Genomic DNA, 72,089 nt, shown 5'->3' on the forward strand with positions numbered 1-72,089 from the left:
GACCATTTATCAGCAAGACCCGCGTCGATTCCACGCCAGAAACATGAGGGGTCGGGCATTTCAAGAGGGAGACTTGGTTCTTCGAGTAGATCAGCAGAAACCACACAAGCTCGCTCCTGCTTGGGAAGGCCCCTTCATTGTCACCAAAGTGCTCCACAATGGAGCACATCACCTCTACAATGTCGAGCACAATAAAGACGAGCCACGCGCTTGGAATGCGGAGCTGCTCCGCCCCTTTTATACTTAAACATTCAGACTGTTGAGATGTAATAAGAAATACCTTCTAGTTTGATTATCAAAGACACAGTTTTACAGTCTCCTAAATGATTGTTGTTCCTTTTTTATATGTTCTAAATCCACCAGCGGGTGCCTTAGATGTGAATCCGCTTCGCCTAAGTTTCAAAAAAAGAAATCCTGCCGAGTGAAGAGCAAGCCTCTCACTCGGAGGCTTAGCTGCGAATCCGTTTCGCCTAAGTTTAAAAAAATCCTACCGAGTGGTGAGCAACCCTCTCACTCGGGGGCTTAGCTACAGTCCAGTACTCGCCTAAGTTTGAAAAATCCTACCGAGTGGTGAGCAACCCTCTCACTCGGGGGCTTAGCTGCAGTCCAGTACTCGCCTAAGTTTGAAAAATCCTACCGAGTGGTGAGCAACCCTCTCACTCGGGGGCTTAGCTGCAGTCCAGTACTCGCCTAAGTTTGAAAAATCCTACCGAGTGGTGAACAACCCTCTCACTCGGAGGCTTAGCTGCAGTCCAGTACTCGCCTAAGTTTAAAAAATTCTACTGAGTGGCAAGCAACCCTCTCACTCGAGGGCTTAGCTACAGTCCAGTACTCGCCTAAGTATAAAACACGTTCCGAGTGAGAACCAATCTTCTCGCTCGGGGACTTGGCCACACGCCCCGTCCTGATCAGCAAGGAAGACAAGGTGCAGGTCAAATGTGACCTTCTCCTTAGAGCTGCGCCATAAGTACAATGTGCGCTCCATCCCGATCCGCAAGGACGACGAGGTGCAAGTCGACCGCGACCTTCTCCTCAGAACTGCGCCATAAGTACAATGTGCGCTCCATCCCGATCCGCAAGGACGACGAGGTGTAGGTCGACTACGACCTTCTCCTCAGAGCTGCGCCATAAGAACAATGTGCACTCCATCCCGATCCGTGAGGGCCACGAGGTGCAGATCGACTGATTACCTTCTCCTCAGAGCTGCATCGCAAGTACAAAGACTATTTCGAGTGAAGAAACAAGTTCCACTCGAAGGCAAACACGAGCATATTCAGAGGAAAACCAAGTGCACATAAATCCTAAGATTCCAGACCATGGATTAAAGTACTCGGGCATCAGGCCCGAAGGAGTTTAACGGTTACAAAATCACTCGGCATTCTGAGGCAAATTTAAGGCGAGGCATAAAGTTTGTTCACTCCGCAGGAGGAGGGCTAGCAGGCTCGACGAACTCGTCCAGATCAATTCCGTCAGCAATCCGAGTGGCAGCAGCAATGAAGGTTTCCATGAAGGATTGGAAGTCATGCCTTTTGGTATTGGCAACCTTGATCGCCGCCAGCTTCTCTTCTCGGGCTTCCTTGCAGTGGACACGAACCAGCGACAGAGCCACGTCAGCACCGCATCGGGCAGAAGACTTCTTCCATTCTTGCACCCGGCCAGGGACCTCATTGAGTCGAGTCATCAGAGACTCGAGGTCATTTTGGAGCGTCGCCCCTGGCCAGAGTGCTGTGTCGATGCACGACACTGCAACTTTCAGCCGAGCAAGGTAGTCGACAACACTAGCAACACGGGATTCCAGTCGGAGCATGTTCATGGCAGCTTCGTCCTTAACAGGAGAGAGGATGGGTTCCAAGTTTGTCTCAGTTCGCCCAGTCTCTTCCTTGAAGTTCTGGCAAAATTCTGCACACGCAACACAACGATGAGACAGTAACTATACATCGAGTCAACAGCAATAATTCAGTCGGACAAAGGAAAGCACCTTCGAGCATGACGAACAACTTCTTGGCAAATCCCCCCAGATAATTCTCCAGGTCATCTCTCTTGCGGGCGATGCCTTCTACTTTGTCGGTCAGGACTCCCTTGTCCTTCTTCAAATGAGTCGCTTCCTTGTTGGCTTCATCAAGAGCAGTCTTCAGCTTGGCGTTCTCTTCCTCCAGTTTACCGACTGAAGAAGCTTCTGGTCGGCGAGTGCGGTTTTCTCTTCTGCTACCTTCTGTGCAGCTGCAAGGTCCAGATCCTTCTTCGCCAGAGCCTGGTTCATTGTTTCTGAAAGAAGTAATGCTCGGTTCAGGAAAAGCAAATAACACTTGGATCAGGAACAAGCCAGTCGGCAAATTTTTCGTACCAGCGGCCTCATCCTTGGCTTTCTGCAAGTTCATCTTGACTAGCTCCAGATCGAGATTGAGCTGAATCTGCTTCCGCTCTAGGTCAGCAAAACGAGCTCCAAGTTCACAGGATTTCTGTAATCAAAGGACGGTCAGTCGACAGATGAAAAGATTGGTTACTTCAGAGAAATAGAGTGATAAATTCAACAAGTTCTAAGACTACTACCGAATCAAACATCCAACAGTAGTCTCGGGGACTACACCCAGTGGGTGCACTTAGCATGCCCCCACTGGTTCGGTTTCCACTCGACATGGTTCGTCCAGGCCGAGTGTAAAAAGAAAGGAAGAGAAAGTTGTTCTCAGACCATAGTCGACTACGGTCTCGGGGACTACACCCATTGGGTGGACGCAGCGTGCCCCCACTAGTTCAGGTTCCACTTGACCTGACCATTCAGACCGAGTGAGAAAATTACGATTATCAGACCACAGTCGATTGCCCGCAGTCAACTATGGTCTCGGGGACTACACCCAGTGGGTGCACTCAGCGTGCCCCCACTGGTTCAAAAACTCAATCGACACAACCTAGTCGACCCAAGAAACAAAATTATTCAGCAGTAAGTTAAAACATCCAGTGGGTGTACAAATGCAAAACGCAGACTGATAGAAAAATCCCTCAGGGAAAGTTTTCAGGTAGCATATCCTAACAGAACAAGCGACAAGCTAAAGGGTCAGTCGGTGATCAACCAACCTAGACGTTGCTCTGGAGAGCTGAGCTGGCGTCGTAAGCAGCTTGGCTGGTCTCCCGGGCCACCTTCATCTGCTCCATCATGATGCCCGCCTGGCGTATAGCCTCCTTGGCAGCACCCACTTGGTCCTCTGGGACGTGATGTGCAGTAAAGAGTGAAGATGGATCGGCTGGAGTCTGCGCAGTCGACGCTGAAGGCTGGGCACTCGACAATGGCACGGCGAAAGTCACAGAAGTCCGATTGGCATCGCCAGTCTCCTAGGTTACTGGTTCCGTCACTGGCGTTGACTGAGGCGCCTTGCCAATTGATGTCTTCCTGCTTCTCCTTCCCATAGGCCTCAGTGGCACATCCTCGTCGTCATCTGGAAGATCAATGACATTGGGAGGAGCTGCAAAAGAACCAATCGCCAGGATTCAGTCGACTAGTAAAATGGCTGAGAGAGTAAAGACAAGATCGCAAAAATCATACCTGGGTTGGAAGTGATCGTGTCTCCCATTTCCTCGTCACCGTCTCTGTAAGCAGAAGTCCCAGAGGTAGCAGCACTACTAGTTTCAAGATTCACTCGGGTAAATCAACAAGAGAGTCGACAACACAGGTCCTTGAGCAAAAAATGAAGGCAAGACACTTACGCAGAAGCGACGGGAACATCGATCTTAATCTTAGGCAGGGTCTTCCGCGACTTCGATGCCGCAACCTTGGGCTGCTTTGAAGCCTTTTCACTCGGCGCTGGGGAAGAAGTCCGAGTGTGCTTGGAAGATTGTCGAGTCGGCGGAGCTACTTTGCCACGGACACTTGCTGGGTCATGCTTATTCTTGGAACGCCTTTCGTTGCGAGGTGGTGACTTGACCTCTTCGCCACGCTCGAGTCCTCTCTTTCCTCCTCCTCTTCTCCTCCATCAGACTGATAATCCATGCTTTCGCCTCCACTTTCTTCTCCTTGCTGGTACTGCTCTTGCTCCCCGTTTGGCATTGAGTATGTATCCGTATAGATCTGCGAAGCAAAAGAGGTGAACAAAGGATGGTCGACTCAGTAAACAATTGCAAGTCAGAATGAAAAACACTCGGAAATAAAGAATGGACCTTGTCTGGTTGGTTGTTGGCGTCGAATGGAAAAACTCTTCGGGAGCCCCTGGGGTTGTCCTTGTTTCCTGTGATGCCTTGCACCCACTGCGCCACCGTCTTCTCATCAACGTCCTCCGGGTGGATCCGAGTGGAATCTTCAATCCCTGAGTACATCCACATCGAGTGATCACGAGCCTGGAGAGGCTGGATACGTCGACTGAGAAATACCTCGAGCAAATCCATTCCAGTCACACCCTCATGAATCCGCTAAACTACTCGCTCCATCAACATGGCCACCTCAACCTTCTCTGCTGGAGTCACTTTCAAGGTGGTGGGTTTCTGGACTCGCGCCAAAGAAAAGGGAGGGAGACCAGTCGAGTGGCCAGGGGTCGACTTGTCTTTGCAATAAAACCATGTCGACTGCCACCCTCTAACCGAGTCAGGGAGAGTCATCGCAGGAAAAGCGCTCTTCCCCCGCATCTGGATGCCCAAGCCCCCACACATCTGGATTACCTGGGTTTTCTCGTCACTCGGGCTAGCTTTTTTCACAGTCTGCGAGCGACATGTGAAGATGTGCTTGAACAGACCCCAGTGCGGTCGGCAGCCCAGGAAATTCTCACACAGTGAGACAAAGGCAGTAAGGTACGTGATAGTATTGGGAGAGAAATGGTGGAGTTGAGCTCCGAAGAAGTTTAGAAAGGCACAGAAAAGGGGATGTGGGGGCAAGGAAAAACCGCAGTCGACGTGGGTGGCGAGCAAGACGCATTCGCCCTCCTGGGGCTGTGGCTCTGTTTCGTCCCCCGGGAGCCTCCAGGAACCATGCTCGATTAGCCCACTCTCGGCCAGATCTCGCAGATCATCCAGCTCGATGGTGGACTGGATCCAGTCGCCCTGAACCCAGCCGCGCGGCAAGCCAGATCGCGATGACGACCCGCTCCTGCCGGTCTTCTTCCCCTTCCCCTTCGCCGCTCCCTTCTTCGCGCGTTCCAGCGCCGCCATCTTGTCCTTCGCCATCGAAGCAAGAGGAGCGCGGGCGAGAGGTGGCGTCGATAACGGAAGCGGAAGTGGTGGAGAAGCAGAGGAGGAAGAAAGGGGAATTGGGGCGCACTGTGCAGAATTCTCCAATCCAATGCCTTTTATGGAACCGTTTCCGAGTGACTGACCACTGGGCCCGGGCGATCCTGTCAAATCCCGCAACTGGCGCTCGCTCGGTACGTGGCGAAAAAGGTGGCGTGGATATCGAGGCATCCCTGCCTAATCCGTCCTGATTACTGCGGCCTCCTCTGTCCCGCACGCTTCCCAAAATTTCGAATCCCGCAAGATCCGGGAGCAGCAGAGCAGTCTGTCAGACCGAAGATTTTTTCCATACCAACACTCGAAGCTTTTCAGTAAAAGTTCACTCGACAGACTAAGAATGGATCAAGGTGACTGGAAAAGAAGTTGAAGTCATCATGTTGTTCATTGATCCCAGCAAGACGCTTCCGAAGCGCAAAAATTGAGTCGGAAGTATTTTCAACTCCTTCTCCACTCGAACCCTGAACCATTCGGGGGCTAATGATGAAGCTATGTACCTAGGGTAGGGTCATAGGCCTGACCTAGACACCCTCCCCTAGGACATTACCCTAAAGTCAGAAGCATTCAAGGGATACCATCATCTACTCGACCAGAAGCATTCCACTCGAAAGATTCAATGTCAGTCGACCATAGCATCAGTCACTCGACAACCAGAAGGTCTAAAGCCGCTCTGAACAGCAACGGTCAGGCATTTACTTCGTAGACTTAATGATCATTCATGTATCTTTATTGCTGGTGTTACTAGTAACGCCCCCTCTTTATGTGCCTTAAACCCTGTGTAACTGAGGGCCGGAGGGGTCTGGCGAACTCTATATAAGCCACACCCCTCCTCAGGGACAAGGTTCGCACCCCCTGTAACTCCACACACATATAATCCAGTCGACCACCTCCGGGCACCGAGATGTAGGGCTATTACTTCCACCGTGAAGGGCCTGGACTCGTAAACCTTGTGTGTACAACTTCACCATAGCTAGGATCTTGCCTCCTCATACCTACCCCCATTCTACTGTCAGTCTTAGAATCACGACAGTGAGCAGTGGCAAACTTAAAAATCCCTGATGCAACCTATCATTTATCAATGTCTGCAAAAGATCTGCAGCAATTACAAACAGTAAAGGAGAAATTGGGTCTCCTTGCTTAACCCCACACTTGCATTTAAAATGATTGCCAGGTACACCATTAAGCAGTACTGAAGAAGTTCCAGAAGATAACAACTGCTTGATCCATGTAATCCATGTATTATCAAACCCTTTTGCGAACAGGATTTTCAGAATAGCCTCGTGCTGAATGGAATCAAAAGCCTTTTCAAAATCCAGCTTTAGAAGGAGAATGGGCTTTTTAAACTGGTTGCATTGATGGATATACTCAAAAGTCCAAGCTAGGCAGTCCTGTATTGTTCTAGATTTGATAAAACCATATTGATGTTTATGCACACATTTGGTGATCTCCTCCTGAAATCTGTTTGCAGCCAGCTTTGTGAGGAATTTAAGACCAACACTAGTGAGAGATATTGGTCTAAAATCGCCCACAGTCTCAGGATTCTGCTTTTTTGGGATCAATGTAATGAAAGCATCATTGAGATTCTCCAAATGTGCAGATCCAGCATGGAACTCATGTACCAGTCTGATGAAATCAGCAGAAATGATGGGCCAACACTTCTTTAGGAAGAGGCCATTGAATCCATTAGGTCTAGGAGCTTTATCAATGGGCATTTCCTTAATTACCTGTTCAATTTCTTTGACCTCAAAGGGTTTTGTTAGCACTTCCAGACCCTGCACTCTAGGGATTAAATACAATATATCCCCCTCCAGAGTTATTGGCAAAACTGTACCCATTCTTGCTTTAAAAGTATTTAAGAAAGCCTTGGCCATTTCCTCATGTTCTGATGTCACAGAGCCATCAGACAACAACAAACTAGCAATAAAGTTCCTTCTATATCTCTCTGTAGCCATGGCCTAGAAAAACTTGGAATTTTCCTCTCCCACTTTGATATATCTGATGGTACATCTCTTTCTCCAATAAAGATACTGCAGGTGTAAAAGGTGTTCATGGTGGAGTTTTGTAATTCTCCTGAAGTTGGCCTCAGGCCTGGATAGAGGTCTCATGTCCTCAAGATTATCCAACCAAAGAATCACCCAGTTGCAATTTTCAGTCAGCTTCTTGAGATGGGACAAACCTTTCTACCACTTCTTTAGAGCAAAATGCAAGGCCTTTAGTTTATCCACAATAATAGCTGAAATATGTGACTTGTGGAGGGCCTCTTCCAAACCTCTTGCACACAATCCATAAAACCTGGTTGATGAATCCAATAGTTCTCAAACCTGAAAATATGAGCCTTTGGTATGGAAGTGCTTATAGAAATCAGACAAGGCACATGATCAGACACTGTTTTTTCAAGAGGAGTCACTTGGGACATAGAATAAATGCTGATCCAACTAGCAGAGGTAAAAACCCAGTCAAGTTGCTCCAGAAGAGGCATGTCTTGCATGTTTGACCAGGTAAATTTCCTGCCCTTTAAAGGAAGTTCCAGAAGACCCAGGTGACCTATGATTTCATTGAAAATGAACATGTCATTCACATTGCCACCCGGGAGATTTCTATTATCAAGTGATCTAATGAAATTGAAATCCCCCAATAAAATCCATTTATGCTCCAGCTCAATCTCTAAATTATAAAGCCAGTTAACAAAATCATCTCTCATTTGACCCTGACAAGGACCATAAATATTCACCAGAAACCATTGTTCATTGTTATGCACTGAGGTGAAGTGTATGATAATAGCATATGGTTTTACTTCCACCAAAGTACCCTGAAACGTGTCCGATCGCCACGCAGTTAAAAGACCACCTGAAGCACCCCTCGAGGGAGATTCAACAAATTGACCAAAACCAGAAGGATAGATGCTTTTTATAATGGCACGAGTGCAAATGGAGAGCTTTGTTTCCTGGAGACAAACCACAGCACATTGACTTTCAGTCACCTTTTCTCTGACAGAACGCTGCCTAGCTTCAGAGTTTAGACCTCTGACATTCCAACAAAGGATTTTCCAACTACACATTGTCACATGATTCATTAGCAACCGAAACAGAATAAACCAAATGTAGCACGGCATACAATGCCATACATCCCAAAATATAACAGAGTTCACGAATGCAGTCTGCAGCAACCATAACCAGACCCAACGCGATAATAAAAGTATCAAATTTAACAGGCTCGCCAAGCCAAAACAAGCTAGATAACATAATCATTTAAGCCGTGGGAGAAGTAGAGTCCTCCTTTGGATTAGCCGTAAGCTTGTCCGTCGATAGAAGGGGGGATCAATCTCCAGCTCTGCTCCCACCGCCTGCAAGACATGAATCGGAGTGTGTGTAGGAGCATCATCTTGCTTGTCTTGGCGAGGAACCTCTGCAGAAGTGGGATGGGCCTTGTTGTCCATGGGCTTGGAGCGAGGACGCTTCTTCGTGGGTTGAAGAGAGAGCTGCTCAAAAACCACATGTTTGAAGCCATCCAGCTTTGCCGCACTTTTGGTGCAACCCCTGAGTGACGTATCCACGATGGGTGCAGGTACCTTCTTCCTTCCTCTCTGCCTTTTCTCCTTGACTATTTTCTCCATAGAAAAAACCACCGATGTAGAGGAGACATCACCAGAGTCAGCAGGCAGGGCTTCTTCAGAAGCAGAGTCAGAAACAACAGGCAGATCATCAAACAGAGCTCTGCTACTGGGTGTCTGACCATCATCGATTTACGAGCAGGAACAGAGCTAGGCAAAGCAGCCACCAACAAGGACATCTTCTTAGACTCATCAAAAGCAATAGACCAGGAACGCTTGGAGTATATGCTTGAGCTCATTGGCTTGAAGAAAATGGACCTTGGCACTTCTTTGACAGAAAAATCGAACATCAGATTCTGGAAAGACCTCTTCCAAATCATTTTCGGGGGAAGAGGTGGCCCTGCCACAATGCGTGCCATACCAATGAAGATCTCATGGTGTTGAATGACGGGTGGTTGATAGGGCACAATTGCCAACGGGTTCTTCATAGGTTACTGCACCAGCTGAAGTTCTTGATCAGGCTGCAGAGGTTGATCTTCATGCTGCTGTAAATTGACATCCTGAACATGCTGCTCTACTGAAACTGATCCTTCCGGCTGGTCAATTACAATCGAGATCTGATCCTGTTCTGGAGTTGCGGGCTGCGGGGGCCGTTCCCCCTTTGCATCATCGCCCCACGGAGCATTGCCCCAACCTTGGGCCACCTCATTGATAGGCGGAGGAGGATCCACAACAGGGGCATCGTTCCATCCCAGCATTGGGTAGGGAGGCAGCACAAAAAGCAGATTATCAGGAATGAGATTTCCAGGTAATGGATGAGGATTCCCATCCAAAGGCATTGGGTCCTCATCGTTTGGCATTTTATCTGCAAAGTTCGCTCCCAAAACATAACATGCAGCAGTCCATGAAACTTGAGCGCCACCCCACTCAGCATAATCTCCAAAAACCACATCACGCGGAACTAAAGGCGTATCGGGAAAACTTGCTTCAACCAATGTTCTGACAAGGTAAAGATCTTCACTGTCCCAAGAGATAAACTTTCGGAGGTGCCTACAGCTTGAGAGATGAACTCTGGGGTGCGGTAATCTAGGGGAATACCAATGAACATTAACCAGCCCTTACGAAAACCATGAGTCCCCTTGAAGTTCCCCCCCTCGTCATGTTTCATTAATCTAACAAATCGGTCATTGCCAAGGGGAAAAGGAGCATGCTGAATCAAGGTGTATCTGACTGACGGATCTCTAACTTGGAACAGACCAACCCCATGAAACCACGGCTGAGCAGAGCGAACCAAAATACCTCAATTCTGTAGGAACTGAACCACCTCCTAGCGCACCGGACCGAGAGGCCCCTCCGGGGCAGGCATCACTTCAGCCACCATGTAATCCTCATGGCGGCGTGGTGGGCGTGCTGCAGGCGTGAAGAAGGTCCGATGAAGACGACGATCGCCGTCATCGATGATGTGATGACCAGCTGGCACGAAGCGCTGAGGATCGAGCTTGTAGTTCACCATGGATGAAGATGAAGCTTGCTTGGGGTTTTCTTTGGGCAAAGGGGAGGGATTGTGGTTGTGATGCAATGGGGGTGGCGGCGATGGGACTGGACGGTCTATCCCAGTAACTCCGGCTCTCTTCCCATGACAAGCAGAGGATTCCGAGAATAACGTATTTTGTTGCAGGGAAATTGGCCTCCAAACCAATCCACTGGAGCACGCGAAATCATTACAGTCTCGCCTAGAGTTGCCCAGACGAGAGCAAGCCGCACAGACCTCTCGCATTCCACAAGCAGATGGCAGGTGGCCCCTCTGAGAGCAAACAGTACATGTAAATGCGGTCCACCATGTCATCGACCATGGCTTCAAACTGACGCGCAGCCCCTTGCGAGGAAGGGATATCCTGGAAACTAGTCATTGGGCTTATACTAGCAGAGTTGGCAGGCCCAATAGCAGCTTGGCGTGGGCTGACAGACTGGTGGGCTTCCATAGGCAATGGGCCAGGATGCAAATTACCAATTTGAATAGGAGCCAATCCCGCCTCCGTGATCCGTGGCGCTGGATCCTCGGCATGCATGGTCGTCCGTTCCACAGAAACCGGATCACACACTGGATCAAGGATTGTTGGCCGGCTCAACTCCGGCAATGGGGTTACCGTACCAAACACAATAGGTGGTTGAGCCACCGTCCAAAGCAAGTCCTGTGGAGGGGACTGTCGAATGACAACACGCTCATGAGCAGGGAGATCATACCCTCCATCCGTGATCGTATCAATGCAATTTTGCGTCGCAGGGTATCTATATCCTTTGCAAGCAGAGTAACGCTCAAAAGTGGCAAAGGAGAGTTTCTTCCTAGCAGAGCAAGTTGACTTTAGAGAGGATCTAACAGGAGGTTTATGCATGGCCAAAAGACCTAAAGATGATCGACGCTTTGTTGGACTAACTAGAATCCATTCTGCATCACACTCTTTCCTCCAGATCTTGAGCTCTCGAATCCAATTTGGCCCCCCATTACCCCATAGATGAAAGTAGCATTTGAACAGATCACAAGCAAAAGAACGAAGATCCATAATAATGAAACCAACTTGCTTGCAAGAAACTTGGAAAGAATAAACCTTATCCTTGATGTGATCCACATGAAGATCAATTGCCGAGCCCCCAATTGCAGCTTCTAAGGCCGCCACCACAGAATCCTCTGATAAACGGAAGGCATGACGGCTAAAAGAAACAACCAAAATAAATGGCCTTCTTCGCCCCAATGGGTGAACCGTGTGACCAGTTGATTTGAAAACCTCATCAGAAAAAACCCTACCCTTGGAGAAATCCAAGCCAAGGGTAGATCCACCAGTAGAACCCATAGAAGATGGGTATTACCTTGATCCAGAGGAGACGCCGGAAAGGATCGCCGGATGAGATCCACAGATTAGTGGATGAGGAGGGAGATCGCCGGGGAGGAGGCCAATGCCGTGGTGGGAGGTGGGAGCGCCATATGGGAGAAGTCTTGTTATAAGTCCTGGTGGCAATCTTGAAGAGATACGAGCCTAGGTTCCGCCAAGGCAGTCTAGTCAACATGCCAGAGAAGCGCCTTTCTTCCATTTCCTAGGGTAATAGGAGTAGAGGTCTGGAAAAGTTCAGCAGTGTATTTTTTGCAGTCGTTTCATGGTATGTTCTACCATGTTTCAATTTTAATTTTATTTTTTAAACATGTTGCCCTATGTGCATTTAGATATGTAGCAACCAAATTTACACTTTGTGCGGCTATATCACTCTGATACGTCGATTGGATGGAATTCTCTGTATAGGAAAAGGTTATTTTCCCCTCATTTTGTTTTAAAATACTTACAAACATGGAATGTGTATAAAAATGTATGCCCCGAGAAAATAATAGGCATGAAGTATCTGCTAAATGATAAGAAAGAAGACATTCATTTACCAGGGAAATGTTCTACTTATTAAATACAGTCAGTATTTTGAGATACAAACATCAAAAGAAAAAAAATTCAAAATAAGTATTACCTACCTTTTGCTTGTATATCAATCATTTTATGTGACAAAATATTTGCAAACCAGAACAATATGGTTGTTGAGTGAAATGAGCCTACATTAGACACCTCTTGATGCCAATGTTTGGTAATTAAATTAGAAGGTCATACTTAAGATTGGAAATGTAACCCCACAATAAAAAAAATCTAGTCTCCGCTAATATAGAAAGTGGGTTTGCTTCTCCTTAAGCACCTCGAAAGTGTTGATGACTCTAGGATTCGTCAGAGAGCCTGTGGATTCGTCTCCCCTCTGCCTACCGCTCTGGAGGCTGGTAGTAGGTAGGGGAATCTCTGTGCCTTTGCTCCGGCTAGTAGTTTAAGTTAGAGTTTTTTTAGTCCTCGCAGGTGCGGCGCTCGGGCGGATGGTTGCATTTCTTCTAAGAGTTTGTCTTCCAAGCTCCTTATCGAATTCATTTTTCTGGAAGTTGTCGAGAGAGCTCCGACGTAGATTTCTGCCATCTCCTTTGGGCGGCAAGGTTAGGGTTTCTCATCATGTGTGCGTGATGACGTGATTTGATGTCAGTTGCTTCATATCTATTCAAGGGTTCAATGGCAACGAGTGTAGTTCCAGGGCATTGGTCCTTAGGGGCATGTGTATGAAGAGTTCCTGATTATCGTCGCCAAGGTCAAGCCGGCCCCGGTAGGGGAGGGGCGACAACGACGCATTGATAGCTCGTATTGATGGCGGTATTGGTCATTCGGTGGTACCGAGACCTCAACGTAATTTTATTATGCTGGAGGCGCTTTGTAATTCTGATGAACGTCTATAACATATTACAAATTTTTTCGTAAAAAATAAAAATAAAATTGTAGACCTAATTTTCACTAACCTGTCACCAATTCTCCTTTAAATTTCGTTGTGGGCACCTTCCTCCTTTAACCCACATGTTGTTCCATAAGATCGGTCCATAGATATAGGAAGACTCTCAAATTAAATAACCAAAAACCTGGTTGTCTTTCTTTTTGACAAAATGGGAGCTTTCATCCTTGATTTCACAAGCGAACCCATCATACATAACAAAAGTCATGTCACAACTCACAAGTCATGGCCAAAATGAAAGGAAATAAGCCCATCTGAAGGGCGTAGACATCCTTCCAAGAAAAGATGGACCTAGCAACGAGTGACAAAAGAAAATATGGACTTGATCAAACACTACCAAAGACAAATGCCCATCAATTTGATTATCCAACGTCTCCGATCTATTGTAGTTGAGAAGGCTCAACCTTTTTTCGCAAATAAAATATTTCAATTTTTCCGTAGTTGAGAAATCTATCATACTCCCTCAATGTATAGAGGCCGCGTCAATTAATTCAAATCGAAGGGAGTACTTTTTATCCTTCAATTTTTTTCGTAGAACTTCATCATTCTCCTAGCCTCTCAAAATACTTATTTGCACTTCTGACCCTGGGGATATGCACCATTTATTTTGGCGCTTTTGAGAGGGTGTCATGCCATTTGTATCAACGTTTTTGGAGTCGCGTCATCCATGTTGACGCCTTAATCAGAATGTAGGGGTAGTTGGAATTGCTGGAAATATGCTGCTTACATTTCTTTCACGGCTTAAACTTTTTGTAAAACTGGCTAGTGCATAAAAACTTGATAACAACCTTAGAGCATCTCCAATAGATCACCAAATTGTGCTTCAACTAAAATTTACATCGTTAAGAAGTGCTCTTTTACATCAACAAAAACCTCCAACTCCAACAGATGAAGTGAAATAGATGTTGCAAAATACATGACAATTGTCTTCTTGTGGGTGCCCTATTTTACATCATCTGTTGAAGCCCTTGGTGATGTAAATATAGCATTTGATGATGCAAATTTTGCTCCAGCCGTGTGGTCCCTTGGTGATGTAAAATTTGCTCGAGAGCGTCAAGTGATGCAAATTTTGATGGCCTATTTTACGTTACGGTCTATCCTCGAGTAAAAATATGTGCATCTACATCATCTATTGGAGCAACGTTCTTGCCCTCTCGTGATGTAAAAAGTGGTCCCTGCGTTTTTACCCTCTTGTGATGTAAAAAAGGGTCCGGGCCTATTTCACATCATCTATCGAAGATGCTAGTGTTGTAATCTCCTATAATATATTACGAATTTTCCAGCCATATCATAATTGTATATTCTGTGTTTTTTGACTTGAGAGCCACTGATACACTGCCACATGAGTCTGATGACATGATAAGCCATGTGAGGTTTGCATTCTCTGCAATCTTCCTGTCTAACTGTATACTCATGTTCCGCTGCTAAACTTTGGCCCATCACCACGTGACGCTCTGTCAATCTCAGACACGTATATGTTTACACTCTGTCAAAAAGTTTCTGAGTTTTATATTTTTAATTACCCTCCTAATTTGCACTTTAACCCAGATATTGGTCGGTGGAATGTTAATTAATTATACAACTAGGGTTCGTAAAGCAAAGATATATTTTTGTCTTGTGCTGCAAAAGCTACTGCGTGTTTGTTTCGTATAGGGAAGGCTTTTTGTCGGTGCAAAAGAATATAGTGCTTGAATCTACTGTATATGTATACAATCGATGTTGCACAGTTCAGGAGTATGTACTTGGTTATTACTCCCTTCATTCTATAATGTAAGATGTTTTTGACACATTATAGAACGGAGAGAGTATTTTTTTCCGTCACGTGTTAATTGAAAGCACATTTCACTTTTAAATTGTACTCAGTTTAGAACTATATTTTTACCTAACGGATGATCACTATCTACACAATTTACTCAACTTGGCCAATTTACACAATTCCATGGGATGGTCCCACTGACAGGCCCATATGGAATGTGACTGAGAGATCTGCACATATGTTTGAAAAAGAAAAGAGATCTGCACATATCAGTGGATGTCACTGGGCACCTAAAAGCACGTGCCTTGTATTGAACGTACGTTGATGTACCAGGCTGCCGGCTACCAACATTAGAGCAACTCTAGCAGATTCTGCATCCCGCCCCGATCCGTAAAATAACTGCCAAAATACGGGTCGACGCGGGACAATATGTCCGATCAGACACCGCATAAGCTCCCGACCAGTAAATTTTTTTACGGGGCGTGGCAAAAGATCTCCCTCGACCTCTAGATTCACGGGGTGGGAGGACGACCCGAGCTCGGCCCCTATCCGCGGCGAGATTTGGCAGGAGGGACATTTCCGCGCGGCCGTTCCCGCTCCCCCACCCTCCGCCACCATTGCCCCGCCACCTCATGCTCCGGTGCATCTTCCCCGGCAGTCCTTCGCCGCCATGGATGACTCCCTGCTGTCCCCCGTCGCCGTCGAGGTCGCGCACGCTCAATCCCCTCGGGCGGATCTCGTCGCCGGCCATGTTGGCCCCGCCGTCGCCCAAGGCACCACTGCGCCTGCCCGCAAGCGGCAGGGCAACGTGGTCGTGCAGGGCGGGAATCCGGCTGCCCCCGCCGCGAAGGCCCGCGCTCCAGGCGCCAACGCCGCTGCGCGATCCCGGCCAGCGACGGAGAAGGTCGGCAAGGTCTCCGGCGTAAAGCGCAAGAAGATTCCGGCAACAAAGAAGCCCCCTCCTTCATCGACTCCCTCCACACCAGAAAGAGGTTCCCCGGCGATGCCGCTCAACGGTGCTGCTCCCACCGCAAGCGAGGTGTTTGACGAAATGGCCGGAAGGTATGCGTCTTCGCTCATGGCAATTTTCTTTGCTTTTCGCCATTTGCGATAGCTCGTGACTTGTTGTTGTTCAATATAGTGGTGGTTCGAACAATGCAACTGCCGAGTTCGTGAACTTGTTGGACACCAATGCCGTTGACATCGATCAAGCCCCGCTCGCCGCATTCGATTACAATGAACAAAGGGAAGCGTGGATGATCATGGTGGTCAGGAAGAAGTGGAGGAGATCGATGAGGGGGCATAAGCAATGGCAAACAAAAAGTGGAAAAAGCCAAAAATCGAAGAACTACACGATCTTGGAAGATCAAATCTTGATCAAGGCATGGTGTGCGGTGTCTCTTGATACATGCACGGGTACTTCTCAAACCGCCAAGAGGTATTGGCAAAGGATCGAAGATCAATACTTCTGCATTATGGCAAAGTATCCCAATAGGACTCCACGCACCTTTCGGTCGCTTCAAGGGCGTTGGGATGTGATCAAGCCTATTTGCAGCCATTGGGCAGCTTGCTTGGAGCAAGTACGCAACGCACCTCCAAGTGGAACCGTGGAATCCGACTATGTGAGTTCATTTTGACTTTGTTCAAGTTGTGCACATCATATTGCATCATATGAAATGATTGCATCATATGAAATAATTGCATCGTTCAAATTGTGTAGGACAAAATTGCCCAACAAAGATACAAGGACATGGAAGCTTCGGAAGGCAAATTGTTCAAACTAGAGCATTGTTGGGACTTGCTCAAAGAGTGCGAGGAGTGGAAGTTGATTGACAAAGAATCCCCACCGAAGAGAGGTTCACTTACAAACATGGATGAAGATGAGGATGATGATGGCCCAAGAAACTTGAACGAGCCCGATGGTGACAAGAAGACTAAGGAGAAGATGAAGAGAGAGCACGAAGCGTCGAGCTTGAGGGAGAAGATTGATGCCATGGTGCAATCAAATGAGTTGATGTTAGTGAAGACGTTGGAGATCAAAAAAGAGTTGGCCGAGAAGAACGCACGGGAGAAGCAAGAGAGATGGCAATTGCTCAAGGAAGAGGGGCTGCGCAAAGCGACCATTGAGGAGAGAAGAGCACGTGCCGCTAAGAACAAAGCCATGTCCAAGTTGCTCGCCGAAGAGAACAAGATCATGACAATGAACCGCAATGACATGGAACCCTCACCAAAGAATGGCATGATATGGCAAGAAGAGAAATCTTGAAGAGGAGAATCCTTGCGTCAGCCAGTGCGTGTTACAGTGCCGGAGATGTTTTTTATCGGGGTTTGGAACCAATGTCGCCGATGGGTTCAGTACACCAGCCGATGATTTTGGTGCGGGAGTTGGAACAAGCGCCGGAGGTGGATTCGGTGGTTCCGATGAACTCCATGGACTCGATGGCTCGGAGTGAAGATTGACCAAGATGATGTCGGACGTGGTCTTCACTTTTGCAAGACCCTCTTTTGCGTTTGTCCTACAAAACTTTAATCTTTTATTTGCGCGTGAACTATGTTTTATTGTTTGAATTTGAACTTATTTGTCGGAACCGATGTCAAATTCAATAATTGGGCGTCTTCGGTTTGAAGGTCGACGCGGCGGTGCCCGAGCAGACCCCGCGTAGCCGACCCGTAAAAAAGCATATTCACCGAATATCCTTTTTTACGGGTTCGTTTTGCGAGGTCTGAGTTTGACCTCGCCCGCGCCGGCTTGCATATACACTTTTCCGCGAACTGCAAAACACTTATGCGGGTTGGCATTTTGCGGGGTCTGCTAGAGATGCTTTTAGTACATTGCGGTCACGGCTAACAAATTGAGGGAGGTGTTTATAGGGGTAGGGGGTGTGCGTGCGTAGGTTAATATGAATAGATGTATGTCATGTATGTGACATATGCGATTGTTACACATTCAAGAAAAAAAACCTGAACGAGAGGTCATATTGTGCGGTAGGCACTTCAGGTGCACTTTTGTACAAATCCTGAAAAGCAGTCCATGACGCTTATTATACCATCACAAAATTCTAGATCTAAGTTTTCCTCGAAAAAAGAAAATCTATATAAACTCAATGCACATGTCGAGAAACGAGAAACACAATCTTAATTTGGTTACTATTCACTGTACATAATTTGTCATTTCTTCTTTTGTTTCTCCTTGTGCATGTTGCGTGGAATTTGGATTCCAAACCTAGTTATGCATGACTTTGAGTCTTTGATAGATGCCAACTTGGACTCGGGTGTTGCATCTCGTACGATATGGTCCTAGCAAACTGGGATTTACTCTGCTTTTGCTCTGCTCTTTGGTACCAGCAGCTCACCAACTTCAACGGTCTCCCATTTTGATCAAGTGCATGCGGCCAATTCCAGCTCGTGTAAATGTGTGATCAACCAATTCCAGCTCGTGGAAACGTGTGATCACCTAAAGGTACTTGAGAATAATCGTCAAACATGACATATGTGCACCAATCCATTCTTTCAAACTGGTCAAATGCCTTGCTTTGATTCTGTGCTCCAACAATATGAGATCTTCATTTAATTTGAATCTCCAACGGTTAATACTTTCGACTTCGTATCTAAAGATCTTTCCATTTCTTTGTATCCAATTCCAACATCCTTGAATGATGATATCCATAGCCTTTTTGGGGGGGGGGAGCAATTGATGGGCAATGAGAATGCCATCAAAAGTAGATATCGTAATCTTTTGCTTGGAATAATACTCTTCCAACAATCTTGTGAAAAGTAGCAATCCTAAAAGAGATGTCTTGTAGTTTCCTCAGCATGTTCATTGCAGAAAACACATTCATACAATCTAGATGAAAATTCTTCCTTCTTAGTAGGTTTCTAGTATTGACTCTGTCATTCATGAGCAACCAAAAGAAGATTTTGTGCCTTAGTCTTTTTGCAGTTTGTGATACATCTTGATTGATGAGTATTATTTTGTTTGTCCATGTCCTTTCCAAGCATCTTGCCTTTGAGGAGACCCGTGCAGTTCAATTAGCCCTTGAAGTTCAGTGTACCGAAGAAAAGCTTATTCAGAGAGGGGGTATGAATGAGTTGAGCAGGATCCTTGGATGTTATCCAACTAGCAGCAGATTGAGAATCATTTCTGACAAAATCTTGAAGTTATGGGTATTTGTTGATCAGAGGTTCATCCAACCACTTGTCATGCCAAAGGAGAATATATTGTCCATTTCCCATTTTACGGTTAGAATGTTCCATGAACTGTAGCACCCGCGCAACATTGCAACAGCCGTAACCCCCAAAATCCATCAAATCAAAACAGAAACACTTCAACCAGAACCAACTAACCAAACACCCCATCAACATCGAACCTCGGGAGTCAAGATGACAGGACCTCTCCTCCTGGCCTATCTCCAAATTGAAACTAAAAGAAGTATCGTAACAAAAGGGAAAACAAAGGATGGTCGATGAACTAATCAAAATGCAATCACATGGCATGAAGTAGTTCATGCACATACTCGTTGAACTCACAACATATTTTGGTGTCCTCGGTGATGTGGAGCGCAACCTTGGGCTAGGTGTATCAAGCGTCTTGACCTCTAGGAATGAGCAGAAAAACTGCGAGCCAAAACTGGATCAGAAAAGCTGAGACCGAAGTTGAAAAAGGTTAGCAAATGTTCAAAACCGAACTTAGCTCATTGGGCCAAGATATTGAATCAAGGCCTAGCAAACTAAGCAAGATAGGCAATAGCCCACCTACCAACTACACCTACACGAATAGCCATACATCAGCCCAAACGTACACAACCCCCAACCCTAATATGTTCCATCCCCCCCCCCCCCACAACGTCGCCGCCTCCATTCACCTACCTCGCATAGTCCCAGTAACCGCAAGCCCCCAGTACGCGGCGGCAACCACGGCTTCTTCATGGTCGAAGGTTGTGCACATATCTCCTGCGCACATCGGTCGGTCGTTCGCATGGCTTCCACGCGCGATGGCCATGGATCCTTCATAGCCGAAGATGGCATTCGTAGCACTCGCATAGCGATCGGTGACCCACGTGCAACGGTTTCTAACAAGAGTTTCTTCCTCCTACCACTTTTGCTCATGCTTGATTCGTGCTTGTATGCTCCAGCATTTCTTGCTCAAGATTTGATTCCTAATTTGTTCCTCCAGAAAAAATCGGTACTCCTCGGTCATGACCGTGGACCGAACCGACTTCTCGGTAAAAACAATTGATTTTGCATTTATAGAGTAACTGATCAGTCATCACATATACGAATGAACCAAATTTCTTTATTACTTGAACAACCGAACCGGTCTGTTCGATAAGACCGAATGCCCTGTCTGACCAAAATCCCATGCAGTGACCAAAGGGACCCACTGAGACGACGACCAAGTCAAAATCATGGGGCAAAATCTTAAATTGAACACCTCAATTGAGTGTGAGAGCTTCAACCCCAAGGGAGCTTAGTGAATTAAAGGTTATATGGCTTGTGTGAACAATAAGTATTGCTCGCTAATTTGAGACATTTCTCTGGGCTGGTCCATTAGCACGCTACATTAAGCGGACACAGAGATTGTTTTAGGAATCTTCTTGAACCTTTCGTTTGGTTTTGGGAAGGTTCTAGAAGGTTTACTCTTCTTCCTTTTGTTTTATTTTTTGTTTTTTAAATTACATAAACAATTTTTAGATTAAAAATATCTTTTAATTCGTGAATATTTCAAAAATTCATGAACACTTTTTTAAAAATTTGTATTTCTTTTTGAAATTTTTATTTCTCTAAGTCCACCTATAGTTTTTAAATTCACGATAATTTCTTATATCTACGATCATTCTTTGAATTCATGGTTTTTTGCTTCATGAACATTTTTCCAAATTCATGGACCTTTTTAAAATTCATGAATGTTATTAAAATTCATGATTATTTTTCAAATCTACAAAAAAAATTGAAATTTGCGATTGTTTGAATTTGGAATTTTTAAAATTAATTAACATTTTTTGAATTAGTGAACTTCTTTTCAAATTTGCGTACACTTTTCAAATCTTGTAAATTTTCAAATATGCGAAGATTCTTAAAATTCACAAACTTTCTTTTCGAATTTGTGAACTTTTCTCAATTAAGAACATTTTTTTCAAATTCTCAAATAATTTTCCAAATTTGTAAAAGTTTTTCAGTCTTTGAACATTTTTTTCTAATTGGCACTTTTTTTTAAATGGATGGTAGTTTTTCTTGTCCGTGAATATTTTTTGAAGTCACACATTTTTTTATAAATTTGTAAATGATTTTTAAGTCTTGAACATTTTTAAATATGTGAACATTTTTCGTTGAAAGTAAAGGATATCCACTAAAAAAAGGTTTTCTGTTCAACAAACATTTCCCATTTCAATTTCTTATTTCTGTATATTATTTTTCTTCCAACATGATAGAGGCATAGCACAAACAAATGGGGTGTAACTAACAAAACAATCCGTGGTTAAGAAAGAAAAAATTGAAGCAGAAGGAAAACCGTGTAGAAGGAAAATCGTGAAGAAGAGAATTTCTTTCGTGTCGTATGTCAATTACGGGCTTCCACTGTAGATGGTTAAGCGACCAACCACAAGCGATATTTCTAAATTCATGAAAAACGTAAATTCACGAAAAATTGTACATTTCAGGATATTTTAGTTTATTTTTTATAATCCTCCAACGTTTTTCAATTTTGAAATATTAAATTGATTTTTTAAATTTAGAAATATTTTTTGAAAACAAGAACATTTTTTAAATTTATGCACCAACTAATGTTTTAAGCAGGTTTTGGGGAAAACCGTCTCAGGCCGAAGATGGGATGAGCAGCCGACACCAACAACCTGAAACAAAAGCCGGTGGTTGGGCTGGGTTTGGGCTCCACCAAGCATGGAGCCCGAAAGCCTGAAAAAAACCCAAAATACCTCAAAACGGGGTTTTCTTAGACAAATATAGTTATAATACCGTATTATCGTTGCACTCCAGACTATTTCATCACTTGTACTAACTAGTGTATATTATTAAATCACATGCCATGATTTATTAAGCTGAATCTATTTTCAAACATATATTTCGTTGCAGTGGCAAATTTATATTGTCGGAAAAAAAAAGAATTGCATAGTGGACTGAAAAAAGATATTAATTAAAATAATTACCCCAGGTAGCTTTTCTACGATCAGATGTCCAAAATCAAGTAGGTGTAATATTCATAAAAAAAATCTCAGAAAAAAGTGAATCAGTCACATGAAGATATTGTTAATGGATTAATGAGAATAGTAAAAATTTCATAGCGTGTCAAGGATGCATCGGGGAAACAGCTGGTGCACCACAACATTGGTGCTACCGGTGAACCCGATTCTTATGATTGGAGTGGACTACTGGAAATCTTGGGCAGAAATTCGGGGAGTGAAGCGGGAGAGCGTATCTGTTGCACTGGGGCAATTGGTGCTAAGGTGCACCATACCCCCGTTGCACATTAAAATGTTCAAATTTTGATATTAGGTTCACATTGATGTTAAATTTTTCATTTTTGTACCTCATGCAGTGTTTCGAATTTTGATATGAAATTTCATGACAACATCGAATGATGTATGTCAATGCACTAATTTTTTTCAGTTTTTTTCCGAACATTTTTAATGTACAACCCGAGTCCGGTAGCATCAATTGCCCCCGTGCACCAGATACACTCTCGTGAAGCGGGTGGGCTAGGGAATGCAATTGATGTGTTTGAAGTACGGTTAGGGTGCAGCTAAAGCAACGGTGTCCCATCGGCTGGCTCATCTGCCGAGCGTGATGTACTGATGTGAGCTGTGCAAATATACTGGAGTGCTATCATTTTTTTTTTTTGCAACGATGGGACAAAGTATGTCGTTGACAAGAATAATACAGTACATAAATAATTAGAAATGAATTATCATGTAGGATTGTATCATCATGTCTATCAGAATAATACATAAATAATTTTATATATCAATATTTATTGCACCATACAGAAAAATGGATTTTTATCCATAGAAAAGTTCTTTACAAATGTACTGTGAAAATATTTAAAAAATCTGATGGTATACAATCCCACAACTGAGAGGACCCACATGGAAATTATATTCCAATAAATATCTTTTGAATCAATCGGGCTCTTATGTTTTTTTTAACTTGAAAACTTGTGAGCTGTGACACTGACACCCGTAATGCCTTCAAGCTACAATCACCATCTCGAAAAGACAGAAAAATATACTTGGAAACATTACCACGCCCGACAGCATGGCTGGGATTCCTAGTTACTTGAGCGAAAATAGCATCTTCCTTGATTCATACTCCCTCCGTCCCAAAATTCTTGTCTTAGATTTGTCTAGATACGGATGTAATACAAAATCTAAGACAAGAATTTTGGGACGGAGAGAGTATTTCTTTGAGCTGGAGGGTCGACTTCATAAAAGAAGAAATGACTTTCTCGCAAATTGCTAGTACCTTATATGACACGGCACATACTCTTCTTGCCTACTTCCTCCGTTCCTAAATATTTGTCTTTCTAGAGATTTCAACAAGTGACTACATACGGAGCAAAATGAGTGAATCTACACTCTAAAATATGTCTATATACATCCGTATGTGGTAGTTCATTTGAAATCTCTAAAAAGACAAATATTTAGGAACGGAGGGAGTATCTTTTTAGCTATACTCGTTCTAACCCTTTCCAGTTCAGGACGAATCAACAAGATAGAAGCCATCTCGGATACGCATGCAGTTCCATAACCGTAAGCATGCAGTTCCATAACCGTAAGCAGGAGCATCATCAGGAGCAGCTACCCTCTTTCGCACCAAAGTTTCGACAGAAATGGGCTTCCTCTTGCATCACTCCACAAAATCGCCCTGCAAAGATTTGATGCAAAATTGTGAACATCCTAGTGCGGATTAGAAGTTCCTAGCAAGAGTAACATGAGCACAGGAGGCAAAGATCTGAGTGGTTCTGTTGTGTGTTTACCTCAGCATGCACGTGGCCACTAGATTTCTAGTGATTGTCCCTTGTATGAAAACTTGTTGCCACACCCAGAGAATCAGATTGGATTGTCCAAATTGGATTTCTGAAGTTCAAAGCTGTTGAGAATGAAAAAAACAGAGTGGGTTTCCAGTTTATTGTAGAGAAATATCCATGAAACAAGTCAACATGTACGATTGCATACACACCTTTGAAATGAGCACTTGCAATCCCCCAAGTTGCATTTCATCCTCTAAGTGACAAATTAACCGTCATGCATTAGCTGATGCCGCTTGAAGTCTTCTTAAGCTGTTTAGTGCCACAGACACCACAATGAACATGTCGATGAATAGTTTGGTTATGGGCCTTGAAGCACTCCACATTAGTAAAAGTCTTGATGCAGCAGTAACATCATAAGATTAGAAACATCAACTTACAAGATTGAGACTGCTAGGCAATTCTTATTACACTAAGAAAACTAAACACGAAATTTTTATAGAAACTCAGTTTCTCACCATGTGATTCCTCGTGTTCATGTAACTTGATAGATGGACTTGTATCCAACGCAAAGTTCAGCTAACATTTATGCATACTGAGGGCCATCCTCGTGAATTTCTTGAACAGAGCATATAAATAGTTTTCCTTGATGGGTAAGTAGATGGCGGTTCAAATAGTTCATACAGCAAAGGGTCTCTGTAACAGTTTTGAAAGGGACACACATCAGAATTATTTAAAGCCACTCGATCTGATTTGCTTCCAACAACACATACTTTTTTTCATAGAGACAGTGCAACATCATACATCAGATCTTGGATTTTACATGTTTATCTGGAATAACGCCCCTCAATGTGCCCAATTTCGTTGACTGTGACCTGCTTCACATCCTGAAAGAACGACCTAAGACTCCAGCTCAATGAAAATTTGTTTGCCAATGGTTTCAAAATGAATCTCCTTTTCTTCAGGGAAAAGGCCATGTGCGGTCTTGGATCAGCTTGTCAACATGGATCTCACAACTTTTAGAAACACGGCACATAAAACAGATGACTGCTACATCCGTGATGCCAAGTCATTGTAGCGGAGCTTGAGTATTGCTAAAGAAATCCATTCCCCTGTGCAAATGATGCTTTTGTGTAGTACAGCCTCCCATTTTGCTGCCCTTGCCTTGGTGCGCATTACAGGCTAGTGATTTTTGGCAACAAAACGAAGGAGACCCAACCACATCTGTCCGCAAACTCATCAGCCGTAGCAAGCAGCTCAGAAGCCAACTTGCTCTGTTGAAAACAGAATGTTCTTTTTCAATAATCTCCTTTATGAGTTTCTTGTCCAAAACTGCTATGTCATCGGCTTGAACCGTACCCATGATTTCTTGGTTGCAAATTATCACCACTACAAAGCTACAGATATCTTCCAGTACCAAGTGCACCAAGTCCACCAAGCTGACCTCGGAGCTCCTGGAGTACCTTCCTTCTCTCGGAGCTTTGGAAGATCTTGCGAGCTAGGACACAAACATCAAAATCCTCTGATGCGTAGACCCACTCTGCAGTTGGAAATGAATAGTTACCCATTTCAAAAGCATCACTGTTCGATAAGAATTGTGGCATCCCCTTCCTCACCAATCATTTTCTGTGACGCCCTCACCATCGTCAGTGGTGATGACGGACCACAAGTTGCCTGTCACTGAAGAAGCCGGATCCAGCTGGCAGACCGAGCAAACATCGGCGTGATTCGCAAGTCGGATGGCTCTGTGAGCTGGTGTTGTGGACCGTGAGCCCACATGGAGTGTGGTTACGTGTGTGATATAAAGGGGCATTGTTGGCCAGCGTGTGGGGTGTAAAAAAATTGACTCTGACGTCTCTCTCTGTTTTCTCTGCATCTCACCAAACCTTCTCCTTCCTCCTCTTGTGCCTCTCTTCCTCACCCAACTCTTGCACCTGTGAGCTATCAATGGATGAGACCCGGGTCATGACATTTCTCCTTTCTTCCTTCATCTCTCTCCGCGCTCCATGGGCGCCATAGCCTCAATGCCTCCCCCTCTCCCCCACCCTATAAGTTTTGTGAAGTGAATCCAAGCGTTCCCAAACAAAATACTTTTTCTTAAGAATTGTCACAACAACAAGAACAACAGACTTGCGTGGAAATCTACCATGCAGCGCATGACAATAAAGATTGCAGCTTGGTTTCCTGGCACCCTTAGTGTGGCAGAGAAGTACGAAGAATAGAGGGCACCAAAACTGGACAAAAATGCACACCACAGTGTACGAGAGCAAGAAGTTTTCCTCGAGCAGATACTTTGATTCCTTCTCCTCTATCACACGAGGCGGTATTGGTGTCCTGCAGACCGAAACGAAAGTTCACACTCGGTGAAATCTTGGTGGTACCTTTACCTACATCACGAGGAAAAATAGTTGAATCTTCAATATGAAGTAAAGCAGAAAAAAAAATCATACTGCAAATACTTTTCTCACATGTATGCAACAAGCTAAAACAGTGGAACTGACAGCATAAAGTACAGGAAACACTGGCACGAGCTCCTGAATCTGCTAACTCAACATAGCATCGGCAACCTCAAAGGCTCAACATCCATTCTTCCAGGCCCCATTTGCCCTGACATATAAAACAGATAGCTCAACATAGCATCAGCAACCTCAAACATCAGTGAGCATTACATTACTAAAAATGCATTCATATGAAGAAAAGTGAACGCATTAGAGATTTTACAAAATCCCAAGATTGCATACCTTTTCCAAATCGCCATCAGAAGTCATTACCCCTAACATTCCATAGAAAATTTCTTTGAATATGCAGTGCAAAAATCCATAAGATAAAACCCAACAAATCAAACAAAGAATTCATATGCAAAATCCTTTAAATCAAAGAGGCTCCTATGCTTTCCAATCGCCATCAGAAGTAATTACCCCTAAAATTGTAACCAGTCGCGTTAGACTAATTGTCTACCTTTCCTCGCCCATCCAAGATTAAAAGATTCATAGACATGTCACTTTCATGTGATCCGGACACACCGCAAAATGAACTCGACTATACAAGTAGGCAGTTTGGATTTCTTATACAGTTGTTCTGGCAGGACAGATTTGGCAAGCAATAACATAACTGTGCTTTCCGAGGAGTTAGTCTCATATGCAGCATATCAACTAGTCAACCAAATCCATCGAAAAATTGATACTTTGCAGGGAGCAACTTAATATCCTCCTGGTGTTTCCCTTTCCTTGAAAAGAGAGACAACATCAATGAGGTAGTTGAAGCTTCAAGTGAGATCCTCTTCCCATCAACTTTAGACAAATAATTTCCAGCCTTGGCTATCTCACCTTTTTCCAACAACATTCTGATGATATCATTTATAAGACAGGAACTGGGAATGATACCACTGTTGTCCATTGATGAAAACATATTGTCAGCATCTTCCACTGCTCCGTCTTTTAGAAGATTTCTTATCATTACTGCATAAGTAGATTCATTGGGCACCAACCCATTGGCTGACATTGCAGAAAACAAATCCTTAGCCTCTTCCTTTCTTTGAACCGTGTACATTGCATTAATCATGGTATTGAGTATTTTAATATTTAACTTCACATTCATTGCTCGTAATTTCTGGAACAGTGTGATCGCTTCGTCTGCACACTTATTTCTACAAAGACCTCCCAGTATTATATTGTATGTGGAAATGTCCACCGTTGTTCCACTCTCGTTCATCTCATGGAACATTTTCTTTGCGGCAACAGTTCTCCCAGCACGAAACAACCCATCCAACATGATGCCATATGTAACAGTGCCAGGTTTAATTCTCTTACGCGGCATTTCTCTAAACAAAGTCAAAGCATCATCAATCCTTCTGTTTTTAAAATAGCCATCAAGAAGTGCACTATAAGTAACAACATCAGACTCAACACCAACTGATTTCATGACATCAAGTATTTTGAATGCTTTATCCGTCTTCCCGACTAAGCAATATCCGTCAATCAGTGAATTAAATGTAATGACATCAGGCCTCTCACCTATGCCTATAACCAAGTCTAAGACATCATGTGCATCCATAACCCTTCCTTCTTTGCACAGACTGTTTATTACTGAATTGAAGAACACAATGTTAGGCCGAGGAATACCACCGTTCATCATTTCAAACATCAGCTCCTTAGCTTTAACCAAATCACCGTCTATGCAACAACCCTGAATCAGTGAGTGATAAACAGTTGTGTCCGGCTGTACTTCCAAGGCAGTCATCTCATTGAATTTCTCAATAGCATCGGTCAGCCTACCCATTCTGGAAAGTGCGGCTATTACAATGGAATAGGTGACTACATCTGGACTCACTCCTTGTCCCCGCATTTCAGTAAATATCAGCATAGCTTCTTCTGTCATTCCACGTTTTGCATATCCATTAATTAATATGTTGAAAACATGGCAGTCAGCTGCAATACCGTTGCTTTCCATTGAATTAAAGAGATCAATCATATCAGCAAAGCATCCTTCACTGGCATACCCATGAAGCAAAATACGGTATGATACGATATCTGGTTTGTGGCCCTTGGCAGTCATGGAATCAAGAAATTCTGCAGCTTCCTTGCTTCTCCCATGCTTGCAAAGGGAGGCCAGGAACGAGTTGCGAGTGACAATATCTGGTATAAGGTCCCGGCTTTTCATTTCTCTAAGCAATTTAGCAGCCTCTTTCGACTGCCCAGATGTGGAATATCCATGGATCATGCAATTATATGTCACATTATTGGGTTGAACACCTTTGTTAACCATCTGCTGAAGCACTAGCTCTGCCTTGTCCATTGCTCTGGCCTTGCACAATGCATCAATGATTGAGCTATATGTCCACACACTGGGCTCAACACCTTGCTGCATCATTTCATGGAACAGATTGCATGCCTTGCCTGTTTCACCTTCCTTAAAAAAGCCACGGATGACCGTGCTATACGCCACCACGTTGGGGGAGCAGCCACCTCCTTCTTTCGCCATCATCTGGAGCAGGTCGAGCGCCCGCTGGCTCATGCTATTGTCGCATAAGCTCTTCAGAACAATGTTGTATGAGATGGCATTAGGCAACAGCCGAGCTCGGACATCCTATGAAGCAGCACGTTCAGAGCCTCATCCGTCCGTTTTGCGTAGCAGAGGCACTTGAGGAGGGTGCTGGCGACGATCTCGTTTGTCTTGAGGCCCGTCCTGAGAAAGCGGCCGAATAAGGCAAGACCTAGGTCCGGGCGAGATGCGCGGCAGCAGCAGTCCATGAGGATGTTGTACGTGTGGACTGTGAGAGGCGCCACCCGCAGGCCGGCTTGTTCTTGGCACACGCGGTTGAAGAGGGCGACGGTGAGGGCGGGACCATTTCTGATGCAGGCGGCAGAGGACGTAGCACGTGCGAGGGCGGCGAGGAAGCCATTCAGGGAGCGCCCGGGGACCGGGGTGGCCTGCCGCAGCAATTCGTCGAACAGGTTGTGTGCGTAGTCTTGGTTCATCGTCCCGGCGCGGACACGCTCTGTGGCCGCGGCAAAGGCTGCGTGGGGAGACCATGAACGTGAGGACCGCGAGGTGGGGGTGGAGGTGGAGGAGGAGCTGCGGCGGAAGAGGCGGAGGTTCGACATCGGAGTGGTGAAGGAGCGGCGGAGGCGGAGGCCGGACAACGTAGAGGTAAGGCAGGACGGGTGGCGGAGACCGGAGTCGGGATAGGTGCAGGATGAGGATGGGGAGGAGCAGCGGAGCCAGATGCATATGCGGCGGGGCATCGGCGGCGGGATGCGGCGGGGCATCGGCGTCGACTGGAGTTTGTACGGAGTGGAGAGAGCTGTGCGCAGTCAGAATCAGATGACGGAGATGAATGTTGAGTCTGAGTGGGTTCCATCTCCCTCTCACACACTTTCCATGCCTTTTTCCTAATCCATCAAAACTTCCGTGTCATGCTTAATTACCATATATTTGTTCTTTTTTTTCTTTCTTTTCTTGAGCCCTACCCCCCCCCCCCCCCTAGTGTAGCTCCATTTTTCACATGCACTCACAAATCAGACCCATAAGTCACTGGCTCAGTATTTTATTTTCATTTTTTATCATTTCCCTTCATTTTCTTTTAGCACGCGGCTCAGTGTTTTATTTTCATTTATTTTTTTATCATTTTCCCTTCATCTTCTTTGAGCACACCGTCAACGGTTCTTCCCCCGTGCCGCCATTCTCCTAGATAGTTGCCGGATATCACGGGGTTGCGGGGGCGGGGGAGGGGTGGACAACGTCGGAATACAATGAAGGCCACTCCGCTTCGAGACATGAAGGTGGGTGGAACAAAGCTCCAAGTCACAACGTGGATGAAATCATGGAGGTGCGCAGGGAGGCCGAAAAGCGCTTGGGGGATGGTAGAGGTGAGGTGATAGCGGCTCGGCAAGAACACGGGAAGGTACAACGATGCGAAGAAGAGCGGGCCCGACCAACAACGATCGCCAGTGTGACAGGGCGAGGAAGGTGTCAGGCGCGGCAAGAAACGTCATTCCACCCGGCCAAATGTTGGATGGGGACTATAACGGAGAGCCCTATCGTTACTACTAGCGCGTGAGAACGCCTATCTGAACTTTTTATTGTTGGTTTGATTAAAGGTACGAAATGAAGAGTGGGGTGAACCGGTCTGTAGTTTTTGTTCGGGAATTGACGGCCTGCATGGCATGCCGTGGTAAAGGAATGGAAAAAGATGCAGACAGTAGAAAAAGAAGTACTAATAGCAGGAATATTTAGCTAATTTATATTGCGTCATTTTGTTTATGTAGCAATCAAGTGCTCAGCGACACTGAAGTTTTTTTTTTTCATAGCCTACCGTGAGTACAAGTTGGTAAATTGAAACTAATTTGTTTTTCTCTTGAGATCAATTACCGATTGCATTTTACGTGCTGTAGAATTGTGTAATTATAGTTTATGATGAGAAGAGAACGATTTTGATGAAAAAGATGCTCTAAGTGTTCACAGTTCTTTAATATAGAGTAGGAGAATAGTTTGTCAAAAAATATAGAGTAGGAAAATAAGGTAAATAGAAGAAGAAAAAAAGATACCTATAGTAGAGGAAACTCATAGTGCAGTGATAACCATTATTACCGACGAAAGAAAAAGGGTTAAGAAATATACAGAGAGCCCAAGGCACTAGCTTCGAGGTACGCAGTATATACGTGCATACACTGAGTTGCCATTGTTCAGAAACAGACCGAGACTTGATTGCGTCTTGCTTCCTGTGTAGAAGTTGATGATGATGTGTCTGGCTATTCAGAAGGCTCAGTTTCAGTTGCGTCTTGCTTCTTCATGATTCTCCGGTGGAAATAGCTGCTTTGTAGTGCAACTGTGTCATGGAAAGAAACGGTTCAAGATTAGTGTGTGTGATCTTTTTTCATCTTATTATAAGTCCTAAAAAGAAATTTATATTGACCTTTTTTTGCTAGTTGGTGAACCTTCAGTGTTGTTCCTTTTTTCTCCTTGTGGAATTTGTTCAGTACAGGAAGTCTATTGACATTCAATGAAGGAAGCAAGATCAGTTTTGCATCCTCTGTTAACACACCGTAAAATGCATTCTATAAAATGGCCCGTGAAGGATTAACTATGAAGAGTGGTGCAAAAGAAAAAAGGATAACAATCATATTTTTCTGGTGCGACAGATAGATGATGGTTGTTAGAACTTAATGTGTGCAAGCCGACATATTCAGTGTCTTGTTAGCCAACACCAGCTAATCTGAACACTTTTCTTTGAAAAATACTGGCCTGATCTTGATAAGGACATATAGTAGTACCATCTCTGAGTTGATTATAATATCCAAGCTATGTTGTTCTGTTTATGATCTTGTAAGCAAACTTGGTAGGGAGTTACATATGCGGGCAATCAAATGGTCAAGCACAACAGATAATAAAATTCTAAGAGAGACAACATAGTAGAAGCAGAGGCAGATATTCCATGAATTTACTTCTAGAAATTCATGTACACAATGGGCTCATAAGCATCGCAAATCGTGTACTAAAAAATCTTTCGAGATCAAGTGGTAGGAATGAAGTGATATGCTCTCAGATATAGCAAATCAATACGGAAAAAAGTAAGCAAAAGAAAAACAATATGACCTGATAATATCTTTTTATGATGTCCGGATTGTTGCAACTATCTATGATATTAGTTGTGTGGACTTGCTATCTCTGCTGCCTACTCTCTGGTGGAGTATTTGGTCCAAATGTAATATAAAATAAAAAGCAAAACATATAGCAGAGTTTGCAGAGCTCCCAGACATAGTTGTGGTTGAATTCTTTGCTAGAACAAAGCTAAAGATGATAGGTAGTAAGTTCCTTTGGATCGGATTTTCAGACCGAATCTACAAAATTTGAACAAACATTGGTAGTGTGAGTTAACAAAGTGCCAAACAAATTTGTGACCTGTATAGAAATATGTCGGTAACAACTAACAACATCACCCATTTCTAAACCAAGGGTGCAGAATATATAGTAACCTCGGATATTATTCTCTGGAAAAAGAACTACACGCACCTTCATATGGCATTAGATCTAAGGAGGTAAGTTGTGCAAGAAGACCAACACTTATTATGAAAGGGAGTAGAACCACAAGCTACTTGCAGGGAATACCATTACTGAGATAGCAAGCCGCCATGGTTCTTCTTCTTTAGCTTCTTTTCACCTGAAAAAGTTATAAGCCCCCACCAAAACGAAGCATGTGAATTAATAAATTGTACCTTTCCAAATCGCCATCAGAAGAAACTACCCCTAAAATTACAGGTGGCTAGTAGAAAAAGATTGTGTACCTTCCCCAATCGCCATCAGAAGTAATTACCCTAAAAATGTAACCAGTCGCGTTAGACTAATTGTTTACTTTTCCTCGCCCATCCGAGATTAAAAGATTCATAGACATGTCACTTTCATGTGATCCGGACACACCGCAAAGTGAACTCAACTATACAAGTAGGCAGTTTGGATATCTTATACAGTTGTTCTGGCAGGAGAGCTTTCGCAAGCAATAACATAACTGTGCTTTCCGAGGAGTTAATCTCATATGCAGCATATCAACTAGTCAACCAAATCCATCAAAAAATTGATACTTTGCAGGGAGCAACTTAATATCCTCCTGATGTTTCCCTTTCCTTGAAAAGAGAGACAACATCAATGAGGCAGTTGAAGCTTCAAGTGAGATACTCTTCCCATCAACTTTAGACAAATAATTTCCAGCCTTGGCTATCTCACCTTTTTCCAACAACATTCTGATGATATCATTTATAAGACGGGAACTGGGAACGATACCACTGTTGTCCATTGATGAAAACATATTGTCAGCATCTTCCACTGCTCTGTCTTTTAGAAGAATTTTTATCATTACTGCATAAGTAGATTCATTGGGCACCAAGCTACTGGGTGATATTGCAGCAAACAAATCCTTAGCTTCTTCTCTTCTCCCAACCTTGTACATTGCATTAATCATGGTATTGAGTATTGCAATATCAAACTTCACATTCATTGTTCCTAATTTCTGGAACAGGGTGATAGCTTCGTCTGCACAATTATTTCTACAAAGACCTCCAAGTATTATACTGTATGTGGAAATACTCACTGTTATTCCACTTTCCGTCATCTCATGGAACATTTTCCTAGCAGCAACAGTGCTCCCAGAACGAAACAACCCATCCAGTATGATGCCATATGTTACAGTGTCAGGTTTAATTCTCTTATGCGGCATTTCTCTAAACAGGGTCAAACCATCATCGATCCTTCCGTTTGTACAGTAGCCATTAACAAGTGTATTATATGTAACCACATTAGGCTCAATGCCAAATGATACCATGGAATCAAGCACTCTGAGTGCTTTATCCATCTTATCAACTAAGCAATATCCGTCAATCAGTGAATTAAATGTAATGACATCAGGCCTCTCACCCATGTCTATAACAAGGTCAAAGATATCATGTGCATCCATAACCCTGCCTTCTTTGCATAAATAGTTTATCACAGAACTGAAGAACGCAATGCTAGGACGAGGAATACCTTTGTTCATCATTTCAGAAACCAGCTCCTTGGCTTTAACCAAATCACCATGTATACAACAACCCTGAATCAGGGAGTGATAAACAGCTGTGTCCGGTTGAACTCCCATGGCAATCATCTGACTTAACTTGCCCATAGCATCGGTCAACCTACCCATTCTGGAAAGTGCGGCTATTACAGTGGAATAGGTGAACGCATCGGGACCTACTCCTTTTTCCCGCATTTCCGTAAATATGAGCATAGCTTCATCCGTCATTCCATGTTTAGCATACGCATCGATTAATATGTTGAAAACACGGCAGTCGGCTGCAATGCCATTCCTTTCCATTGCATTAAAGAGGTCAATCATATCAGCAAAGCATCCTTCAGTAGCATACCCATGAAGCAAAATACGGAATGAGACGATATCCGGTTTGTGGCCCTTGGCGGTCATGGAATCAAAAAATTCTGCAGCTTCTTTGCTTCTTCCATGCTTGCAAAGGGAGGACAGGAAGGAGTTGCAAGTAACAATATCTGGCATAAGACCCCGGCTTTTCATTTCTCTGAACATTTTAGCAGACTCTTTCAACCGCCCAGATGTGGCATATCCATTGATCATGCAATTATATGTCACTGTATCGGGTTGAGCACCATTAGCAACCATCTGCCGAAGGACTAGCTCTGCCCTGTCCATTGCTCTGGCCTTGCACAACGCATCAATGATCGAGCTATATGTCACCACACTGGGCACAATCCCTTGCTGCATCATTTCATGGAATAGACTGCATGCCTTCCCTGCTTCACCCTCCTTAAAAAAGCCATGGATGACCGTGCTATACGCCACCACATCAGGGAAGCAGCCACCTCCTTTTCCCGCCACCAGCTGGAGCAGTTCGAGCCCCCGCTGGCTCATGCCATTGTCGCATAAGCTCTTCAGAATAGTGTTGTATGAGATGGCATCAGGCACACACCCAAGCTCGGACATCCTATGAAGCAAAACGTCCACTGCCTCATCCGTCCGTTTTGCGTAGCAGAGGCACTTGAGGAAGGTGCTGGCGCCGGTCTGGTCTGTCTTGAGGCCCTTCTGAGGAAGCGGCCAAATAAGGCAAGCCCTAGCTCCGGGCGACGCGCACGGCAGCAGCAGTCCATGAGGATGTTGTAGGTGCAAACTGTGAGCGCCGCCACCTGCGGGCCGGCTTCCTCTCTGCACACACGGCTGAAGAGAGCCACTGCAAGGGCGGGGCCATCTCTGATGCAGTTGCCGGAGGCGGGCGCGCGGGCGAGGGCGGCAAGGAAGCCGTTGAGGGAGCGCTCGGGGACCGGTGTGGCCTGCCGAAGCAATTCGTCGAACAGGGTGTGTGCGTCTTCCGGCCTGAGTGTCCCGGCACGGACACGCTCCGTGGCCGCGCCAAAGGCGGCATGGGGTGACCAGGAGCATGAGGTTGGCGACGTGGGGGTGGGGGTGGAGGTGGAAGAGGAGATGTGGCGGAGGAGGCGGAGGCTGGAGATCGGCGTGGCGGAGGAGTGGCGGAGGCGGGACATCGGCGAGGTACGGAGGTCAGGAGAAAAGGAATGGCGGAGGCGGAGACCAAACCTCGTCTAGGAGCAGGAAGAGGAGCGGCGGCGGCGGCGGTGGCGGAGGAGGCGGCGTCCGGAACGGCCGCCGTGTTCGTACGCAGCGAAGAGAGTTTGGAGTTGCACAGCCGAGAGTGTGTGGGTCCCATCTTCCTGTCACCCAAATATGCTCCCTTCCTGCTTCAAAACCAGTATCTCCTTTGTTTTTCAAATTTAGATATTTTTTTCAGTCCCGACTAGTTCAGTTTGCAATGCTTATTGTACGTATGAGTTTTGATAACCAAATTATGAATGGATACCACATTACAGCGTGTGAACATGTAAGTTTGGAGTCATATATGCATAACGTAGATGAGGATTTAATTCTCGTAGTTCATTCCATTCCAAATCAAATTAATGCTACAAAATATCAAAGACTATAATGTATAAGACTACATGAAACTCGTGTGAATATATCTAGCACATCCGTCTTTAGGTATCTTAATCTTGTATTGCAGTTTTGAGTAACTAAGTACGGCATCTACAAAGACATACTCCCTCCGTTCGGAATTACTTGTCTTGAAAATAAATGTATCTAGAACTAAAATACGTTTAGATACATCCATTTCCGTGACAAGTAATTCCGAACGGAGGGAGTAGATTTTATGATCGTGTTGTCATAGCCTTGAAAAAAGTTTATAAATTAATGTGTGAATGACAATTTTTTTAGAAGAATTTTTTTAGAGAAAATAAGTATGGAAAGTCTAGAACAAATGAGTAGTGTCCATGATGTGGGATTTGTACATATTGTTCAGCCAAAATCGAAAAGTGAAAAAGGAATTGTCAATCATTGAGAAGAAAAAAAGTTTGGATAACTAAAGCATGGAAGATTCTAAAATAAAGGAGAAGTGCTTGTGTTCTGAGGTTTGTGCATGTTGTGCAACGTAAATCATAAAGTAAAAATATAATGATAATTCATTGAGAAGTAAAAAAAGTTTGATAACTAAAGTATAGAAAATTCTAGAAGAAAAAGCCAATGTATTTCAATGTTCATGGACAATGAGCATTGTAAAGCATAAAGTAAAAAACAAAGAATGACAATTCATTTAGAAGAAAAAAATGGATAATTAAAACACGGAAGATCCTAGAACAAAGGAGAAGTGTTTGTGTTTTGAGGTTTGTGAATGTTGTGCAACATAAATCATAAAGTAAAAAAAGAACGATAATTCATTGAGAAGTAAAAAATGGATAACTGAAGTATAGAAAAATTCTAGAAGAAAAAAGTCAATGTATTTCAATGTCCATGGACAATGAGCATTGTAAAGCATAAGGTAAAAAACAAAGAATGACAAAGAATGAGAGAACTAGGCTGTAACCTAGTGGCAAGGGACGCGGTGGCAAACCCTACGGCCACGGTTCGACTCCCATCGGGAGCGAATTTGTGGTGCCTCATCCGGGTGGGTTTCTCCTATAAAAATATGTCCTGGGTGCTAGTGCCCATGGATCTCATTTAAAAAAAAGAATGACAATTTATTTAGAACAAAAAATAATTGAATAACTAAAACACGGAAGATCCTAGAACAGAGAAGTGTTTGTGTTTTGAGGTTTGTGCATTATGCTTAAACTCAACCATGGGTCTTCTAGATTATTGTGGAAAAATCTGATGGAGGGAAGATGAATCTGTTGGAATTTAATCTATTTTTGGGCCAGCCCAATAGCATTTTCAGAATTCCTAATAAATCCTAGAGGCCCACTTAGCTCATTCGTGCAAGGCAAGAGGTGGGCCTAAAGTTTAGTCCCACATTGCTAGTTTGGTGTGAGTTGAACCTCCTTATAAAGGAGGTTGTTTCTTCACATGTATGAGCATGAGAACAAGAGAGACATACACACGTGCTCCTCCTCCTCCGCCGCCTTGGCACGACGCGCCGCGGGAATGAGCTGAGCCGTTGTCTAAATTTTTGCCACGCACGATTGATATAAGAAAGGTCACACGGGAGCTTAAACGTTTTCCGTAGTGAAGATTGAATATGAATGCTACACCCTTCGGTTGTTGCATGTTCGTTTCATTTTCCTCTTTTGCTTCACCTCCTTCTCCTGTGCCTATAAAAAAGAAGTCACTCCTTTCTAGAGAGACACACTAGAACAACTCTTTCCTCACGCCTTCGAGTTCCTGAGCACTGAGCTACTGCTACGATCTTCCCCATCCCGGCTTGCGGCGTGCACCGCAGGTCGGGACAGTGGGCCTCCGAAACCCTACCTCTTTGAGTCCTGTACGGGAAAAGGGTGATAAGGTTGGGGAGCGCTCTGCGTGACTACTGACCGATTCATCACGAACACCCCGAAGGCCGACGACCACTTCCCCAACGACGACTTCTTCCCCGACGTAGACAACCTCTTCGATGAGATGGCCGGCGAGGAAGTCGACCCCAACGCCAATGCTTCTGCCACAGCTCAGTACGTGTTCAGGTTCTTTTTGTTTAGATCCTACTACAGTTTCTCCTTCTAGTATCTGGTCTACATATGTTATGTTCTAGTTCACATGTGCACATTTTCTATATTAGATTACATGACTTGTTTCATCTCTACTATAATAGTCATGTTTTATCTACTTTTTTTGTTAATAAAATCATATGGTAAATTGATCATATTTCCGACAATATCCAATAGCTGTTAGTGCTTGCATTTGCCATCTCTGTACCGTCGGTTTTGCTTCATCCAATGACTAACATTTAAATTTATTCACGCGCTATATAGGGAGATGTAGGTTATACTAGTATTTGTTAGAACTTTTTTCTCTCTCTCTAATTCAAATATATTTCCTTAGGTCCACACGTATCATCTTAGATAATGGATCCCTACAAGTCACGGAAAGTTGATCAAACAACTTACTAACGATTTCCTTAGGTCCGCACATACTAACGAGTAGGCCTCTGGCCTTTTTGCACTAACAACCACGCGGGAATAAGTATGGGCACTATGCATCCTACGATTCTCCCGAAAGCTCTTCAGACGCCACAGTTGAGCGGCACGCGCCCGGGTGGTCCGCGTAAGCACCTGCCTTGTATAAGGAGGTAGCCAGGACTGATCCCGGCCGTCCTCGCAACGTGCAGGATTGCAAAAGACGATTGGTCCATGACACCTTCACATTTAGGATGTAGATCGGCGTGTGACCTCTCTGTTGAGCCTAGGTAGGACTACGGCGTGTTGATCGGCCGAGGCCGGTCATGACCTGATGGTGTGTCCGGCCGGAGTTGATCGAGCATGTTGGGTAAGTTTGTGCATCCCTGCAGGGAAGATTGATCTATTCAAATAGCCGGGTCCACGGTAACGGACGCTCAGAGTTGTATCCCGATTGATACAACTAGAACTGGATGCTGAGGCATGAGAAATGGATATGATGGCTCCGGGATTGCTTTCTCGCAGGGAGTCGAGAAAGGATCTCTGGGCGCTAATGTTACAACATGTTTGCTAAATATAAACTGCTATTCTATACTCTTCTGAATGTTGCAAGATGCTTGGAGCTGCTTGAAGATGCTAGTCTTCGATAGGCTAGGCTCTCCCCTTCTCTTCTGGCATTCTGCAGTTCAGTCCACAGATACTACCCCTTTTCATTGATACCGATGCATATGTAGTGTAGATCCTTGCTTGTGAGTATTTTGGATGAGTACTCACGGTTGCTTTGCTTCCCTTTTTCCACCTCTTTCCATTCTTCTTGGATGCCGCAACCAGATGGTGGAGCCCAGGAGCCAGATGCTACCGCCGACGACTACTACTACCCCAACGGAGCCTACTTCTCATGGAGACCGCCAATGACAAAGAGTAGTTAGGTGGCTCCCAGGCAGGAGGCCTTACCTTTTTCGATCGATGTTGCTTTTGTGCTAGCCTTCTTAAGGCAAACTTGTTCAACTTATGCTTGTACTCCGATATTGTTGCTTCCGCTGACTCTTGTGTATTCGAGCTTATGTATTCGAGCCCTTGAGGCCCCTGACTTGTAATATAAAGCTTGTATTATTTTAATTTGTGTCTAGAGTTGTGTTGTGATATCTTCCCGTGAGTCCTTAATCTTGATCGTACACATTTGCGTGTATGATTAGTGTACGATTGAATCGAGGGTGTCACAGTCCACACGTATCATCTTAGATAATGGATCCCTACAAGTCACGGGGAGTTGATCAAACAAACCCCAGAAACAACCGAATTTAAGAAAGGGCCGGAATAGAAAAGATGTAGAGGATTATATTGATATGTATATCTGCATCATACATAATTAGTTTTATATCAATGGAAACATATATTTATAGAGAAAAACATTTAGAATGCAGTATGAAAACCTTACACGAGAAACAATCCATGAGACCAACAAATCAGGCAACCCACACGGAAAGAATCACTATGAAAAACCTTTAAATCAAAGAGGCCTTTATGTTTTCTAGAACTGGTGAGTTGTGACACTTGTAATGATCCACCACCATCTTCTTGACCAGCCCTCCCCTCGTCTACTCGAGGCACCATGGTAGGGCCCTGTGAGGGGAATCTCAAATACGGGTTGATGGATAGGTGGGGGTTAGATTTTGGGGTTGGGCTTGTTCATAGTTTATGTTTCGATGGCTGTGGCAAACCATGCTTCTAATAATGTGCATATAGGTCCCTCGACTAGTTAGTTTTTCCACCATTGGCTAATAGGATGGGGGGCTATGGTCTAGAGGGGTGAATATGCCTAACAATATTTTCTACTCCAAATTTAAGGTTGGGAGTTTTCAGCACTACTGGAATCAGGAACTTTACCGTCAGCCGCTTCTTTGCCGTCAGCTAGCTGATGGCAAAGAGGGTCTTTGCCATCAGCTTGAAGAAACCTGACGACAAAGAAGCAGTTGACGACAAAGAAAGTGTTTGCCGCCAGCTCCGTCTTTGCCGTCAGCTAGCTGACGGCATAGAACCTTTGCCGTCCGCTAGCGAACAACAAAGAGGCAGGGTGGGCCGAGAGGGAGGGGCAGCTAACGGCCACATTCTTTGCCGTCGGCTAGCTGATGGCAAAGAAACTTTGCCGTCCGCTAGCGAACGACAAAGAGCCTATCCCTATATGTATCAAAACGCCCTCGCGCCCTGCCCCTCTCTCCCTCTCCCCTCGTCCCAACCCCGCGCCGCCGCCCCGCCTCGCCTGCCCTCCTTGCCGCCGCCCCGCCCCGGCCACCCCCCTCGCCGCCGCCCCGCCCCCCTCGCCGCACCGCACCGGGCCGCCTTTCCGCCCCACCCCGCCCGCCCCGCCCCGCCCCGCCCGCCCTACTGCCCCGGCCGCCCCAACAGGCCGCGCCGGCCCCGCCCTGGCCGCCCCGCCCCTCCGCGTCGGCCCGCCCCGCCCCGGCTGATGAGGACATGTACCTAGGGTAGGGTCACAGGCCTGACCTAAATACCCTCCCCGAGGACATCACTCTAAAGCGAGAAGAATTTGAGGGGTACCATCGCCCACTCGACCAGAAACATTTCCACTCGGAGGAATCAAGATCACTCGACCGTAACAAGAAACACTCGACGGACAGAAGACCTAAAGTCACTCTACACAGCATCGGCCAAGCATTAACTCCTAGACTTAATAGCCATTTATAGAACTTTATTATGGACGTTACCAGTAACGCCCCCCTCTTGATGTACCTTAAAACCCTTGTAACGTGGGCTGGCCGGGGTCCTGGCGCACTCTATATAAGCCACCCCCCTCCACATGCACAAGGGTTCGCACCCCCTGTAACACACACACACACACACACACACACACACACACACACATATAATCCAGTCGACCGCCTCCGGGCTCCGAGACGTAGGGCTGTTACTTCCTCTGAGAAGGGCCTGAACTCGTAAAACTCGTGCGTACAGCTTCTCCATAGCTAGGATCTTGCCTCTACATCCCTACCCCCATTCTACTGTTAGACTTAGAACCACGACAGTTGGCGCCCACCTTGGGGCCGGTGTCTTAGCGACTTGTTGGAGAAGTTGCAATTTTTCCGACTCCCATCAGCATGGTTTCAGGCGGAGGATTGGCCGAGGGCCGCGAGATCCGTCTCGGCGCGCTCGTGTTCGTCGCCGACGACTCCGCTTGGCTCCAAGAAGCTCCACTCGACGTCGAGGCGCTCCCCGTCCGCGGGGCAACGCACTTTCGCGCGTGCGTCCGCGGCGTCGTCCTGCGGCAGCCATCGACCCAATATCGGTCGGCTCCGGTGGCGTCTTCACTCCCTGCTGCCCGCCGGCACAAGCGTTCCGGTCGGTCGAGGCTCCAGCGGTGGGTGAGGCACGTGGTGGCTCGCCAGTCGGCCACCCCCCAAGTCACGGCAATCTAGCCCGACGAAACTCTCTACGGCCTGTTCGACTGGCTCTGTTGAGACCACATCCGAGTGCGACAGCAGTGACCCCGCGGCGGAAGTCCTGATGGTCAACGGACCGCGCAGTCCTCCTGGCTTCTCCCGCGACGACGGTGGTGATGGCGGAGGCGATCCGTCGCGTGTCCACGAGGAGTACCGCCCCGACCCCCTCTCTTCGCAACAGAGGGAAGAGCTTCGCCGCCGTAACATGGATGCACTTCACACTCCTATCGTTGGAGAAACCCCCGAGGCCTGGGCCTTGGAGGAGGTGCGCCTGGCCAACTTGGCTGAGCGCACTCGACTGGAGAATCTCCAGCACGCACTCGACAAGCGTGCTCGGCAGCGAGTTCCTGAATCCAGTCGACGACAACTTTTTCCGCCTCCAACCCAGGTATATCGAACTCCGATCCAGAATCTCACAGCTGCTGCCCGAATAGTAGAGTCGATTCAGCCTTCCCAGTCGGAGGCTGGTAGGGGTTTGATGCAGATCCGGGCTTTGCTCCGGGCGGCGGGGGAGCAGAACACAGCAGTGTCACAGTCTCGGAATAGGATTCATAGTAGATCTGTAAATGGCAGACACAGTTCAGTCGGCTCACAGCCCAAGATCACCTCCAAGGCGTGAGGGACGTGGAGATCGACAGGATCAGTACAAAAACCGTGAGCAGTATGATCGTCGTCGAGTACCCACGCCTCCCCCAAAGGAGTGAGTCATACGCGCCTCGGCAACACGATGACAGGCGCCCTCACAGTGGTGGGTGAAGGATTCCAGTCGACCCCCGGGAGCCGGGCTTTGACGCGAGATCCATTCTTGTTCAAGGTCTGGTTGACAGGAACAGAGCACACAAAGATGGCCACGATAGAGATTACCCGACCGGCAGTAGGGTGCATGTTTCAGGTCCCGAGTGTTTCAGCAGAGCCATCAGAACAGCAGTGATTCCTCCCAACTTCAGGTTGGCGACCGGAGTTAGAAAGTTCACTGGTGAGTCCAAGCCTGACACTTGGCTTGAGGACTACCGAGTGGCTGTGCAGATTGGTGGTGGCAATGATGAAGTGGCCATGAAGCACCTTCCTCTGATGTTAGAGGGCTCGGCCAGAGCGTGGTTGAATCAGTTAGCACCTGGCAGTATTTATAGCTGGGAAGAGCTTGCACGAGTGTTTGTCAGAACATTTGAAGGTACATGCAAATGGCCAGCAGGTCTAACAGAGCTACAGTCCTGTGTGCAGAAGTTGAATGCAACTTTGAGAGATTGTATCCAGAGATGGATCACGTTGCACCACACGGTGGAGAATGTGTCTGATCACCAAGCAGTTTGTGCTTTCAAGGAAGGCGTCAAGTATCGAGACTTGAATCTGAAGTTCGGTCGGACCGGAGATATGTCTCTGAGTCGAATGATGGAAATTGCCACCAAGTATGCTAATGGTGAAGAGGAGGATCGGTTCCGAAGTGGCAAGCACAAAACAGTCTCCCACGAAACCGGGGGAGGGAACTCCAGTCAGAAGCAGAAGTGTAAAGCCGAGCCAGCTGCTCCCGGAGAAGCCTTAGCCGTGACTCAAAGAAAGTTCAAGGGGAAGCCCAAAGGGCCATGGAACCCCAAGAAAGTAAAAGATCAAGATGGAAATGATGTGTTGGATTTACCATGCCACATTCACACCAAAAAGGATGAGGAGGGTAATCTCATTTATCCGAAACATACCACTCGACATTGTCGGCTCCTAATCCAGCAGTTCTGAGAGAAACAGCCCAAAGAAAAGGAGAAAGAATCGGACAAAGTTGAGGATAAGGAAGAGGACGATGATGGTTACCCTCACGTCAATTCCACTCTGATGATTTTTGCTGATGTTGAGAGCAAGAGTCGACTGAAAGTCATCAACAGAGAAGTGAACATGGTCGCTCCGGCGATGCCCAGTTATTTGAAGTGGTCTCAGACTGCCATTACATTCGACCAGTCTGATCACCCGACACACATAGCCACCCCTGGGAGGCAAGCGTTGGTGGTCGACCCAGTTGTCGAAGGCACTCGGTTGACTAAGTTCTGATGGATGGTGGCAGTGGCCTGAATATACTGTATGTGGAGACCTTGAGAGGAATGGGCATTCCGATGTCCAGACTCAGTGAAAGCAATATGAGTTTCCAGGGGGTTATTACTGGCAAGAAGGCTGAGTCACTCGGCCAGATCGCCCTCGATGTGGTTTTCGGTGATTCCAAGAATTACCGCAAAGAAAAGTTGACGTTTGAAGTCGTCGATTTCCAGAGTGCTTATCATGCTATTCTGGGCAGGCCGGCTTATGCACGTTTCATGGCTCTACCATGTTGCGTTTACCTCAAATTGAAGATGCCTGGTCCTAAAGGAGTGATCACTATCACTGGCAATCGGAAGAAGGCAGAAGAGTGCTTCCAGAAGGGCTCAAAGATCTCCGATGCGCAAATGGCAGTAGTGGAATTGCAGGAGTATCAAAAAAATGCAGATCCGAGTGATTTGTTGCGAGCTAAGAAGCCTGCCATGGATTCAACATTTCAGTCGTCTGGTGAAACGAAGCCGATTCATATTCACCCGACCGATCCCAATGCTGCTCCGACTCACATTTCGACAACACTCGACTCCAAATAGGAAGAAGCGCTCATCCAGTTCCTCCATGAGAACTGGGACATCTTTGCATGGAAACCTTCTGACATGCCGGGTGTTCCCAGGGGGCTGGCTGAGCACCGTTTGCGAGTCGACCCAAAAGTGAAACTAGTCAAAGAACATCTTCGACGGTCCGCCGTACAGAAGAGAAAAGCAATTGGTGAAGAAGTGGCTCGGCTCCTAGCAGCTGAGTTTATCCGAGAGATTTACCACTCCGAGGGGCTAGCCAATGTTGTCATGGTCCCCAAGAAGGACGACTCACTTCGCATGTGCATTGACTTCAAGCATATCAATCGGGCCTGCCCGAAAGATCACTTTCCTCTCCTCCGCATCGATCAAATAGTCGACTCGACTGTAGGGTGTGAGCGTTTGTCCTTTTTGGACACTTACTCCAGGTATCATCAGATCCGACTGTATGGACCCGATGAGATAAAAACAGCTTTCATCACTCCATTTGGGTGCTTCTGTTATGTCACCATGCCATTCGGCCTGAAGAATGCTGGAGCCACATTCATGAGGATGATTCAGAAGTGTTTACTCACTCAAATCAATCGGAATGTGGAAGCATACATGGATGACATTGTGGTCAAGTCACGTAAAGGTTCAGACCTATTGGCTGACCTTGCTGAAACATTTTCCAACCTCGGAAGGTATGATATCAAGCTTAATCCATCAAAGTGCACATTCGGAGTTCCGGGCGGAAAATTACTCGGATTCCTCGTTTCCGAACGGGGGATCGACGCTAACCCAGAGAAAGTTGGTGCCATTCTCCGAATGAAACGCCCTGTGCGTGTGCACGATGTCCAGAAGCTTACAGGTTGTTTGGCCGCCTTAAGTCGATTCATTTCTCGCCTCGGTGAGAAGGCATTGCCTCTTTACCGACTGATGAAGAAGTATGATAAGTTCGAGTGGACTCTTGAAGCTGATGCAGCATTTGCAGAGCTCAAAGCCCTGCTTTCCACCCAGCCGGTGCTTGCTGCCCCAATCAGCAAAGAGCCTTTACTGCTTTACATTGCAGCCACTGGACAAGTCGTCAGTACAGTACTTACGGTCGAGTGGGAAGAAGAAGGAAAAGCCTGTAAAGTTCAGCGCCCAGTATACTATGTTTCTGAAGTTTTGACTCCATCAAAGCAAAGATATCCACATTATCAGAAGCTTGTTTATGGGATTTATATGACCACGAAGAAGGTTGCACATTATTTCTTTGACCACTCCATTACAGTCGTCAGTGACGTTCCATTATCAGAGATTCTAAACAACAGAGATGCAAACGGTCGAGTGGCAAAGTGGGCGATTGAACTCCTTCCCTTGGATATTAAGTTTGAGGCAAAGAAAGCTATCAAGTCCCAAGCAATAGCAGATTTCCTCGCCGAGTGGATCAAACAGCAACTACCGACTCAAGTCCACTCGGAGCACTGGACCATGTTCTTTGATGGTTCCAAGATGCTGAATGGTTCCGGTGCTGGGGTGGTACTGGTATCCCCCCGAGGAGACAAGCTCAGATATGTTCTCCAGATTCACTTTGATTCCTCCAATAACGAAGCAGAATATGAAGCACTCTCATATGGGTTACCTATGGCCATCTCGCTCGGTGTCCGTCGCCTCATGGTCTACGGTGACTCAGATTTGGTAGTCAATGAAGTGATGAAGGAGTGGGATGTCAGAAGCCCAGCTATGACTGGTTACTGCAATGCGGTGAGGAAGTTGGAAAAGAAGTTTGAGGGGTTAGAGCTCCATCATATACCCCGACTGAAAAATCAAGCAGCCGATGATTTGGCAAAGATAGGCTCCAAGAGGGAAGCCATTCCCAGCAACGTGTTTTTGGAACACATTCATACACCTTCAGTTCAAGAAGATCCTTTCACTGAAGAGCCCCCGCAGCCTAAGAGTGCCACAGATCCGACTGAAGTCGAAGTCCCAGCAGTGGTCGACCTGATCACGGAGGTTTTGGTCATCACTCCCGACTGGACAGTGCCATACATTGCGTATATCCTTAGGAAGGAACTCCCAGCGGATGAAGAAGAGGCTCGACAGATCGTCCGTCGATCCAAAGCCTTTACTGTGATAAGAGGACAACAGTTCAGGGAAAGCGTAACCGGAGTCAGCCAGAAATGCATAACACCAGAAGAAGGTCGAGTGATCCTCAACGACATCCACTCGGGGACCTGTAGTCACCATGCGTCCTCTCGGACCATTGTGACCAAAGCATACTGAGCTGGATTTTATTGGCCACGAGCAAATGAAATGGCGAAAGATATAGTCGACAAATGTGAAGGCTGCCAGTTTTACTCCAATATGTCCCACAAGCCTGCGTCAGCCCTGAAGACTATTCCACTCGTCTGGCCCTTTGCTGTTTGGGGATTGGATATGGTTGGACCCCTGAGGACTGGTAGGAGCGGCTTCACTCATGTGCTTGTAGCAGTCAACAAGTTTACCAAATGGATTGAAGCCAAGCCTATCAAGAATCTTGAAGCCAGTACTGCCGTCAGCTTCATCCGAGAATTGACATTCAGATATGGAGTTCCGCATAGCATCATCACTGACAACGGGTCAAACTTCGATTCTGATGAGTTCAGAGCCTTCTGTGCTTCCCAAGGCACACGAGTCGACTATGCTTCAGTCGCCCACCCCCAGTCGAATGGACAAGCAGAAAGAGCAAATGGCTTGATTCTCAAAGGACTGAAATCCCGACTGATGCGTGATCTCAAGCACGCAGCAGGCGCCTGGGTCGATGAACTTCCATCAGTTCATTGGGGATTCAGGACAACTCCCAATCGGTCGACTGGCCGAACTCCATTCTTCTTGGTTTATGGAGCTGAAGCTGTTCTACCGAGTGACTTGCTTCACAATGCACCCCGAGTCGAGCTCTTCTCTGAAGATGAAGCAGAACAGGCTCGGCAAGACGCAGTCGATCTCCTAGAGGAGGAAAGGGAGATGGCCTTAATCCGGTCGACCATTTATCAGCAAGACTTGCGTCGATTCCACGCCAAAAACGTGAGGGGCCGAGCCTTTCAAGAGGGAGACTTGGTTCTTCGAGTGGATCAACAGAAACCACACAAGCTCGCCCCTGCTTGGGAAGGTCCCTTCATTGTCACGAGAGTTCTCCACAATGGAGCATACCATCTTTACAATGTCGAGCATCAGAAAGACGAGCCACGGGCTTGGAACGCGGAGCTGCTCCGCCCCTTTTATACTTAAGTACTCATTCGGATGAGATGTAATAAGAAATACCTTTGTAGTTTTTTTTATCAAAGACAAGAGCTTTACAGTCTTCCTAAATGGTTGTTGTTGCTTTTGTTTGCGTCTGAAATCCTCCAGTGGGTGACTTTGCCGCGAATCCGTTTCGCCTAAAGTTTGAAAAATCCTACCGAGTGATGAGCAAGCCTCTCACTCGGGGGCTTAGCCGCGAATCCGTTTTGCCTAAGTTTGAAAAATCCTACCAAGTGATGAGCAAGCCTCTCACTCGGGGGCTTAGCCGCAAATCCGTTTCGCCTAAGTTTGAAAAATCCTACCGAGTGGTGAGCAACCCTCCCACTCGGGGGCTTAGCTGCAGTCCAGTACTCGCCTAAGTTTCTAAAATCCTACCGAGTGGTGAGCAACCCTCCCACTCGGGGGCTTAGCTGCAGTCCAGTACTCGCCTAAGTTTGTAAAATCCTACCGAGTGGTGAGCAACCCTCCCACTCGGGGGCTTAGCTGCAGTCCAGTACTCGCCTAAGTTTGAAAAATCCCACCGAGTGGTGAGCAACCCTCCCACTCGGGGGCTTAGCTGCAGTCCAGTGCTCGCCTAAGTTTGAAAAATCCTACCGAGTGGTGAGCAACCCTCCCACTCGGGGGCTTAGCTGCAGTCCAGTACTTGCCTAAGTTTGAAAAATCCTACCGAGTGGTGAGCAACCCTCCCACTCGGGGGCTTAGCTGCAGTCCAGTACTCGCCTAAGTTTGAAAAATCCTACCGAGTGGTGAGCAACCCTCCCACTCGGGGGCTTAGCTGCAGTCCAGTACTCGCCTAAGTTTGAAAAATCCTACCGAGTGGTGAGCAACCCTCCCACTCGGGGGCTTAGCTACAGTCCAGTGCTCGCCTAAGTTTGAAAAATCCTACCGAGTGGTGAGCAACCCTCCCACTAGGGGGCTTAGCTGCAGTCCAGTACTCGCCTAAGTTTGAAAAATCCTACCGAGTGGTGAGCAACCCTCCCACTCGGGGGCTTAGCTGCAGTCCAGTACTCGCCTAAGTTTGTAAAATCCTACCGAGTGGTGAGCAACCCTCCCACTCGGGGGCTTAGCTGCAGTCCAGTACTCGCCTAAGTTTGAAAAATCCGACCGAGTGGTGAGCAACCCTCCCACTCGGGGGCTTAGCTGCAGTCCAGTACTCGCCTAAGTTTGAAAAATCCTACCGAGTGGTGAGCAACCCTCCCACTCGGGGGCTTAGCTGCAGTCCAGTACTCGCCTAAGCTTGAAAAATCCTACCGAGTGGTGAGCAACCCTCCCACTCGGGGGCTTAGCTGCAGTCCAGTACTCGCCTAAGTTTGAAAAATCCTACCGAGTGGTGAGCAACCCTCCCACTCAGGGGCTTAGCTGCAGTCCAGTACTCGCCTAAGTTTGAAAAATCCTACCGAGTGGTGAGCAACCCTCCCACTCGGGGGCTTAGCTGCGGTCCAGTGCTCGCCTAAGTTTGAAAAATCCTACCGAGTGGTGAGCAACCCTCCCACTCGGGGGCTTAGCTGCAGTCTAGTACTCGCCTAAGTTCAAAGTCCATCCCTATCCGCAAGGATGACGAGGTGCAGGTCGACTGCAACTTTCTCCTTCGGAGCTGCGGCACAAGTACAACATGCGCTCCACCCCTATCCGCAAGGACGACGAGGTGCAGGTCGACTGCAACTTTCTCCTTCAGAGCTGCGCCACAAGTACAACATGTGCTCCGCCCTTATCCGCAAGGACGACGAGGTGCGGGTCGACTGGAGCATCAACCTCAGAGCTGCATCTCAAGCACAAAGATTATTCCGTGTGAAGAACAAATTCCACTCGAAGACAAATACAAGCATATTCAGAGATAAATCAAGTTCAGATAAATCCTAAAGTTCAAGACCACGGATCAAAGTACTCGGGCATTCAGCCCGAAGTATTTTAACGGTTACAAAATCACTCGGCATTCCGAGGCAAATTTAAGGCAGAGCATAAAAGTTTGTTCACTCCGCAGGAGGAGGGCTGGCAGGCTCGACGAATTCGTCCAGGTCGATCCCGTCATTAATCCGAGTGGCGGCAGCAATGAAAGTCTCCATGAAGGACTGGAAGTCGTGCCTCTTGGTGTTAGCAACTTTAATCGCCGCCAGCTTCTCTTCCCGAGCTTCTCGACAGTGGACGCGAACCAGAGATAGAGCCACATCAGTGCCGCACCGGGCAGAAGACTTCTTCCATTCTTGAATTCGACTGGGAGCTTCATTGAGCCAAGCCATCATAGACTCGAGGTCATTCTGAAGTGTTGCCATGGGCCAGAGAGCTGTGTCAATCTGCGACATCGCGACTTTCAGTCGGGCGAGATAATCGGCAACACCAGTGATGCGGGATTCCAGTCGGAGCACGTTCATGGCAGCTTCATCCTTCACTGGAGAGTTGATGGGGTCCAAGCTTGGTTCAATTCAAGGGTAAGCCAATGATCATATGTCGAGTCGACAAGAACAAATTAGTCGGATCAAAGGAAACACCTTCAAGCATGATGAACAACTTTTTAGCAAGGCTTCCCAGATAATTCTCCAGATCGTTCCTCCTGCGGGCAATACCTTCCATCTTCTCGTTCAGATTTTCCTTGTCCTTCTTCAGGCGAGTCGCTTCCTTATTGGCTTCGTCAAGGGCAGTTTTCAGCCTGGAGTTTTCTTCCTCCAATTTGCCGACTGAAGCCAACTTCTGTTCAGCGAGCGCGGTTTTCTCATCAGCTTTTTTCTGTGCGGCCGCCTGATCTTGATCCTTTTTCGCCAGAGCTTGGTTCAGTTTCTCTGAAAGAAATAATGTTGGATTCAGAAAAAGAAGAATGAAATCCGGTTCAGGGAAAACTCAGTCGACAGGTCTTCCTTACCAGCGGCGTCATCCTTGGCTTTCTGCAGTTCTGTCTTGGCCAGCTCCAGATCGAGGTTGAGCTGAATCTGCTGCTTCTCCAGGTCAGCAAAACGAGCTCCAAGATCACAAGATTTTTGCAACCAAAGAACAGGTCAGTCGACTGGTGAAAAGATTGGTTATTTCGGAGAGGTAAAAGGATAAAGCCAACAAATTCTAAGACTACTGCCGAGTCAAACATCCAACAGTAGTCTCGGGGACTACACCCAGTGGGTGCACTTAGCGTGCCCCCACTAGTTCAGTTTACACTCGACAAGGCCTGTCCAGCACGAGTGCAAAAAAAAAACAGAGTCTTCAGACCATAGTCGACTGCCAGCAGTCAACCACGGTCTCGAGGACTACACCCAGTGGGTGCACTCAGTGTGCCCCCACTGGTTCAAAGTTCCACTCGACATGGCCCGACCAGACCGAGTGAAGAAATTCAAATTCTGATGCTCAGACCATAGTCGACTGCCCGCAGTCAATTATGGTCTCGGGGACTACACCCAGTGGGTGCACTCAGCGTGCTCCCACTGGTCAAAAGATTCAATCGACAACAAAATTATCAACTCAAAGTGCGAATCTGTTCAGTGACAAATCAAAACACCCAGTGGGTGTACAGATGCAAGGCGCAGACAGATGCAAAGATTCTTGGAAAGAAAGTTTTCAGGTACCATATCCTAACAGAACAAGCCAGAGGAGTCAGTCGACGATCTACTAACCTGGACGTTGCTCTGGAGAGTGGAGCTGGCATCATAAGCAGCTTGGCTGGCTTCCCGCACCATCTTCATCTTCTCCATCATAATGCCCGCCTGGCGTATAGCCTCTTTTGCAGCACCCACTTGGTCCTCTGGGACGTGATGTGTAGCAAAAAGTGAAGGTGGATCGGTGGGAGTCTGTGCAACTGACGAGGAAGGCCGAGCACTCGACAGCGGTATGGCGAAGGAGACGGAAGTCCGATTGGCATCGTCAGCGTCCTGAATTACCGGTTCCGCCACCGGTGTCGATTGAAGTGTCTTGCTAGCGGACGTTTTCCTGTTTCTTCTCCCCAAGGGCCTCTGTGGCTCATCCTCGTCGTCGTCGGGGAGGTCAATGATGTTGAGGGATGTAAAAAGATTAGTCGCCAGAGTTTCATCAACCGATTGGATATATCGCAGTTCAATCGACAAATCGAAGATAAAATCATGAGGATTGTACCCGGATTGGAGGTCACCGCATCTTCCATTTCCTCATCCTCGTTCTTATAAGCAGAGGTCCAGAGGTAGCGGCACTGCCAGTTTCAAGATTCATTCGGTCAAACCAAGGGAAAAATAAACAGCACAGAATGTCGAGTAAAAGCAAAAGAAGAACACTCACGCAGAAGCAACGGGAACGTCAATCTTGATTCTCGGCAAGGCCTTTCGAGTCTTCTACACTACAACCTTGGACTGCTTTGGAGCTTTTTCAGTTGGTGCCGGAGAGGACGTCCGAGGACGCTTTGACGACTGCCCGGTCTGAACGGTCGCCTTGTCACGGGCGCTCGCCGGGTCGTGAGTAAGTTTGGATCGCCTTTCCCTGCGGGGAGGAGAGTCGACCTCTTCTTCGTCACTCGGGTCGTCGCTCTCCTCGTCCCCCTCTGTGTCGGAATGCCACTCGCCGCTTTCACCTTCGCTTGCCTCCCCCTCCGGGTTCTGCTCCTGCTCTCCGTTGGGCATCGAATACATTTCAGTAATGGCCTAGAAGAAAACAAGCAAGACAAAGTCAGTCGGTGAAACATAAACAGTTGCATGTTAAATCAAGATGACACTCGGTAATTCAGAATCGGACCTTGTGTGGTTCGTAGGATTGGTCAAGTGGAGGGATTCTCCTGGCTCCTCTGGGGTTATCCTTGTTGCCTGTGATACTCCTCAACCACTTCTTCACCGTATCCTCGTCGACTTCTTCTGGGTGCACCCGAGTGGAATCTTCAATGCCCGAATACATCCACATCGGATGGTGGCAGGCTTGAAGTGGCTGAATACATCGTCTGACGAAGACTTCCAGCAGATCCATTCCAGTTACACCCTCACGGATGAGATAGACCACTCGCTCAACCAGCACTTTCACCTCCGCTTTCTCACCTGAAGTCACTTTCAAGGCGGAGGGCTTCTCTACGTGAGCCATAGAAAAAGGAGGAAGTCCAGTCGACTGACCTGGAGTCGGCTGGTCTTTGCAGTAAAACCAGGTCGACTGCCACCCTCGTACTGACTCAGGAAGAATTATGGCTGGGAAAGAGCTCTTACCCCTCATCTGAATCCCAAGACCCCCACACATCTGGATCACTTGAGTCCTCTCGTCACTCGGGTTGGCCTTTTTGACCGACTGGGAGTGACACGTGAAAATGTGCTTGAAGAGACCCCAGTGTGGTCGACAACCCAAGAAGTTTTCGCACAGAGACACGAAAGCAGCAAGATATATGATGGTGTTGGGGGAAAAGTGATGAAGTTGTGCTCCAAAGAAATTCAAGAAAGCCCAAAAAACGGATGTGGAGGCAGAGAAAATCCACGGTCGACGTGAGTGGCGAGGAGGACGCACTCACCCTCCCGCGGTCGAGGTTCGGTCTCATCCTCCGGGAGCCATGCCGATCCGTGAGGAATCAGCCCCTCCTCCGCCAGATCGTCGAGGTCATCCTGACTGATCGTCGACCAGATCCAGTCGCCCTGGATCCAGCCGCGCGGCAAACCAGACCGCGACGAGGATCCGCCCCGGCTGGACTTTTTCCCCTTCGCCTTCGCCGTCGCCTTCTTCGCGCGCTCCAGAGCCACCATCTTTTCTTTCCCCATCGCCGCGGACGGAGCTTAAGCGGAGCGACGATGCTGGAGGAGGAGCAGGCGCAGTGGGGAAAACTGAGAAGAGAGAAGAAGAATGAGGATGCACTGTTCAAAAACCCCGGTCCGGCGCCTCATATGGGGCTGCTTCTGAGCGACTGACCTGTAGGCCCGGGCAATCTTATCAAATCCCGCAATAGTCGCGCGCGTGATACGTGGCAAAAAAGGCGGCGCGGGAATCGAGGCGGCCTTGCCTTATCTAGCCCGATTACTGCGGCCTCCTCCGCCCCGCGCGCTTCCCGAAATTTGAATCCCGCGAGATCCGCGGGCAGCAGAACAACTTGTCAGACGGAAGATCTCCACCACATTAGCACTCGGACCTCTTCCAGCAAAAGTTCACTCGACAAAACCAGGAATGGATCAAGGCGACTGAAAAAGAAGTTGGTGTCACCACCTCGGTTCGTTGATCCAAAACAAGACACACCCGAAGCGCGAAAAATGAGTCGGAAGTATTTTCAACTCCTTCTCCACTCAAACCCTGATCCATTCGGGGGCTAATGATGAGGACATGTACCTAGGGTAGGGTCACATGCCTGACCTAAATACCCTCCCCAAGGACATCACTCTAAAGCCTGAAGCATTTGAGGGGTACCATCATCCACTCGACCAGAAACATTTCCACTCGGAGGAATCAAGATCACTCGACCGTAACAAGAAACACTCGACGGACAGAAGACCTAAAGTCACTCTACACAGCAACGGTCGAGCATTAACTCCTAGACTTAATAGCCATTTATAACACTTTATTACGGACGTTACCAGTAACGCCCCCCTCTTGATGTACCTTAAAACCCTTGTAACGTGGGCTGGCCGGGGTCCTGGCGCACTCTATATAAGCCACCCCCTCCACATGCACAAGGGTTCGCACCCCCTGTAACACACACACATATAATCCAGTCGACCGCCTCCGGGCTCCGAGACGTAGGGCTGTTACTTCCTCCGAGAAGGGCCTGAACTCGTAAAACTCGTGCGTACAGCTTCTCCATAGCTAGGTTCTTGCCTCTACATCCTTACCCCCCATTCTACTGTCAGACTTAGAACCACGACACCGGCCGCCCCGCCAGACCGCCTCGACGCCGCCCCAGCCGCTCCGCCCCGCCTCGCCGCCCCGGCCGCTCCGCCCCGCCTCGCCGCCCCGGCCGCTCCGCCCCGCCTCGCCGCCCCGGCCGCTCCAAGGTGAGATATTTTCATTTTTTTTTCTGTTTTTTTAGATTTAGTTTAATTAGGTTTAGTATTATTTAGTTTAGTTTTTGTTTAGTTTAGTTAGTTTACTTTAGGTTTAGTTTAGTTTAGTTTAGGTCAAGTTTCTGGTTTAGTTTAGGTTTAGTTTACTTTAGGTACGGTTAAGTTTCTGGTTTATTTTGAACATGTGAAATTTGTTGTTATTTTTTTAGTTCAAGCATTTATTCCCGCTTCGACGTCGACGATGCCTATCCCGCATCCTCGTCGTTGACTCGGCGGAGGAGGCCTACTTGATCAGAGGGGCCATGTCCGAGACTGGGCTCCGTCGGGCTGGTACTGGGAGGTTCTACCTTCCGAGGGGTGCAGGTTGGTGAGGAGTCAGCCCGTTGTTGACCCTCACCTTGTTTGGTGGCGGTCGCGTGAGCCAGTGACAGTGCCGAGGCTTTCGGACACCGCGGAGGTGGTACGTCACCATGTCAGTGAGGAGGACGAGCACGTCCGTCGCTACATGGTTGCGTTGGAGGGCAGGTTGGACAATACCTGGCAGGTTCTTCAGGGATCTCATTGGAGCTATGATCCCGTGATGGCTCCTTCTCTTTGGGTGTCCACCGCCCATGCCGATACCCATCGGGCGCTACAGTTCTAGCTGTATTAGCGATGCTATATGTATGATACTATTCGAGATGTATTAGTGATAATACTCGATGATGTATGGACGCAAGAGATGATGTAGTTTTGCTTATTGAATGCATGCTAATTTAGTTTACCCGGGAACAAGCGGGTTAGGGGGTTCCTTGGTGTCGATGGTACCCTAAATAGCAAGTATTGTCAGTGCGAGATACATGTGGCCGTCGGTGTCGAATACTACATCCACGTCGCACAAGTGACACAGGGGCCCTGCGTCCCGTAGCAACAGTCCTCGGCGTCGACACTACAGGAAACAGCTACTTTGCCGTCTGCCATGGCGGACGGCAAAGGCTCGAAAGGCGGACGGCAAAAGGCTCCGGCAAAGAAGGCTACGGTAAACAGCTGCTTTGCCGTCTGCTTCCTGGCGGCGGACGGCAAAGGCTCTTTGCCGTCTGTGGCGGACGGCAAAGAGGGCGGACGGCAATAATTGCGCTGTCAGTCCGTTAAGTGGCTAACGGCAGACCTTTGCCATCCGCCGCAGACGGCAAAGAGCCTTTGGTCTTTGCCGTCCGCCTTATGATGTCATCTACACGTCACTAGATGGCAGGTTCTTTGCCGTCTGCCACTGATGGCAAAGTGCAGGTTCTTTGCCGTCTGCCACGGACGGCAAAGTCTTTGCCGTCTGCCACTGTAGGCAAACTGACCAAATGGGTCAGCTCCCAGGAAGCACAGTTGGCTGCCACGTGGCTTCTTTGCCGTCCGCGGCAGACAGCAAAGAGCTCTTTGCCGTCGGTGGCAGACGGCAAAGAGCCTGCATATTGTCTGTTTTTTCTGTTTTTTGTTAAATCCCACAATTTGCACAGAAAATATATATGACATATAGATATATTTCACAGGCATTCATCACATAAACAAGTTCATACATCATTTCATACATAAACAAGGTCCATCCATCATTTCATACATAAACAAGTTCCATCCATCATTTCATACATAAAGAAGTTCCATCCATACATAAAGTAGCACTCCATAGCTAAGGTGACTAGAATGAGAAGACAAGAAGAAGAAGAGTAGAACAAGCACTCCATCCAGCACATAATGAAATCTGCAAAATGGCAAAATAAGAAAGTTAGAAATGGATCGTTTTTGAGGTAACTAAGGTGAAATGGATCGTTTTTGAGGTAACTAAGGTGAAATGGATCTTTTTTAGCTCACTTAGGTCAAATGGATCGTTTTTGAGCTAACTTAGTTGAAATGGATCGGTTTTGAGCTAACTTTGTTGAAATGGATCATTTTTGAGCTAATTTAGTTGAAATGGATCATTTTCAGCTAACTTAGGTGAAATGGATCATTTAAGAGCTAATTTAGGTGAAATGGATCGTTTTTTAGCTCACTTAGGTCAAATGGATCGTTTATGAGCTAAATTAGTTGAAATGGATCGTTTATGAGATAACCTAGGTAAGATGGGTCATTTTGGAGTTAACGTAGGTGAAATGGGCCATTTGAAAGCTAACGTAGGTAAAATGGATCATTTAGGAGCTAATCTAGGTAAAATGGGTCATTTTTGAGCTAACTTGGATGAACTGCATCATTTATAAGCTAACCTAGGTAAAATGGGTCATTTTGGAGGAAAATAAGCTAACTCTAGGTCATTATGGTAAGCATATTGGAGGAAATAAAGCTAAGTCTAGGTCTTTATGCATTTGTTAAGCAAAACACTAGAGAAACTTACCGTGATCAGGGAGCTGTAGGAGCGGGGTGGCTAGTGCCGCTACCTGGAGAAGGATCGTGCGATGCGTTTCTGGAGTTAAGCTGCAACAAAGATCATTTCCAATGTCTCGTTAGCATTACGATACTCAAATGTTAAGACTACCAACTAATGTCCATTCAAACTAAACTCACCGTGCTCCCAGGAGCAATCACTGGCATCGGCGGAGCGGGCTGACCGGACTTCTCGCACACAGACTGCACATTTGGTTTTCAGAACAGAGTCATACTAGTTAGTAATGAGACTCAAATGTTAAGACTAGCAAGTAATCTGCAGAAGAAACTTACCACAAGGAGCTCGTACATGGCCCTTGCCTGCATGTCATTCCGTGCCCTCTCCTCCTCCATCATCTTTCTCGTCCTCTCCTCCATCTCCTGCTGCCTCTCCGCCGCCTCCGCCAGAAGTTTCTCCGTTCTATCTCTCTCAGTCTGTATAGCAGCCTACAACACCACTCACATGACCATTTGTAATCATTGATGGAAGCGCACACAATGTAATGGAGAAAGATAACTGAGTACGTATCACTAACCTTGATGGCGAGTTGCACTGGCCGTCTCACGAGGCCTTATCTCAGGAGCGGAGCTCGACTGGCGCGCCTTGATCTCCGGGAGAGTGCTAGGACAACGGATAAGTCCATCTCCAATGGCTATGGAGCCATGGGACCTCCCGCCACCAGATATCATCACCAGCTCTGGATCAATGGGACCCTGGCTCGGGTTAAAGTCCTCCCCTTTCCTCGCCTTCCCCTCATCTCTATATCTCACGAGCTTGTTGTGGGAGGAGATGTTGGTGAAGTTGTTTGCATCATCGAGGTCAGAGTGAGAGAAAGCCTTGACTTTCTTGAAAGAGCCAGTGTGGGCCATGGCATACAGGTCGTACACCTCTGGCACCTTATCCGCCTTATTGTGGCGTGCCTGAAAGAGAGAAACAATGAAAATTAGTAATTAAAGGGCTCAAGCTAGCATGATGAATGAATTGCATGAATCATGAAGCAAACCACATACCCAGTTGCGCCCGAACTGATATAAGTTGGAGCTGCCTTGATGGTGTGGCACACCTTCCATTTGGGCACGTTTGTCCTTGGCCTGGTTGTGGAGGGCTAGCCATTCTTGTGAGCACCACTCATCGACCAACACCTCCCAACAATCCATCCGATCCGCACACCATCTCGGAGGCGCCTAAGTTAGCAAATAGAAACTTGAGCGCTACGGCTAAGAATTACTAAATGAAGGAACTTAAGTAGAAGGCCTTAAGAATTACCTTCATGTACTGCTCCTTACTCAGGAACTTATCGCGGCACGCCGGCTTGGTCTTCTTGATACCACGCAAGGCGTAGTAGTCTCGAACAGCCTGCTCCCGAGCCTCGTGCCGTAAGTTCTGGAGTAGGCGCTTGCAGACGTTCTGGATAACATTTGCGCTGTCCTCCTCGTATCCCTCCTCACACCTGTAGAATGTCTGCAATCAAATGAGACAATATTGATTAGTACAATTAATAACTAGCTAGTTGAAGATTTTGAAATGTGTAAAGGAGAAATTACCCAGAACGTCCTGATCACCATGTCTGCCCTCGTGTCGCACACGACACCGTCGATAATGACATCCGGCGGGGCCGGGGCAGCCACGTAGTGCTCCCAGCTCAACCCAAGCTCTGGAAGCCGACCCTCACCAGGCAACATGACAAACCCCGGGAAGTTTTGCCGGCAAAGAACTCCAAGGACGGAGTTGGGCCGGCGGACACTATGATGGTGGTCCCAACCCCTGCAGCATGACAAGGCCAACGCATTAGTTATTTGAAGAAACGTGAATGCAGAAGGTACAAAAATATTAAATGCACTCACGTACCTCTCCCCATCAGGGAAGATCAACCACCTCTGCTCGCGGGTCGCCGGCACGGACGGGAGCCGTGTAGCACCATGCTGGTACACGGTGCCACCCTCCTCCTCAAGATCAGTCGGCTCCCCGCCATCATCAGCATGGCCACTCGGCTCCTCGGGCTGATCCGGCCAGGTACCCATCCGGACGTGTGCTCCTCCGGGGTCTCGTGGGCCGAACTCTCTTGGGCCGAAGGCCAGTCGACCCGAGGCTCGTGGGCCCAAGACCCGTGGACCGGAGGCTCGTGGACCGGAGTCCGTGTAGCCTCCTCCTCGGACGAGTCCACCCTAGCAGTCACGTGCTCGGGTGAAACAGCTGGGGGTGGCGGCGAGGAAGGCGCCCTAGCAGTCACCCTACCTCCTCTCCCGCGACCACGTGCCCCACCTCCTCTCTTCCTACCTCGTCCCCTGCTGGGCACCGCGGTCGACGAAGAAGGGCCCGACGGTGTGGACATACTGTCCAGCAACGCTCGGCGGAGAGGTACGTCTGGAATCGAAGACCTCAGACCACGCGCCGACGAAGAAGGGGCCTTGGCGCGCTCCCGACCAGCGACCACAGGCATGTATCTTATCATAGGGCATCTTCAGTGCACGGAGGATTTTGTCCGACTGGTATAGGTTTGCAGGCATTACATGGCCTTTGGGTAGAAAGCGTCCAAATACTGTCATCATTGCATCGTAGCATTCTCTGCCCAAGTTGAACTGAGCCTTCAGAGCCATTACTTGTGAGATGGCATCCAACTGACAAAGCTCAGTGTGCTCATGGAGCGGACGTTTTGAAGACTCCAACATTTCATTGAAGGCCTTTGCAGATTCCTCCATCTCCTCGTCCGAATCCCGAGCATCATCAAAGTCTTGCACCATGTTTTCCATCCCGGTACCATGCTCGTCGGTGCGACGACGATCCACCTCAGCTCGGTCACGTTGGGCAGACTCACCATGAAATGTCCACACCGTATAATCGGGCGTAAAACCACTCTTCTGCAGGTGTTTGCCCATTTCAGCCTCTGTCCTCTTTTCCCAATTGCCGCACCGTAAACAGGGGCACCAGGTTTTCCTCTGGCCATTTGCAAATGCGGCTCGCACAAACCCCTTGGTTTTTGTGAACCATTCAGTGCTCCATTTGTTCTGACCAGTGTGACCGGTGTACATCCACGCACGATCACTCATCTTGACTTTCAGAGCTACTAGACACACAACAAATATATATATATAATTCACCATGTATGTATTCATCAGTTGATCTACTTTGTCAATTTTATTACATCCATGCAACCTACACTCTAATAGGTAATGATAGGTCCTAATCCCACCCGAGTATGTTTAGATTGGGTTCATTTTCCCATGCTATGCTTCGGATCCTACGCAAAATTTCGGCAGCACCTCCCCGCTGTTCTCCTGATACACGTCTCTGCAATAAACAGAGAGGATGTGTACCCGGAGAACAACAGGGGAGGCACCGACGAAATTTATGCGTCGGATCCGGAGCAAAGCATATGGGAAAACGAACCCAATCTAAACATACTCGGGCTGTCCATGGATAGCGTTGGACAATTCGAAAGAATCAAGGTTATAAATATGCAAATGCATGCATATTTATAACTATGACGCTTTCGAACGGGAGACACATATTGGTTACGCATACTGATGATTCAAGACACATATGTAGCTAGCTATCAAGTTTCATCGGAATAGATCAAATAATTAATGGGGGAGGAGGACATGTCATTTGTGCTCACCCACGAACGAAGGGGCAGAGCTCGTCAAACGCACGGCGAGGTCGTCGAACACCAAACCTCGCAGCGATGAAACAACTGCACATTTAAAACTACCCGATCAACACAATTATATATGATGTTTTTCATAACAAAATCGAAAGATATATGACCTAACTAATAATTCACAAATATATGACCCCGTCGGCTTCTGGAAGGCCAAAGAACACCTTTTCGGGAGGTGCCGGGGGTCGGGGTGTCGTGTCGGTCTCGGGGTGCCGTGTCGGGGTCGGGGTCGGGGTCTCGGGGTCGGGGTGTCGGGTCGGGGTGCCGGGTCGGGGTCGGTGTGCCGTGTCGGTGTCGGGGTCGGGGTGTCGGGTCAGGCTCGGGGTCGGGGTGTCGGGGTCGGGGTCCGGGTCGGGGTATCGTGGTCGGGGTCTCGGGGTCGGGGTGCCGGGTCGGGGTCGGGGTGCCGTGTCGGTGTCGGGGTCGGGGTGTCGGGTCAGGCTCGGGGTCGGGGTGTCTTGTCGGGGTGCCGGGTCGGGGTCGGGGTGCCGTGTCGGTGTCGGGGTCGGGGTGTCGGGTCAGGCTCGGGGTCGGGGTCTCGGGGTCGGGGTGTCGGGTCGGGGTGTCGGGTCGGGGTGTCGGGTCGGGGTGCCGTCTCGGGGTCGGGGTGTCGGGTCGGGGTGCTGGGTCGGGGACGGGGTGCCGTGTCGGTGTCGGGGTAAGGGTGGGTGTGGTGTCAGGGTGTCGGTGTCGGGGTGTCGTGTCGGTGTCGGGGTCTCGGGGTCGGGGTGTCGGGTCGGGGTGCCGGGTCGGGGTCGGGGTTCCGTGTCGGTGTCAGGGTCGGGTGTCGGGTCAGGCTCGGGGTCGGGGTGTCGGGGTCGGGGTCGGGGTGTCGGGGTCGGGGTCGGGGTGCCATGTCGGTGTCGGGGTCGGGGTGTCGGGTCAGGCTCGGGGTCGGGGTGTCGGGGTCGGGGTCTAGGGTTCGGGGTGTCGTGTCGGGTCGCGGTTTTTTCCTCTTTTTTCCTTTTCTTCTTCTTCCTATTCTTCCTTTTCTTCCTCTTCTTCTTTTTTCTTCTCCTCCTCCTCTTCTTCTTCTTCCTTTCCTTTTTCCTCTTCTTCTTCTCCTCCTCTCCTCTTTTTTCTTCTTCTTCTTCTTCCTCTTCTTCTTTTTCTCCTCCTCCTCCTCCTCTTCTTCTTCCTTTCCTTTTTCCTCTTCTTCTTCTCCTCCTCTCCTCTTTTTCTCTTCTTCTTCTTCCTCTTCTTCTTTTTTCTTCTCCTCCTCCTCTTCTTCTTCTTCCTTTCCTTTTTCCTCTTCTTCTTCTCCTCCTCTCCTCTTTTTCTCTTCTTCTTCTTCTTTCCTCAAACTAAACTAAGCCTACAACTAAACCTAAACCTAAAACTAAACCTAAAACTAAACCTAAAACTAAATCTAAACTAAAACTAAAACTAAAAAGGAAAAAAAAAGAAAAAAAACTGAAAAATGGGGGGCTCACCTGGGGGGTAGAGGAGGCCGGTGGAGGAGGGGGCGGGGCGGTGGAGGAGGCGGCCTGGGGCGGCGGGGGGCCGGGCCTGGGGCGGCGGGGGGCCGGGCCCGGGCGGTGGGGCGCAGGGCGGCGGGGAGCCGGGGCGGCGGGGGGCCAGGGCGGTGAGGGCGACGGGGCCCCGGGGCGGCGGGGGCGACGGGGCGGTGAGGGCGACGGGGCGGTGAGGGCGACGGGGCGGTGAGGGCGATGGGGCCCCGGGGCGGCGGCGAGCCGGGGCGGCGGGGGCGACGGGGCGGCGGCGGCGCGCGGCGGGCGGCGGCGTGGGAGGAGAGAAACGGCGAGGGAGAGGGAAGAAGTGAGTAACGGGCGGGGGGTACGGGCCGTTAGGTAGTAGGCTCTTTGCCGTCCGCCCCCCTTTGCCGTCCGCTTTTTTGCCTCTTTGCCGTCTGCTAGCGGACGGCAAAGAGGTGGCCCGTTAAGTTTTTCAAAAACGGGCGGGGGGTGGGGGCCACCTCACTCTTTGCCGTCCGCCAGCGGACGGCAAAGATTCTTTGCCGTCCGCTGGCCGACGGCAAAGAGCTGGCAGACGGCAAAGAGCTTCTTTGCCGTCTGCCCTTTCTTTGCTGTCTGCTTTTGGGTAGCTGATGGCAAAGAGCTTCTTTGCCGTCAGCTAGCAGACGGCAAAGAGCTGGCAGATGGCAAATTAGCTGATTCCAGTAGTGCGATGGCGGTCAAACACCATTGCGAATTTGTCTGGCAGCCTCAGAGATGACGATTCAAAGCTAAGTGTTGAAACATGAAACACCCAAACTGACTCAAGTCGGTTTGGTTGTTTTAAATTTCAAAACTTGGCTTTAATCCTCATCGCAGAGGCTGCTAGACAAATTTGCCAAGGTGTTCGACCGTCATCGGCCACCAGAACTATTGTTGCGGGATGCCGGGCGCCGGCGTCACTTGTGGGACGTGGATCTACTGTTCAACGCCGAGCGCCTCATGTATCTTGCACCGATGGTAGTTGCTATTTAGGGTTCTATCGACGCTGAAGAACCCCTAACCCGCTCGGCCTGTTGTAAATATTTAGTTAGGTTGACAAAAAAATATATTGCTATGAAAATCATCTTTCGATTTAAATGTGCAGTTTTTTCGTCGTTGCGAGGGTGTAGTGTTCGACGAGCTCCGCCCCTGCGTTCTTGGGTTAGCATAAATGACATCTCCTCCCCCTCCCTTGATTTGCTCTGTTCCGGTCTTCGTGCCGATGAAACTTGCTAGCTATAGGTGTCTTCAATCATCAGTATGCGTGACCACTATGCGTCTCCCGTTCAAAAGGGTTACATCTATAAATATGCTTGCATTTGAAGGAAATATGCCCTAGAGGCAATAATAAAGTTATTATTTATTTCCTTATATCATGATAAATGTTTATTATTCATGCTAGAATTGTATTAACCGGAAACATGATACATGTGTGAATACATAGACAAACAGAGTGTCACTAGTATGCCTCTACTTGACTAGCTCGTTGATCAAAGATGGTTATGTTTCCTAGCCATAGACAAAGAGTTCTCATTTGATTAATGGGATCACATCATTAGGAGAATGATGTGATTGACTTGACCCATTCCGTTGGCTTAGCACTCGATCGTTTAGTATGTTGCTATTGCTTTCTTCATGACTTATACATGTTCCTATGACTATGAGATTAAGCAACTCCCGTTTACCGGAGGAACACTTTGTGTGCTACCAAACGTCACAACGTAACTGGGTGATTATAAAGGTGCTCTACAGGTGTCTCCGAAGGTACTTGTTGGGTTGGCGTATTTTGAGATTAGGATTTGTCACTCCAATTGTCGGAGAGGTATCTCTGGGCCCACTCGGTAATGCACATCACTTAAGCCTTGCAAGCATTGCAACTAATAAGTTAGTTGCGGGATGATGTATTATGGAACGAGTAAAGAGACTTGCCGGTAACGAGATTGAACTAGGTATTGAGATACCGACGATCGAATCTCGGTCAAGTAACATACCGATGACAAAAGGAACAACGTATGTTGTTATGCGGTTTGACCGATAAAGATCTTCGTAGAATATGTGGGAGCCAATATGAGCATCCAGGTTCCGCTATTGGTTATTGACCGGGACGTGTCTCGGTCATGTCTACATAATTCTCGAACCCGTAGGGTCTGCACGCTTAAAGTTCGATGACGGTTATATTATGAGTTTATGTGTTTTGATGTACCGAAGGTTGTTCGGAGTCCCGGATGTGATCACGGACATGACGAGGAGTCTCGAAATGGTCGAGAGATAAAGATCGATTTATTGGACGACTATATTTGGATACCGGAATGGTTCCGGGTGAGATCGGGATAATATCGGAGCTCCGGGAGGTTATCGGAACCCCCCGGGAGGTATATGGGCCTTAATGGGCTTTAGTGGAAAGGAGGGGAAAGGAGCAAGGGAGGGGGCGCCCCCCAAGCCCAATCCGAATTGGGAGGGGGGCCGGCCCCCTTTCCTTCCTCTTCCTTCCCTCTCCCTCTCCAAATAGGAAAAGGAGGAGTCCTACTCCCGGTGGGAGTAGGACTCCCCCCTTGGGCGCGCCTCCTCCCCTTGGCCGGCCCTCTCCTCCCCCCTTTATATACGGAGGAGAGGGGCACCCCATAGACACAACAGTTGATCTCTTGGATCTTTTATCCGTGTGTGGTGCCCGTCTCCACCATAGTCCACCTTGATAATATCGTAGCGGTGCTTAGGTGAAGCCCTGCATCGGTAGAACATCATCATCGTCACCCCGCTGTCGTGCTGACGGAACTCTCCCTCAAAGCTCGGCTGGATCGGAGTTCGAGGGACATCATCGAGTTGAACGTGTGCAGAACTCGGAGGTGCCGTGCGTTCTGTACTTGATCGGTCGGATCGTGAAGACGTACGACTACATCAACCGCGTTGTGCTAACGCTTCCGCTTTCGGTCTACGAGGGTACCTGGACACACTCTCCCCTCTCGTTGCTGTGCATCACCATGATCTTGCGTGTGCGTAGGGAATTTTTTGAAATTACTACGTTCCCCAACAGTGGCATCCGAGCCTGGTTTTATGCGTTGATGTTATATGCACGAGTAGAACAGAAGTGAGTTGTGGGCGATACAAGTCATACTGCTTACCAGCATGTCACACTTTGGTTCGGCGGTATTGTTGGATGAAGTGGCCCGGACCGACATTACGCGTACGCTTACGCGAGACTGGTTCTACCGACGTGCTTTCCACACAGGTGGCTGGCGGGTGTCAGTTTCTCCAACTTTAGTTGAACCGAGTGTGGCTACGCCCAGTCCTTGAGAAGGTTAAAACATCACTAACTTGACGAACTATCATTGTGGTTTTGATGCGTAGGTAAGAACGGTTCTTGCTCAGCCCGTAGCAGCCACGTAAAACTTGCAACAACAAAGTAGAGGACGTCTAACTTGTTTTTGCACGGCATGTTGTGATGTGATATGGTCAAGGCATGATGCTATATTTTATTGTATGAGATGATCATGTTTTGTAACCGAGTTATCGGCAACTGGCAGGAGCCATATGGTTGTCGCTTTATTGTATGCAATGCAATCGCCCTGTAATTGCTTTACTTTATCACTAAGCGGTAGCGATAGTCGTAGAAGCAATAGTTGGCGAGACAACAACGATGCTACGATGGAGATCAAGGTGTCGCGCCGGTGACGATGGTGATCATGACGATGCTTCGGAGATGGAGATCACAAGCACAAGATGATGATGGCCATATCATATCACTTATATTGATTGCATGTGATGTTTATCTTTTATGCATCTTATCTTGCTTTGATTGGTGGTAGCATTATAAGATGATCTCTCACTAAATTTCAAGATAAAAGTGTTCTCCCTGAGTATGCACCGTTGCCAAAGTTCGTCGTGCCCAGACACCACGTGATGATCGGGTGTGATAAGCTCTACGTCCGTCTACAACGGGTGCAAGCCAGTTTTGCACACGCAGAATACTCAGGTTAAACTTGACGAGCCTAGCATATGCAGATATGGCCTCGGAACACTGAGACCGAAAGGTCGAGCGTGAATCATATAGTAGATGTGATCAACATAGTGATGTTCACCATTGAAAACTACTCCATTTCACGTGATGATCGGTTATGGTTTAGTTGATTTGGATCACGTGATCACTTAGATGATTAGAGGGATGTCTATCTAAGTGTGAGTTCTTAAGTAATATGATTAGTTGAACTTAGTACCTGATAGTATTTTGCATGTCTATGTTTGTTGTAGATAGATGGCTCGTGCTGTTGTTCCGTTGAATTTAATGCGTTCCTTGAGAAAGCAAAGTTGAAAGATGATGGTAGCAATTACACGGACTGGGTCCCTAACTTGAGGATTATCCTCATTGCTGCACAGAAGAATTACGTCCTGGAAGCACCGCTAGGTGCCAAACCTGCTGCAGGAGCAACACCAGATGTTATGAACGTCTGGCAGAGCAAAGCTGATGACTACTCGATAGTTCAGTGCTATGCTTTACAGCTTAGAACCGGGACTTCAACGACGTTTTGAACGTCATGGAGCATATGAGATGTTCCAGGAGTTGAAGTTAATATTTCAAGCAAATGTCCGGATTGAGAGATATGAAGTCTCCAATAAGTTCCACAACTGCAAGATGGAGGAGAATAGTTCTGTCAGTGAGCATATACTCAGAATGTCTGGGTATAACAATCACTTGATTCAACTGGGAGTTAATCTTCCGGATGATAGCGTCATTGACAGAATTCTTCAATCACTTCCACCAAGCTACACGAGCTTCGTGATGAACTATAACATGCAAGGGATGGATAAGACGATTCTCGAGCTCTTCGCAATGCTAAAGGCTGCGGAGGTAGAAATCAAGAAGGAGCATCAAGTGTTGATGGTCAATAGACCACCAGTTTCAAGAAAAAGGGCAAAGGGAAGAAGAAGGGGAACTTCAAGAAAAACAGCAAACAAGTTGCTGCTCAAGAGAAGAAACCCAAGTCTGGACCTAAGCCTGAGACTGAGTGCTTCTACTGCAAGCAGACTGGTCACTGGAAGCGGAACTGCCCCAAGTATTTGGCGGATAAGAAGGATGGCAAGGTGAACAAAGGTATACGTGATATACATGTTATTGATGTGTACCTTACCAGAGCTCATAGTAGCACCTGGGTATTTGATACTGGTTCTATTGCTAATATTTGCAACTCGAAACAGGGACTGCGGATTAAGTGGACACTGGCTAAGGACGAGGTGATGATGCGCGTGGGAAACGGTTCCAAAGTCGATGTGATCGCCGTCGGCACGCTACCTCTACATCTACCTTCGGGATTAGTATTAGACCTAAATAATTGTTATTTGGTGCCAGCGTTGAGCATGAACATTATATCTGGATCTTGTTTGATGCGAGACGGTTATTCATTTAAATCAGAGAATAATGGTTGTTCTATTTATATGAGTAATATATTTTATGGTCATGCACCCTTGAAGAGTGGTCTATTTTTGATGAATCTCGATAGTAGTGATACACATATTCATAATGTTGAAGCCAAAAGATGCAGAGTTGATAATGATAGTGCAACTTATTTGTGGCACTGCTGTTTGGGTTATATTGGTGTAAAGCGCATGAAGAAACTCCATACTGATGGACTTTTGGAATCACTTGATTATGAATCACTTGGTACTTGCGAACCATGCCTCATGGGCAAGATGACTAAAACGCCATTCTCCGGAACTATGGAGCGAGCAACTGATTTGTTGGAGATCATACATACTGATGTATGTGGTCCAATGAATGTTGAGGCTCGCGGCGGGTATCGTTATTTTCTCACCTGCACAGATGATTTAAGCAGATATGGGTATATCTACTTAATGAAACATAAGTCTGAAACATTTGAAAAGTTCAAAGAATTTCAGAGTGAACTTGAAAATCATCGTAACAAGAAAATAAAGTTTCTGCGATCTGATCGTGGAGGAGAATATTTGAGTTACGAGTTTGGTCTACATTTGAAACAATGCGGAATAGTTTCGTAACTCACGCCACCCGGAACACCACAGCGTAATGGTGTGTCCGAACGTCATAATCGTACTTTACTAGATATGGTGCAATCTATGATGTCTCTTACTGATTTACCGCTATCATTTTGGGGTTATGCTTTAGAGATGGCCGCATTCACGTTAAATAGGGCACCATCAAAATCCGTTGAGACGACGCCTTATGAACTGTGGTTTGGCAAGAAACCAAAGTTGTCGTTTCTTAAAGTTTGGGGCTGCGATGCTTATGTGAAAAAGCTTCAACCTGATAAGCTCGAACCCAAATCGGAGAAATGTGTCTTCATAGGATACCCAAAGGAAACTATTGGGTACACCTTCTATCACAGATCCGAAGGCAAGACATTCGTTGCTAAGAATGGATCCTTTCTAGAGAAGGAGTTTCTCTCGAAAGAAGTGAGTGGGAGGAAAGTAGAACTTGATGAGGTAACAGTACCTACTCCCTTATTGGAAAGTAGTTCATCACAGAAACCGGTTCCTGTGACGCCTACACCAATTAGTGAGGAAGTTAATGATGATGATCATGAAACTTCAGATCAAGTTGTTACTGAACCTCGTAGGTCAACCAGAGTAAGATCCGCACCAGAGTGGTACGGTAATCCTGTTCTGGAGGTTATGTTACTAGACCATGACGAACCTACGAACTATGAAGAAGCGATGGTGAGCCTAGATTCCGCAAAATGGCTTGAGGCCATGAAATCCGAGATGGGATCCATGTATGAGAACAAAGTATGGACTTTGGTTGACTTGCCCGATGATCGGCAAGCCATCAAGAATAAATGGATCTTCAAGAAGAAGACTGACGCTGACGGTAATGTTACTGTCTATAAAGCTCGACTTGTTGCAAAAGGTTTTCGACAAGTTCAAGGGATTGACTACGATGATACCTTCTCACCCGTAGCGATGCTTAAGTCTGTCCGAATCATGTTAGCAATTGCCGCATTTTATGATTATGAAATTTGGCAAATGCATGTCAAAACTGCATTCCTGAATGGATTTCTGGAAGAAGAGTTGTATATGATGCAACCGGATGGTTTTGTCGATCCAAAGGGAACTAACAAAGTGTGCAAGATCCAGCGATCCATTTATGGACTGGTGCAAGCCTCTCAGAGTTGGTAAACGTTTTGATAGTGTGATCAAAGCATATGGTTTTATACAGACTTTTGGAGAAGCCCGTATTTACAAGAAAGTGAGTGGGAGCTCTGTAGCATTTCTGATATTATATGTGGATGACATATTGTTGATTGGAAATGATATAGAATTTCTGGATAGCATAAAGGATATTTGAATAAGAGTTTTTCAATGAAGGACCTCGGTGAAGCTGCTTATATATTGGGCATCAAGATCTATAGAGATAGATCAAGATGCTTAATTGGACTTTCACAAAGCACATACCTTGACAAAGTTTGGAAGAAGTTCAAAATGGATCAAGCAAAGAAAGGGTTCTTGCCTGTGTTACAAGGTGTGAAGTTGAGTAAGAATCAATGCCCGACCACTAGAGAAGATAGAGAGAAAATGAAAGATGTTCCCTATGCTTCAGCCATAGGCTCTATCATGTATGCAATGTTGTGTATCAGACCTGATGTGTGCCTTGCTATTAGTTTAGCAGGGAGGTACCAAAGTAATCCAGGAGTGGATCACTGGACGGCGGTCAAGAACATCCTGAAATACCTGAAAAGGACTAAGGATATGTTTCTCGTTTATGGAGGTGACAAAGAGCTCGTCGTAAATGGTTACGTCGATGCAAGCTTTCACACTGATCCGGACGATTCTAAATCGCAAACCAGATACATGTTTTTATTGAACGGTGGAGCTGTCAGTTGGTGCAGTTCTAAACAATGCGTCATAGCGGGATCTACATGTGAAGCAGAGTACATAGCTGCTTCGGAAGCAGCAAACGAAGGAGTCTGGATGAAGGAGTTCATATCCGATCTAGGTGTCATACCTAGTGCATCGGGTCCAATGAAAATCTTTTGTGAGAATACTGGTGCAATTGCTTTAGCAAAGGAATCCAGATTTCACAAGAGAACCAAATACATCAAGAGACGCTTCAACTCCATCCGGGATCAAGTCCAGGTGGGAGACATAGAGATTTGCAAGATACATACGGATCTGAATGTTGCAGACCCGTTGACTAAGCCTCTTCCACGAGCAAAACATGATCAGCACCAAGACTCCATGGGTGTTAGAATCATTACTGTGTAATCTAGATTATTGACTCTAGTGCAAGTGGGAGACTGAAGGAAATATGCCCTAGAGGCAATAATAAAGTTATTATTTATTTCCTTATATCATGATAAATGTTTATTATTCATGCTAGAATTGTATTAACCGGAAACATGATACATGTGTGAATACATAGACAAACAGAGTGTCACTAGTATGCCTCTACTTGACTAGCTCGTTGATCAAAGATGGTTATGTTTCCTAGCCATAGACAAAGAGTTGTCATTTGATTAATGGGATCACATCATTAGGAGAATGATGTGATTGACTTGACCCATTCTGTTGGCTTAGCACTTGATCGTTTAGTATTCTGCTATAGCTTTCTTCATGACTTATACATGTTCCTATGACTATGAGATTATGCAACTCCCGTTTACCGGAGGAACACTTTGTGTGCTACCAAACGTCAAAACATAACTGGGTGATCATAAAGGTGCTCTACAGGTGTCTCCAAAGGTACTTGTTGGGTTAGCGTATTTCGAGATTAGGATTTGTCACTCCGATTGTCGGAGAGGTATCTCTGGGCCCTCTCGGTAATGCACATCACTATAAGCCTTGCAAGCAATGTGACTAATGAGTTTGCTGCGGGATGATGTATTACGGAACGAGTAAAGAGACTTGCTGGTAACGAGATTGAACTAGGTATTGAGATACCGACGATCGAATCTCGGGCAAGTAACATACCGATGACAAAGGGAACAACGTATGCTGTTATGCGGTTTGACCGATAAAGATCTTTGTAGAATATGTGGGAGCCAATATGAGCATCCAGGTTCCGCTATTGGTTATTGACCGGAGACGTGTCTCGGTCATGTCTACATAGTTCTCGAACCCGTAGGGTCCGCACGCTTAAAGTTCGATGACGGTTATATTACGAGTTTATGTGTTTTGATGTACCGAAGGTTGTTCGGAGTCCCGGATGTGATCATGGACATGACGAGGAGTCTCGAAATGGTCGAGACGTAAAGATCGATATATTGGACGACTATATTTGGATATCGGAATGGTTCCGGGTGAGATCGGGATAATACCGGAGCTCCGGGAGGTTATCGGAACCCCCCGGGAGGTAGATGGGCCTTAATGGGCTTTAGTGGAAAGGAGGGGAAAGGAGCAAGGGAGGGTGCGCCCCCCCCAAGCCCAATCCGAATTGGGAGGGGGCCGGCCCCCCTTTCCTTCCTCCCTCCTTCCTCTTCCTTCCCTCTCCCTCTCCAAATAGGAAAAGGAGGAGTCCTACTCCCGGTGGGAGTAGGACTCCCCCCTTGGGCGCGCCTCCTCCCCTTGGCCGGCCCTCTCCTCCCCCTTTATATATGGAGGAGAGGGGCACCCCATAGACACAACAATTGATCTCTTGGATCTTTTAGCCGTGTGCAGTGCCCCTCTCCACCATAGTCCACCTCAATAATATCGTAGCGGTGCTTAGGCGAAGCCCTGCGTCGCTAGAACATCATCATCGTCACCACGCCGTCGTGCTAACGGAACTCTCCCTCAAAGCTCGGCTGGATCGGAGTTCGAGGGACGTCATCGAGTTGAACGTGTGCAGAACTCGAAGGTGCCGGTACTTGATCGGTCGGATCGTGAAGACGTACGATTACATCAACCGCATTGTGCTAACGCTTCCGCTTTCAGTCTACAAGGGTACGTGGACACACTCTCCCCTCTCGTTGCTATGCATCACCATGATTTTGCGTGTGCGTAGGAATTTTTTTGAAATTACTACGTTCCCTAATAACATTTGGATATTTATAACCATGATTCTTTCGAATTGTCCAACTTTATCCATGGACAGCCCGAGTATGTGTAGGTTGGGTTCATTTTCCCATATGCTCTGCTCCGGATCCGATGCAGAATTTCGTTAGTGCCT

General features: G+C 47.0%; 2 pseudogenes; both read right to left on the reverse strand.

Moving 5' to 3' along the window:
• Nucleotides 1-23,287: 23,287 nt before the first annotated feature.
• LOC109734515 (uncharacterized) lies at nt 23,288-29,685 on the reverse strand (annotated as a pseudogene).
• A 1,101-nt stretch (nt 29,686-30,786) lies between these two features.
• Nucleotides 30,787-35,555, reverse strand: LOC109734514 (uncharacterized; annotated as a pseudogene).
• Between the last annotated feature and the right edge of the window lie 36,534 nt (nt 35,556-72,089).

This window comes from Aegilops tauschii, chromosome 1 (genome assembly GCF_002575655.3).
Source record: "Aegilops tauschii subsp. strangulata cultivar AL8/78 chromosome 1, Aet v6.0, whole genome shotgun sequence".
Classification (NCBI taxonomy): domain Eukaryota; kingdom Viridiplantae; phylum Streptophyta; class Magnoliopsida; order Poales; family Poaceae; genus Aegilops; species Aegilops tauschii.